General features: G+C 46.9%; 1 protein-coding gene and 1 long non-coding RNA gene across 3 annotated transcripts; one reads left to right on the top strand and one right to left on the bottom strand.

Moving 5' to 3' along the window:
* Window positions 1–1837: 1837 nt before the first annotated feature.
* Window positions 1838–28340, bottom strand: Spaca7 (sperm acrosome associated 7). Of its 2 annotated transcripts, XM_085844365.1 has the most exons (7): window positions 28199–28340; window positions 20184–20240; window positions 15295–15402; window positions 14488–14592; window positions 12835–12906; window positions 3393–3491; window positions 1838–1993 (listed from the first exon to the last, which is right to left on the bottom strand). In XM_085844365.1, the coding sequence occupies exons 1-7, from the start codon at window positions 28290–28292 to the stop codon at window positions 1980–1982; spliced, it is 549 nt and encodes a 182-aa protein (XP_085700491.1). In that variant the 5' UTR covers window positions 28293–28340; the 3' UTR covers window positions 1838–1979. The 2 variants fall into 2 exon arrangements, with proteins under 2 accessions (XP_085700491.1, XP_085700492.1); XM_085844366.1 differs by lacking the exon at window positions 1838–1993 and having other exon boundaries at window positions 12835–12902.
* An 88-nt stretch (window positions 28341–28428) lies between these two features.
* Window positions 28429–32008, top strand: LOC147002536 (uncharacterized). Its single transcript, XR_015048745.1, has 3 exons — window positions 28429–28482; window positions 30245–30824; window positions 31432–32008. It is a non-coding gene; the product is annotated as an uncharacterized LOC147002536 (long non-coding RNA).
* Window positions 32009–71888: the final 39880 nt, after the last annotated feature.

The raw sequence follows: 71888 nt of genomic DNA on the forward strand, positions 1-71888 counted from the left end.
TTACTGAATATGTAAGTACACTGTAGCTGACTTTAGACACACCAGAAGGGGGCGTCAGATCTCATTATGGGTGGTTGTGAGCCACCATGTGGTTGCTGGGATTTGATCTCAGGACCTTCAAAAGAGCAGTCAGTGCTCTTACCCGCTGAGCCATCTCACCCCCCCCCCCGCCCCTACTGAATTTTCAAAGTGGTCTAACTCGGCTGTGACAGCATAGTGTGTGAGGGAAACCCTGGGATTCCGGTTGTGATGGGAACCACTGCAGATTCCACCCAGTGGAAACATTACTCAGAAAGTGAAGATAAAACAAACACTCCCAGACACCTAAAACTCTGAGAATTTTTCTAGTGGACCACACTGAACGCTAATGGGGGCCTCTGGTTGGCAGCTACGCATACATACTGAGTGTGTGTGGTAGACGTGAAGGGAAATGGAGGCCTGTGGACAGATCTATATGTCTAGCAAGTGCACAAACTGCTATTTTTGGCATTTAAAAATATATGCATCACTAAACTATGAGAAACTGAGGCAGGTTATTCCACTTTGCACGTATCCTTCGTTGCATTGTTAATTATATATTTCATCAGTATTTTGAAGGTTGTGTTAGATCACAGTGAGTCAGGGATGCATATTATAGTCTCTAACACAACCTTCAAAATACCGATAAAATATATAATTAACAATGTGACGCAGGGAAACAGAAGAAAATGTTTGCCTGATCAGAACGAGATGAAGGAAGGGAAAATTCCGGTGTGTGGTACAAATGACAAGCCGTGGGAACAAACACATCTGGAATGCAATCACATTAAACAGAGATGGTCTAGATATTCCTATTGCAAGCCAAAGGGTCCTACACATTACCTAAAAAGCTACACCTTGAATATGCTACAGAAGAGAGGGTGACAGATAGAAAACATTAGCCTAAATAAATAAAAAGGGGCTGTGGCGGGGTTACATTCCTAGATGCAGGGCAAGATGGAGCCCCACAGATAAAGGACATTGTGTAGCAAAAAAGGTTTAAATCCACCCTAGAGATAAAACCCATCGATGGTTATGAACCTTGACAAACTGGGAGAACTGAGGTGTGAATGTCTCTGTGAACTTCGACACACCTGTATTGGTGACAAGCAAACAACCAGCACTTGAACTATGTTGAACCCTAACCTGTGTAGTAGACTCTGCTGGACGCTCTATCCAACTGCAGAGGTTGCCTTCCATGCTTTGAGTGAAAAAATCCTCCATGAGGCAAATTTCAATGATGATTTTCAATCATCTTTCTTAACATCTTCCCCAGACTGTGGTGTGCTACAAGGGGCTGCTCCAGCTGCCGCTCTTATCCAGGGTAGCTGTGCCCATAAGTGCCCACCACATTTGCATAACTGTGACACTGCCTCCTGTGAGAGTGCTGTACGGTCAGGTCCTGGCTTTCCACCCACAGAGGCACACTTCATGCTGACTGACTGCAGCCAGCTCAACTCTTGCTCTTTGTTGGCTGATACTAGTATCTTCACTTTTATATGTGAATTTAATTTTAACTATATGCAAATAACCCAGAGAAGAGTGCTGAGTATCTCCACAGCTCTTTATGGGCACTTGAGCACAGCTGAGTCCTAACGGCACTACAAGGCCACGTCTTTCACTAGTTTTGGTGTTGTGGGGAGGAGATGGATGAAGCCAAAGGGCTTTCTCCTTTTGAAGACAGCTATAACCGGGGATGGGGTGGGATTAGAGTGAGGGATGCCAGTCTGTGGTGACTTACAAATGAGACAGAACCCTGCAAAACCCATACCCTTTGACACCTAAATGACTCAACTCAGGCTTACATGGAAAAAACAATTTTCTTTTTAAGAATAGGTAACAGTGAGTGTGTGCATTCCCTAAGATGGGTGGCATGGAGCTCTGCGGTGGCTCCTTGCCTTTCTAGCTCAGCAGCGCCTGTGTCTCGCTGTCCTCCTGGGCTTGGTCCTCTTCTTCTCCTCCTAAAGGATGTTTTCTGTTTGGAAAGAGGAGATTTTCTTGTCATTTCTGTGTCCCACACTCCACAGCTCCTGGGCAAGGCTGAGCATAATCGGCCCAGCTTTTCGGGTGTGGCCCAAGTGGGGGAGAATTTCTGGGCAGGCAGGGTCTCCACTTGCAGCATCAGAGACTTTACACTCTTGTAGGGGTCACCATGAGACTCTCAGGGACATACAGTGACCAGGTGGCCATCCTCCCTGCCTGCCACTCACCTATCCTTGGTTAGGAGTGACCAGACTGAGTGGCCTCCTGAGTCACGGGTCCCTACAATGGAAGAAGGGACCTTCTGGACAGAAGCCTGTGAGTTTGGGGTCCTATGGTACCCTTCTTCAGGGATGATGCTTAGGGATTCGGGAAGGCCTGTGGGGAGCTCTGAAGTTATGATGGGGGAAGGGCTAGAGGAGATATCAGGTCCCTCCAAAGGCCCTGAGGGTCACCATTGAGACCCTGCACAGGCTAGACACTCATTTCTGAGTTCGAAGCCAACCTGATCTACATAGTGAGTTCCAGGACAGCCAGGGCTACACAGAGAAACCCTGTCTCGAAAAACTAAAAAAAATAAAAAAATAAAAAAGCAAATACACAAACCCTAGGCCTCCCAGGAAAAGAGCTAACCATCACTCACTGCTCTATGGCTTCACAAAGTCTAAATGAGCCCCAGAAACAAGGGACAGAGCCCTTCAGGCCCAGTGGGAAGTGATCTGAAGTCCAGGAGAGCCGGTTGAACCAGGCTCACACCTTGCAGCTTCACTCAACTCCATCTTGAAGCTGAAGTTGCACCACATTGAGTATCCAGAACCACAGCTCAGGACACCACAGCTCAGATCCTGCCTTCATTGGGCAGGATCTTTGTAAGCCCCTCATCATGGCCAAGTCAGGATTCAAACCCAGGCTGAGCCTACATGAGAGCTTCTGCCCTTGCTGAGACCCCACTCCCACTACCAAGTCAGTTCCTCTCCGTTCACACAGGAAATGTGAATGAGAGACAGAGCCACAGGGGTGGGATGGCAAAAGGCTCGCCACATGAAGGTGAGGAGCAGAACTCAGTCCCGAGGGGAGGTGTCCTTCCCAACAGGTTCAGCAGATGTCCTGGTCATGAAGGGACAGGCCACTAAGCACAGTGATAGGGAACATGTGTCCCTGTTTTTTGTTGTTGTTTGGAAAGGTGGAGACCACACATTTGATTTGGCTGAGGGTAGAGGGAGTCTCTCAAGGACTTGGCTTAGAACCCCTTAATTTGGACTTGTTGGGTCAGATACTCCCCCCCCCCACCCACACACACACAAAACTCCAGCTTATCTAAGAGCCTCAGTTGCAAGTGGCATTCTTCCTCCACCTCAGTCTGGCAGGGGACCTGCTGATCAGGGGCCACTTGCCTGTTAGCTCCAGGCTGCCTTCAGATTGTCCTATGTTTTCAAGGATTTTGTCCAGAACAGACAGTTTCCCATATACATCATCGTTTGAACTCTCCTTTCCTGTGTGTGGGGGGAATATATATACACTGTGATCACACTCAGATGGAGAAGCACAGCACAGTGCTTTTTCTGTTAAACTTCAGAAACTGAACTCAGGCTGCATCTTCAGCTCATGGGTAGAGCTGGCATTAATGAAGCCCTGAGTTTATTCTGCAACACAAAATCAGCAATTAAACCAAACCAAACCAAACCAACCTCTAAGACCCTATGAGAAAAATGAGGAAAATCACAGTTTGGATGCTGCCCCCCATAACCTGTTCTGCGCCCTCCTGGAGATAGGCTCTCGGCAGATACATTGATTAGGATGGGAGCTTAGACCACTGCTTCTCAACATTCCTAATGCTGCGGCCCTTTAATGCTTTAATACCTCCTGCTGTGGTGACCATCGACCATAAAATTTTGTTGCTACTCACTCTGTAACTGTAATTTTGCTACTTTTTTTTGTGAATCATAACATTGTCTGATATACAATCCTGAAGAGGTCTCAACCCACAGGCTGAGAATCACTGGCTTAGAGGAGAAGTTTGGCCTTACTCCAGTGTAACCGTGTCCTTATAAAAATGGGAAATCTGGCCACAGACACACGTGGAGAACACTGAGTGAGGAGGAAGGAAGGAGATAGAGGAGGTGACGTGTGCAAAGCCACAGACCACCAGGGAAGGCCACAGGACAACCATTCCTCCCACCCTGGCTGGCGTCTCACACTTCAGTCTCTTAGAATAGAGAACGAATTCCTATGAATTAAACCACAGAGTATGTGGACGTGTGTTAGGCCTATCCCAGAACACAGACATGACTGATAAGCTGGCCACGTTAAATCTAATGCTTGAATAAACGTGGAGCACAGAACAGCCTCCGGAGAATCCAGTGGCCTCCAGTGTAGACAGGTCAGTGTGTTCCCCTACGTTGGTGGCTGCCCCAATTTCAGTGCCAAGCCAGAGGCTGTCACCATTTGTAGGTGGCTCTGCAAGACAGCTTCCCAGGCCTGGTGGATGCCCGGGATCTCAGTGGCTCAAGATGAGTGTCCCCCACTTTCTTTCTTTGGATGAGTGTTCCCCCACTTTCTTTGGGTTCAATTCACAGTAAGAAAGCCATGCTTTGACCAAATCTACTCTCCTGCCATTGAAACAAACATTCTACCAGTGTTTCCATTTCTTTTTACACGTTGGAGCCAACCAAACAGGTTTTATGAGCCATTCCTGGGTAGAATCAGTTTGGAGACTGGTAGGTGGAGCTAGCAGAAACTACCTGCCTTGCATCTCGGGAGAAGACCGCTTGCTTGCCGCTGGTTGGGTTTCCTTGTCTGAGCCCTCTGTTCCAGTCCCTTTTGTATTTGCCTTCGGTGTACGTGGAAGAAAGCTTTCCCTGGTCTGTGTTCCATACAGGGGTCTTGCCTCCTCCCAGTGTGTTGTTTCCTGGTTGTTTCGACAAGGTCATCCACTCCTGATGACATGTAGATGACACGCAGGTATCATGACACACAGTGGAGCTGTCTTTCCTTCGTGGCAGTGAGTCTAAGGGCCTTTCTTCTCTTGTCATATTCTTACAGGCATGTCTCTGCCTGGCCTTTAAGTAGATAGCCCCCCGCCCCCCAGAGCCCTACCTGCCCCTCGGGGTGAATGTCCATTCATTCACTTAGCCTGTCATCCACTGTGTCAGGGACTCAGGCAGCAGAGAAGAGCTTCCAGCCCCCGTAGAAGGCCATTTCCCCAGGACACTCACACGCTTGGATAGCAGGCGTGGACAGGAAGCTTGAAGGGAACCCTTCTGATACTCGGGAACCCGCCTGGCAGCTCTCTTAATTTTTAGGAGCAAGCTAAGTTGGGAGCTGGCCTGCTCCTTCCGTTTTCTAAAAATTTACAAGGCCTGGCTCAGGCTGTGGGAGGCAGAGGAGCCACTGGGATAGCCAGCGCTGGGCGGAGGAAGGCTCCGGGTGGAGCAGAAGGCTCTGCCTCTTTGACCCTTCCCTTTGAAGGATGGTGTGGAACACAAGGTCAGTTTCCTTTCCATTTTAACGCTGCCTCCCACCCAGCAAATTACTGGGGATGTATCAGTCTGTGGGTCCTGTCATTTCATTTATACTTAAAACACAGCTATTCCCTAGGCTGTCTAGAGTACCTGGGACTCACCCTCGATGTAGCACAAAGTCTCTCTGGACTAAAGGGGAGGAAAGCCATGGCTTAGGAAGAGTAAAGTCTTGCCTTAGATCAGAGGGAAAGATAGTACAGCATCTGCTCTCAGTTCCTACAGGAGAGCAGTTCCTGGATGCCCATTGGTACCCGGGCTCAAAGCTGCTCCTGTGGTGGTGTGTGTTAGCTGATGATTCTCTGCATCCCTAGAAGCACATCCTGGTGGTTTATAAGCACTGACACATTATGCTGCGCAAATACTTTACTGTGCTGAGGCGTCTGTGACAGGGAAGGGGTCAGTGTGTGTCCTGACAACATTCTTTTGGGGGGTATTTTTGGTCCCCAGTTGGTTGAATCCTCTGAGGCCCAAGGATGAGGAGAACATTATTAGTGAAACAGTGGCATAAAATCAATGGCGAGATCTTGCTCAGCTATGCTGCCACGTGGGTTATCATGAGGACAACTTTGGGCTAGTGCTTTGATTGGGGAATACTTGTTAGGGTATGTCCTCACGTCTACGGTGTCTTTGTTCAACCTGGCTTCTGCATCTCTCGGTCCCATTCTTCTGCCAGCACTGACAAAGCTGCCCCACAGCGGAGCCTGTCAGACCACACTTCAGGTGGGCCACGCTGAGAGACGACACGTCAGGTGGCTGCCACTGTCCCTCTGCCTCCTGCACTGCAGGACCTCCATATTTTCTGTTTTCAATTCTTTTCTCAAGTATGAATATTTTTAAACATCTCAGTCCAAACGTTTAATTCATTAAGTTTCCACGTAAGCACTGATTTGTCTCCCACAAGTTTCAGCGTGTGTTTCCATTTTTATTCAATTAAAAATATTTCCAAATTCCTCTTTTGACTTCATTGCTCAGCAGGTCACTGAGAAGTGTGCTGTGTAAATCAGCAAATATTTAGGCAATTTCCCCACGTCTCTTCACGTCGCTGATTCTCATTTATTTCTGTTGTGTCCAGAGAATGTTTGGGGTGTGTGTTTAATTATTCTAAATTGTTTGCCGCTGGTTTTATGGCTGAAACAATGCATGTGCTGGTGAGTGTCTCACATGCAGCTGTGAAAAATGAGATTCTTAAGTCAGACAGCAGTTCAGATTTGAGGACGAGTCCTCTTGCTTCTTCCTCTCCTTCCTCTTCCTTCTTCCTCTCCTTCCTCTCCTCCCTCTTCCTCTTCCTCATCCTCCTTCCTCTTCTTCCTTTTCTTCCTCTTTTTCTTCCTTTTCTTCTTCTCCTTCCTCTTCTTCCTCTTCCTTCTTCCTCTCCTTCCTCTTCCTCTCCTTTTTCCTTCTTCCTCTCCTTCCTTCTCTTCTTCCTCTCCTTCCTCTTTTTTTTTTCTTGGTCACTCTCTACTCCCCTCTTCCTTTGCCCCTGCATTGCCCTTTTTTTTTTTTTTTAACAATTCCATTTAATCTCCTCTGCTGACTCCTTACATACTCCTTGAACCCTTACTGCTGGCCTTAGCCTTTACTACACAGCAGTAATTCATGACTACCTGCCTCCAGGCCCTGATGTTGCTCCATGTGCCATCTTAAAATGACTTGCTGCTGTTCCCTTGGGCTGCAGGGACTTATGTTTGTTGCTTTTACACATTTCCCTCCTTTCTTCTCCCTCTCTCCCTCCCTCCTTCCCCTCCCCTCCCCTCTCCCCTCCCCTTCCCCTCCTTCTTCCCCTCCCCCTCCTTCCTCCCCTCCTCCCTCCTTCCTTCCTCCCTAATTTCTTCCTTCCTGCTCTCCCTCCCACTTCCTTCCCTCCCCCTTCCTTCTCTCCCTGGGCACACAGAGAATCTCTGCTCCTTGTGTGTGCTCTGTCACTTTGTGAGGGTTGGCGCCTGCCACAGTTCTTGCATAATGTCTGGCAGACCTTAGGAGCATTCACCATGTTCGTGGGGGTGCTATTGGTATGGAGTGGAAGAGGCAATGGCTGTCTGTCTGTCTTTAACACTTTTGTAACTGTGCATCCACATCTCAGCCTCCGTCTCAGCATCCCTAATCCCACAGACCTGCAAATGATGCTTATTTTGGCTCTCTTTTTCCTGAAAAAATTTGAAAGATGCTGTCACTGGGCACTGAATTCATACCTTCGTGTTTTGGTGACACTGGTCCATCATCCTCTACAGTGTGTGACACCCACACAGACGTACAGCAAATCCACACACTACATAAGTGACATGGAGCTGTGGCCAGTTATCAGTCACAGTGCTGATGGGAATGGCCTGTTCCTTAATCCTCAAAAATAGTTTCCTTGAATGGTGAGGCCTAAGCACACACTGCACACTTAGAGAGATGCTCAGTGGTCGAATGGCAGTTGTGGACATGCCAGCTTTGCTCATTCGTTCAGCTGTCTACAGAGACTCTAGCTGCTCCTTCGTTAGGCTGTCGTGAATTGTGGTTTTGTGAACGTTTGTCTGCAAAAACATCTTCCCGATTGCTCGGCCATTTTGGATGAACACACAGAAGTGTGTCTGTGCTGCCATACGACAACTGACACATCTTAATATTTTGAAGATGAACATTACCGTCCCTGCTTGAGGCTCTGCCATTACATCTGCTCACAGACAAGGCCTGCAGCTCCATCCCTCTACATTTTTGTCCATACTTCCTATTGTTTACCATTTTGGTGGCAAAGATGACACCTTGTTGAAGTTAAAAAACTAGCTACTTAGTGAGTACACTTGTAAGATTTCACCGGCTGTAACAGGTCAACAGCTAGAACCACTTTCTCCTGTGGAACAGAGTGGGTGACAGACATGAACTCCAGCTTTAATCCCGAATCATCGTGAGAGTGCTATTCCTTATTGTCCTGCACGTGGGACAAAGACACGCTGGCTGGCCTAATGAGCCTTCAGGACTTTCTGAAATGGCCCGATAGCTGGAAGGGCTGCCCAGGTCTGAACAAATTAGCTGTGTTCTCTGACCACAAAATTCCACTTCTAGGTCCTTCTTGATCATGAACTGCCGTTCCGAGTCCCGAGTCCTGATCACTAACAGTGCTGCTGTCTTTGCTTGTAGCTGCTGTCTATTGGTGCATGTTCTTTGGAAAACTGTATATTCAAGTCCTTTACCAGTCTTGCATTGGGCTGTTTAAGTTTTAGTGCTCTGAGTGTTCTAAAAAATTACCCGTTTTATAAGAAATATGACCTGTAAGTTATTCCGCACAAAATAGTAAGAAGACTGCCGTCTAGTATAACACAGATCACTGTAAGAACACTGTGGTAAGCAGAGTAAGCAGATTGCAAAAACAAAACCTATTTCAGCCCCTTATGCAGACACTGTCATAGGAACACAGAAAGTAGGATGGTAGTTCCAAGGGGTGTGGGGGAGGGGGCAGGAGTTATTTGTTATTTGATGGCTACACGTTGAGAAGAGCTGTGGGGATGGCTGTAGTGATTTTGTGCATTGTGAACTGAGTAATGCCGCTGAGGTGTACAGTTAAAAGGATTGTGGGGGCAAACTTCATCACATATGTATTTTAACAAGGAAAAACAAACAAATGAATTAAAATGTTGAAGAATGAACAAGGATATATCAGACAAACCAAGACATCCAGAAAGCAGAGGGAGCAAATCTTACGTCAGAGAAAGCAAAATGCAGTCCCTAAAGCCTTAAGCACCCATAGAAAACACCCATAAAAATCTATGTGTAAAACAGCAGTCCACACTTAGGAACTAAAATCTACAAAAGCTAAGCGAGGCATAGGCAGAAGACATTTCTGACATGATAACCATATTCACTCTCCATAAAAGATTCAATGGATAAAAATGAGAGCAGAGACCAAAACAGTGTGATCAATAAAGTGGAAGTCACAAGCATGCATGCTGACATTAGGTACATGGTGACATTAGGGGACATGGTGACACACAGGAACATTAAGGTACATGGTGATACTAGGGTACATAGGGACATGGTGACATTAGGGTATATGGTAACATTAAGTACAAGGTGACATTAGGGTGTATGGTGACATTAGGGTACATGGTGACATTAGGGTTTATGGTGACATTAGGATACATGGTGGCATTAGGGTACATGGTGATATTAGGGACATGGTGACATTAGGGTACATGGTGACTGATATTAGGAACATGGTGACATTATGGGATATGGTGACATTAGGTACATGGTGACATTAGGGTGCATGTTTTCTTTTTAACTGTTCATATTTAACTGAGGAATATTTATAAAATTGATCATGTGCTTGGTGGCTATGAGGGAATTCATATGGTAGCCCTGTCACACATGATGCCTTCTAGACATGATATAATGGAGCTACACATGATGTTTTAAAGCAACATTAGATATTTTTACTGGAAAACCAGTTTCCGTTGAAAGGGAACTACAAACGAAAGTGATAGAATGTCTGAAAAGTGACAATGAAGCGTGAGAAAGAGTCCGTGGGACTGATTAAACAACGAATGGTGTTAAGCAATTACTGGTAATCAAAGAATTACTCAAGCCTGAAAACTTGGAAAAGAACAGCAAAGCAAAGGATAAGCGGCTATGAACCAAGCATGAAGGATGCTAGAGAGGTGAAGATCAGAACCAGGCTGGCCTCAAACACACAGTGGTCCACCTGCCTCTGCCTCCCAAGTGCTGGGACTAATGGCTTGTGCCACTACCGCCTGATGGAGCCCAGATGTTTTCAATGCTCTATAAATTTCCCCCAGAGAGTCACAAAAGAAGAAGAGGAGGAGAAGAGAAAAGAAAAAAAGAAGAAAAATCCCTAGATGATTAACACCCTAATACTGCAACCTGATGCAGAATTTAAGAGCCCACAGACTAATACTGTCACTCCATCGTTTAGATTCAGAAATACTAATAAATCATTGGCAAGACAAACTCAATACTATTGTAAGAAAACGTTGAACATGATCAAGTGCAGCTTATGCCAGGAATGCAAGGCTGGTGTGATATTAGAAAAAATCCTATACAGATGAAAGTCAGCTACAGTGAACAGTAGAAAAGACCTCTCCTTTATAGAGGAACAGAGGAGACTGCATACTTGTCAATAAACATGAAAACTCAAAACCTATACAAGGAAAAACTAAAAGTACTCCAGTAATATACGAAGGCAAACTTGGGAAATAGAAAGACATCAAGTGGTTTTGGAAAGAACGATTCAACATCATAAAGGCTCTATTCTTCCTTCAATTATTTTCTAGAAAGTAATACAGTAATAGTAAGCACACGAGCTTTTTAAAACAGGAAATTTGACACAAAAATGCAAGATCAGAAAAACAAAGGGAAAGGAGGATTGTACCCCAGAAGAAGAAGGGATGTACCTTAGAAGAAGGGATATACCCCAATAAGAGGAAATATATCCCAGAAGAAGGGATGTACTCCAATAGAAGGGGATGTACCCCAGAAGGGAATATACCTGAGAAGAAGGGATGTACCCCAGAAGCTACAGCAGACTTGAATGAAACTTTGGGGTCAACAATTGACATGTGACAAGTGTGAAAAACAGGTACACATCTGGGGATGCACACATCTGGGGATGTGACTTATTGTATGTGTGGGTCTGCAAACTGGCGATTGGATGGGCTTTAAGTAAGTCATGCTATAATATGTAGGTAGGCATAGGTAAAGAGATGAAATTAAGAGTGTTACTCAGAGATAAATTCTGAAACAGAGACCACAAGGACCAATGAGATGACATAAATACAGCAGAGAAACAGCAGCTTCTCTTGGCTAAATATAGTCTAATTTATATCTATAATTAGATGTAATATATAAAGTCTATAATATATAAATATAGTCTAATGCTATACTAAAAAACAAAAGATTATCCATTATGACTGCACATAAATGGTGGGGGGGTTGCATGAAAAAAATCATGAACATCATCAAAAGTAAACATATCATCAGGCTGAAGAGATGGCCCAGCAGTTAAGAGTTACTACTGCTTTTGTAGAGGACTTAGGTTTAGCTCCCAGCACCTACATCATAGCTCACAAACACCTGTAACTCCAGTTCCAGGGGATCCAATGCCTTCTTCTGGGTCCCATGGGCTCCCACACATCAATTCATGCAGGCAAAACACACATACATGTGGTAAAATAAGGCATAAAAATAAAGTCAACTGACAAGTTAAAAACAAAACAAAACAAAAAAAACATGACCTCAGCTTCAGAACTGGCTGGGGTCATGCTCCAGTGTTGTCTAATTGTCTTTTTCTTTTGGATCCTCGATCCTGTCCTAGAGAACCTGTTGACTGCCTGAGATGGCTTAGTCAATATATAGTTTAGCCCACTCCAAGGGAAGAAGGTTCAATGTCTACATTTTCTTCCTGAGCTTTCTCGTACATGTCCCTTAGTTAGGTGCAGCGGCAGCAGTCATCTCTTGGGTGATCCCTTTGCCTCCTCGGTGCTGGAACGCACACCTGAGGCCGTCCATGTGCTAGGCCAGCACTCTGCACTAGCTCCAGGCTCAGGCCAGCACTCTGCTCAGGTTTTGGAGACAAGGGCTCATTCTGTAGCCCAGGCTGGCCTCCAACTTGTGACCTTCATATCCGTATCTCCTGAGTGCAAGGTGACACACGCCTGGTCACCTTCACATTTGCTCTGAGAGATGCTCAGCCCTCCCTGGCAATGCTGCTCTCGGCACAGTAACTGCGGCAGGCAGCTTTTGGTCACTGACAGGCTAGTTTAAGGGAGAAAAGGCAGCTGGGCATGGTGGTTTATGCTTGTCATCCAGTACATAGGAGGCCGAGGCAGGAGGATCGGGGTGAATTTCAGCAAAATTAGACAAAAGAAAAAGGGCTACCTTAAAACAAACAAACAAAACAAAACAAAACAAAACAAAACAAAAAAACCCTGACCTTCACAGGGAAACCCTGTCTCAAAAATAAAAAACAAAAAACCCCACAACAACACAACATTTACAACAGGTAAACAAAACAACAGGTAAACAAAAACTTGGTTTGTTTACATGTCAAACAGCTACCCCCAAAAAACATACTTTAAAAAAAAACTCAATAGAAGAGTGACCTTTAAATAAGAAACAAAAAGTCCTTTGTAACTAGAGAATTGCAAGGGAGAGAGACCTTGAGAGAGGGCCCCCCGGGCCCCCCCTCATGACTGTGTGAGGGCGCACCCCCCTGCCACAGGGGAGGCTGTGAGGAGAGGGTTGTCTCACACTGTGCTGTCCTCCCGTGTCGCTCCTGTAAGTCAGGCAGGAAGGACAGATCTGTGGACTCTGCTCTCACCTTCAGGAGACGAGGGTGGCCCATGCTTAGTCTGAGAGCTGTGGGCATGAAGGTTCGCAACCGTGCTTCTGTCTTTAGTAAAAAACATGGAAAAAAATGGGGAACGTTTTCAGAATGATACACCCACTGGTAAACACTGCTGGGGGGGGGGGGGCGGGCTTTTGTTTTAAGATGTTGAAACGCTCCTAAAGTTTCTGGGCTTTATCTGCAAATCATCATGTGAAGACTGCACGAACTCCCTGCCTCCATCCTTTGACCACTCTGTCCCTAGATACATTTCCAATATATGAAAATCCCTAAGCACCAGGTCATTCGCCATAGCTGCATCTACTTATTACAAATACTTACAAATACTATTAGCAGGCCTCCTGGCTTGGCTTGATAAGGAGTGCCATCAGACCTGGTTCTTGGACTTACCTAGCAAACGGAGCGTACCAAAAAGCTAGGCAGGGGCAAGGAGGCACCAGATAAGCCACAAGAGTCTTGGGGGTGGACAAAGAACAGTCTGGCTTCCAAAGCCAAGTCCAGGATGATGAGGTCAGCACAGGAAGAAATAACTCTATGCGAGAGTTATCATCGGCATGGTTGGCGTTACTGCCCAACATTAGTAACTGTGTAAGGGCCCTGAGTCAAAAAGAAGTGGCGGCCTCTGCCTTGATCCAAATCCCAATTACTAAGTGATAGTAAGTAAATGAAGAATTGCTGTTGGGCAAACACTACACCAAACCTTCAGGCGATTTAGCCAAACCTCTCAGTGAGACAAACTCGGGCTGTTAAAAACTGAGTTTTAAATAGAATCATGTTTGTGTTTACACTGTGAAACTCTTACTTAGATCCAGCAAACACCAGACGCTAGTCCTTGGAGAAATCATGTGAGGAGCAGGTGGTAAATGCAGGATCCAGGGCACAGCCTGAGCTGTCGTCAAGTAGGCCCAGGGCCATTGATGACCTCCTCTGCCCATGCCAGAGGCCGTGGTGCTCTGGAGCCTTGGTCTGGTTCTGTATGAGTCACCTTTCAGAATATTCCACCTAAATTCTACACTCTATACACACCCATTTCTAATCTAATCTAATCTAATCTAATCTAATCTAATCTAATCTAATCTAAAATAATCTAAAATAATCTAAACTAAGCTTTAGGACAAAAAAATCTCTCTCAGCCCCTGGATGTCAAGCTTCTCAGAGCCCTGTGCTCTGCCTCTGTTAGAAGAGGCTTTTCTTGTTCCCCAAGTCTCAGTCTGGCTATCTTCTTCCTCCAAGCAGGAGAGGGGATTTAGCTGGAAGTCTGCAACAAGGCCTCTCTTTCACTTCTGGCTTCCACACAGCTGGAAAAAGATGTTTCTGCTGGTTGTGGAGGGCAGAGTCAAGGGCAGGGCTGAGGTCGAGGCACCCTCAGCCTCAGGGCAGGGCTACTTAATTCTGGTGAAGCTGCAATCAAGTGTATCTGATGCTGGTAGCTCTAAATGAATCCGAATCTGGTATCTTTAAGTGAATCTGATGCTGGTATCTCTAAGTGTATCTGATGCTGGTAGCTCTAAGTATATCTGAAGCTGGTAGCTCTAAGTGTATCTGATGCTGGTAGCTCTAAGTGTATCCGATGCTAGCTCCCTGGTCGCTCTAAGCTCAGCAGGGGAGACACTAGATCACATTTACCATTTTTGCCACTTTCCTCCTTTGTAGACAAGTGTTCTATGTTTTCCAGGACCTCGTGGTAGTTCTCAAGGGCTTCTTCTTGGTAGTTTTCATCAATACCAGCATCTTGGATGAAAAAGATGGGAAGAAACAGGAAGGGTTTCCTTATTACACACTAATGAGCATTTTTGGTGTATGTGTGATAAACCCTATATTATAATGTTTGGCTGGAAGGATGGCAGAGTGTTCAAGTCCTACTTGAAAGTGTATGTTGGGAAATTAATATTTAAATAGTCAGCAACTTTGAGTTCAGTGGTTTATATCTAGGCAGATGTAGAGGGAACACACCCTTTAAAATCTAGTCACATCTGAACGTCAAACTCCCAGAAGTGGTGAGACCTCCTGCTTTTGAGTGCATTTCCCACAGAGCCTGAGGACTTCTTAATCTAGCTCTCTGCTGGCTACTGTCCATCACACCCTCTATTTGCATAATCCTGTAGTATGGAGCTGTGCTTTGCAAAGAGTCTACTTTGTCTACATCCACTGCTCTTCTTGGTCTTGGGCCCATCATATACTGGACCTTAGCTTTACCTGGGCCACGGGGTAGGAGGGCTGTGATCCCTCAGGAGCTATAGGGGGATGCATGAAGATAATTCCAGAGATCACCCCAGAGTGAAGCAAGCCACTTATGCTTTGGAGGTGGCTTCCCCCTTGGTTTCAGACCACATCTTCTCTCACGTTTCCAGAGCTAGTTCATGTAATACTCAAACATAGTCATATAGTCAACACCTTAGGTCTCTAGGAGGATGTGCCATTATGTATACTTGCTTATTTCCTTGGTTTGTACTGTTGTCGGTATCGATGATCTTGGTCGTGGTGATGTTTCAGACACTGCTGATGTTTTGGGCTCCAAAATCTCCTGGGCTAGAATTTCATCTTGAGAAAGCACATAAGAACATGTTAGGGCGAGTGAGGGTGAATATGTGTCCTAGGCACAGTTTATACTTCATGCAGCCTATGAATACTGTAGGTAGAAAGCGGGAACCCAAGGAATTAGTGGATTCTCTAGAGAACCTCATCTTGGATGGGCCGGCCATTGCCTCCCTAAATAATGTAAGAAAGTGGTCACCATCTGGATATCTCCCAAGTCTCACCCCTGATGTAACCTGCATGTTGAATGGCTCCACACGTATGCTTTCATTAGCTTTGCTGTCTCTGAGACCCAGTATCTGAGGAGAAACTCAAGGGAAGGAGGAGTAATTTTCTCCCAACTTCAGAGGTTTTGGTCCATTGTGGCATGCACAAAGTGGTTCATATCATGGCAGCCAGGAAGTAGAGCAAAGAGTACCATAAAGGAACTTGGGAAAGAGATATCCCTTAGCTTACCTCCTTCAATCCATAGCTCACCTCCTACAGCACAGTTCTACCACATCCCAAGAATCCATTCAAATTTGGAGTCCACTGGCAGATTAAAGGAATCATGGTAACACATCCTTCATGATCTAACCATCTCTGGGAATGCTCCTTACAACGCAGAGAGGTGTACTTCACCAATCTCCTAGGACTCCCCTGGAGGATGCAACCCTCCAAGCAAAACAAACATGTGACCAACCCACCATCTTCACAGTGGCTATTGGTTGGGGTCCTTGACTGTTGACATTCCATCATGGAAAGAGGGGTGGGAAGAGTCACTGCTCTCTTAGCTCAGTGTCCAGTCACCCCTCCCACCACTTGCATGCAATTCTGCACTAATTGCACATGGCCACTGGAGCCCTGGGAGGTACTAGAGCATATATAGCCAAGGAAAGGTACATTGAAGTGAGTTCCACCTGGGTAGTAGAAGCCACCATCTACCCCCGCTAAAGACTTCTCAGTACAGTTTTGCGGCCACTGGAGAATTCTGCTAGGAAGCCCTCACCCATGATCCATAAATGAACCAACTCAGCTCATTTGTCCTTCTGGGTGAGCTTGGGTAGAGTCCAGCTTCGGTTTGTGTTGGAACCTTATGAGGAAGGGTTAGACATTGTCTGCCCAAGGAAGGAATACTCACCACAGCCTCAATCAGTCAATGTGACAGTTAATATTTCCCAGAACAAACAAACCCCTCGTCAGCTTTACACCCAGACACCGTTCCTTAAGTCATAGCTCTCCACCGTTGACCTGCAATAGGTTCATGTTGGTCTCCAAGTACAAAAATACATCAGTCTGTCCTCATGGGTCCCCATAATCTTTGCAGTTTCAACACTGCTCTAAAGTCCAAGCACAAAGACTTTGAAGGCTGAAGGGAGATCTCATCTGTAAATCTCCACAAAAAAACAAGGTGTAAGTTGCTTCTGAATGCAATGGCACGGAATACACATTCCCACTACCAAAGGTGAAACAGGAGCATAGCCGAATAGCAAAACAGTGTGCCAAGACAAGATCACAATGTAACTCTACGTTCTGTGGATCCATTCTGGCATCTGGGGCAAGTGGTGTTACATGAGATCAAAAGAGCTTGGGTGGCTCGGGACCTATGGCCTGGCTGTTTGCAGTCCACATGGCTGTGTACCTATGGCCTGGCTGTTTGCAGTCCACATGGCTTCTTTCTGGGGCTATGTATACTCAGTTCCCCGTGTCTCTCATTGACAAATATTCCATGTTCCTGGGTCTCTACTGCAGCTCAAAGTTCATAACCACAGATTTGCCCTCTTACAGGGAATATGACCCTGCTATACATTTTCCTACCTTCTCAGATTTTTCTTTGAAATCTGGTTGGAAGCCTCCACTAAACTCTTTTTTTTTTTTTTTTTTTTTTTTTTTTTTTTTTTGGTTTTTCGAGGCAGGGTTTCTCTGTGTAGCCTTGGCTGTCCTGGAACTCACTCTGTAGACCAGGCTGGCCTCGAACTCAGAAATCCGCCTGCCTCTGCCTCCCGAGTGCTGGGATTAAAGGCGTGCGCCACCATGCCCGGCTCTCCACTAAACTCTTACATTCTGCATATCCACAAAGTCAGCGCCATGTGGATGAAGCCCATGCCAATTTGAGCAATGACTGGGTCCACTTGGACCCTGGCGGCATTGGCAACTTAGGGCTAGGGACTGAGCAATGTGAAGTGAGTATTGGAAAGCAGCTCCCAAGACAGGCAGCCCAACAGTGAGCCCTGTGCCCCAGAGTCACTGTTTTCTCAAGTAAGTTTACCCTTTCAAGCTTTCAGTGTAGGGTGGATCTGACCAACTCCTCCACAGTCCTTGACAAATCAGAATCTCTGCCTTCTTTTTGGTAGGCAGGCTCTTCAGAACCGCGCCTTCCCTGTCCACAGCTTTACACAGGTTTTTCTGATCAACCTGCAAAGTTTTCAAGTCTTTCTTCTCTGCCCTTTCTCATGTTCTCACTGTAAACCTGCCTAAAAGCATGCAGTAGTTCTATGCCATAGACTGCAAGAGGGACTGACTTACAGTTTCCTCTGCTGGATTAATTAGCTCACTAACACAGTTTCCCACAAAGCTGCAAGTTTTCATATTGAAGTGAAGACCCCCATGTGAAACCTCATGAGCCTGGTGTCTCTGTTACGGCAACTGTTGCTGTGATGGAACACTGTGACCAAAAGCAACTTGAGGAGGAAGGAGTTTACTTAGCTTACACTTCCACAACATAGTCCACCACTGAAGGAACCCAAGATAGGAACTCACACAGGGAAGGACCTGGAGGCTGGAGCTGATGCAGAGGCCATGGAGGGGTGCTGCTTACTGGCTTCCTCCCCATGGCTTGCTCAGCCTGCTTTCCTATAGAACCCAGGACCACCAGCCAGGGATAGCACCACCCACACTGGGCTGGGCCCTCCTTCTCAATCACTAACTAAGAAAATGCCCTACATACTTGCCTACAGCTTGATCTTACTGATGTGTTTTTTTTTTTAATTGAGTTTTCTTCTCTCAGACGACTTAAGGTTGTGTCAAGTTGACATAAAACCACCCAGCCCACCTGGCCCCTACTGTCTATATTCCTACTGTATTCTGGAATTCTGGACTCCTGACAGAATCACTCATTTATCCCAGTCTATAATTTATATCCTAAGCTTTCTCTGTTTTACATCTTCAAGCTTTTCCAATCCCTCCCCCACACAATCCAGCTCCAGAGGCTAAAGCATCAGAGTATCAAGGTTAGTCATTGCAATGACCCCATGCCATTGATATCAACTTTCTGCATTAGGTTTTCTTCCTGGGACAAGTCACCTGACATAAATGACATAAGAGGGCAAGTTTTCAATCTATTGCTCTTGACACCATTGATTCTGAGCCTTTGGTGATGCAAAACTTTATGGTGGTTAGGAGCGTGTGACTGCACTACTTGTGTAGCATCAAGAGGAAGCAAATCAGAGAGCAGCAACAAGAGGAGGACAAGGCAAGATACTGTGCCCAGGGTCACATGATAGTGACATATTTCCTCCAACCAGTCCCTTCTTCCAGAATTCTAGCCCTTCCTAATAGCCTATTCAAGTTTAGAATCCATCTGCAGATTAAGTCCGTCAGTGATCATAGCATTTGGGATCCACTTGGTTTTGGAATTCCCTCACAGGTCTAGAGATGTGCTAAACTCATCTCCATCTAATTAAGTAGACAATCAAGAGCAGCCATTATAGCTCTTGTGTTAAAAGGTTGGCTCCCAGGGTGACCTACTGTGAAGTGATGGAGCCTTCGGGTGAGCTGTGGCAGGAAGGTTTAGGTCACTGCAGATGCCCTCTTTGCCCCTGGTGTACCCTGGGTGTTTTGCTTCATCATACCCATGATGTCTGTGCTTTCCTTACAGGGCCCATGCTAACAAGTCATGGAATGGAAGCTCTATAAACTGAGCCAAACAAGACAACAGCAACAATAACAACAACACCCTTTTCATAAATTTATTACCTCAGCTACTCTGTCACAGTGACAAAGAGCTGACAAATCCACCGTCCAAAACCAAAAGCAGAAAGTCTGGCTCCAGGCATTTATGATCATCCTTCCTACCCTATTGTCATTCTATCCCGTTTCTGCCCCCAAACATGAGTGGGCACCTTTCCGTATTTTTACCTAGATGTGGCTATATTTTATTCTTTTGACCTCTCCTGTTACGCCTCTAACACAAGCATCCTGGCTATAAAACAAACTCACACTCAATCTGGCTCCTTTCTCAGTGAGGCATAATCTCCAATGATTTTCTCATTTTCTTTACATCTCTGACCATTAGTGGTCTTTCTGTAAAATCGGGGACATGTTTATCCTGTGGCTTTTATAATGTACCCTGTATGGTACAGGACCACAGTAGGAGCTAACCAAGCAGCATCTAGAAATAGTGTCTCTCTGCCTCACAATGCTTTTTTTGGACCAGTGCTGGGGAGTTAGCTCCCTAGGGCCCATGGGTAACCTTCCCAATCTAGTGTCAAGAGCCTGGTTCAGATAGTCTGTAGTTACAGTTAGTGTCCCTTTCATTTTCTTCACAATATGGATAGCAGAAAACTTAGCACTACTTGTACCCATACCCATACACCTCTGGGAGACAGCATTGGTCAGATCAGTGGTATTCACAGTGTAGGGCGGTTTTGACTCTGGTGTTGGCAGTAAGGCTGCAGCTTAGGAGAACCTCAAAGCAAATCAGTTCCCTCAATATCTGCAACTGGTGACAGGATATTTGGGAAAGGTCTCCTAAGAAGAACCCACCGATTCTCTCACCACACACCAGGTTCCACGTGGGGAGTCCTTACCTAATGCTTCGGGTATGTTTTCTGTTGTTGAGTTGAGTGAACCTTCAGTAATTGGACCTGGAATGGGGGGAGAAGGGGGAAGAATACAAATCTATAGTTTAACAACATTCTTCCATTTTCACCCACCTCTCTGTGAAAGGATAGTTGTGAGACACAGCCCTAGTCTACTTTACAGAGAGGACGCAGCGTGGGGTGCTGCTCCTTCCTCTGTGCGCTGAGGGAAGCCCTCAGGACTTGAGCTTCTCCTATGGAAGATGGGCAAGGCGTTACCCACGGAGCAGCTGTGTTTGTGGAAACCAGGATTTCCCCTGGCACCCTGAGTAGAACCTGCCCTCCTGCTCTCTGGAGTCACCCTCAGGGATGGTAAGACAGTGTCCGTGCTCAGGGAAAACCAAGCTCTATCACAGGGACAAAGAAGGAAGAGGTCACATGCTTTGTTTTGTAGGAAGCAGCGATTGCCTCCTGCATGGCTGGTGACATCATCTGGATGGGTCTGGGGAGCTCCAGCTTCAGATCCCACCTAAGCAGCCAGAGCCCAGCTCAGCACCAGTGAGGAGAAGCACTTGCCCAGCCCCTGACTAAGGCTTCCCACGTCACCACCCAAATGCTTGTCTGTTCTGTTCTGACACTTCAGATGTGTTTTTCTCTGAGAAAACACATCTCAGAGAAATGTGAGAAATTTTCTCTCTGCCCCTGCACATTCATTTGTGATACTCGAGGTTCTATGGGGTGGACCAGAGACTGGGCACCTCATTCCTCCAGCGTGAGCAGAGCCCTCCAGGGTGATCTGTCTGCGGGTAAGAAGTGGAGTCTAATCAGTGGGCTCAAGGGTTCTGGATGGCTGTTGTCTCCAGGGCCCAGGGCTCTTATCTGTGATGTGTTCTGGGCGTATGGGGTTTACCTGTATCTGGATGCCATGGGAATTCTGAGGACCGGTTTCTTCTCTGTAGCATCCACCACTACTCCCTCCCTCCTTCTGGCATGACCCCTCTTTATCAGGGACTGTGGTGTCTCTAGATCTGGTACATCTCTTAGTTTGAGCTCAAGGTTGGCCTCTTCTTCCAGCTCCCAGGTCCCGAGACCCCCAAAGATGGCGAGCAGGGCCACCGTCCGTACCTTTCCTTTCTGAGGCACAGAACTCTGTCTGGAAGAACTAAAGTTGCAGCTAAACCAATGACAAAGCTGTTCTCAAAGGCTTTAATGATGGACAATCTGCATCCCAATGCGCTCATCTGCATGGCTCAGAACAATGGGAAATATGTAAGGAGGTCTGTGGTGGTGATGACAATTGCTTCTCAGTGTGCTGACCTTGGTAAACCAAACAAACAGTACAGTTTCTCTTTGCGTGAGACATTAATGGATCGTTACGAATGGGGACAGCTGCGCAGCGCCAGCACTTTGTTAAAAATATTCTTTTCATCCCGTGTCTGTCCCGTAATCACAATGGGAGCATTGTGCAAGTCAGCCGTGTGCACATGCGTGGTGCGTCGTCTATGCCTGTTCATTTGCATTGTCAAATGTAGCTGCTGTACCTACTTTTCCTGTCACCACCTCCCGGGGAGAGTCACAGCTTCTAGACAGCACACACCCACAAGGTCAGGACACTCACGTCCTCTCAGTGACCACGTCAGCACGTTCTGACTTCATGAAGTTGACTGTCGGATTCTGAGTTCGTTCACTTAGGTTAATTGAGTGAACACTCATCTCCACTGTGAGGGTCATGTGAACTGCTGTCCTTCTCAGTGGCCATCACCTCCACATGAGGGACCCACACATGGCAGCAGGGCACAGCTCCTCTCCTGATAAGCAGCAGGAGCACTCCAGGATGAGATAAGGTTACCTGGGTTACCTGGGAAATCTGGAAACTGCTCTTTCATTGGCCCTGCAACTCAAGAAGACCCAGAGAATCACACTGGGCTATGACCAGGCCTCAAACTGGGAGGACCTTGAGAGTCACCCAGATGCCATCCAGGTCTTAAGCTTGTAAAAACCTCAGGTCTCAGCCCAGTCTCAAGCTGGAGAAGATGTCAGATGTCATAAGGTTTAAGAAATGATAGTGGCCAGTCATGGAGGCGGCAACAGTGGCAACAGCAGCAACAAGCTCTTCAACAGATACCTGCTGAGCGTTTTCGGGCTGGGTAGCAAGCTACACATATGCATGGACACATAGTGAAAGCAGACACATCAGTAAGGATGTGTCTCCCGTGCTAACCTTAAATCCTCCCTGCCCAGGCTCTTCAGAAGCTAACAGGAAAGTAGAAATGCTGGCATGTTTCATGCCATTGTTGGACCATGGAGACTGCTTGCCCTTGTACAAATAGTAGTGAAGCAGGCTAGACTGTCCTGTCCAGGCCAGTGCTGGCGGGGGGCTGTTAACACTTGGGGCTAACACAATCTCAGATATTAATGAAAACCCTGTAGGGAAAAGCAAGAGAACCAAGGCAGACAACAGCCTTTGGACAGTGACACCATAAGGGCTACCATGCTCTCACATAGAGAGCAATGGTTAAGACACTTCAACTCAATGCTGCCTTGAGAAGCTGATGCTGCCTTGAGAAGCTGACGCTCCCTCCTGCTCGTGAGCGCCCTTCCCTTTCTAAAGCATCTCTCTCTCTCTCTCTCTCTCAACACTCATTGAGTTCTATGGCTTGTGATGATGCTCTGCGAACATCTGAGACTTCCCAGTCTGGGCTCTGGATGTTAGAAAAAGATGCTACATAAAGACGATTTTTAACCAGCTTGATGCTACCACAATTAGTACGGGTTTTGTAGAACTCCTAAATAATCTAAACTATAGAGACACCTGCTATTAAGCAGAAGTTTACATTTACACTCCGGCTTTCCTATTTCTTATATACAGAGAGACTAAATATATTTGGGTCTGTTAATAAGCATGCTGTTTCTGCCACATTAGGAATTATGGGTGATGGGGCTGGGGAGATGGATTCGTTGGTAAAGTGCTTCTCTTGCAGGTATGAGGACTTGAGTTCAGATCCCCTTCGAACCCACAGAAAAAGCCAGACCCTATGGTGTGTGGTTATAACCCCAGCAAAGAAGAGAGAGAGACAGAGAGAGAGAGAGAGAGAGAGAGAGAGAGAGAGAGAGAGAGAGAGAGAGACAGAGAGAGAGAGACAGAGACAGAGAGAGACAGAGACAGAGAGAGAGAGAGAGACAGAGAGAGAGAGAGAGAGAGAGAAGAACCAGGCATTCGTCAGAGCCTGCGAGCTAGCTTGGCCTATATGACAAAGTTCCAGGCTACTGAGAGATTCTGTCTTGGACAAGAGATGGAAGGCACCTGAGGAAGGGCCCTCGAGAGTGTTCTCTGAGCTCCATTGCCTATGCATACATGTGCATGCACATATCTCCTACACAAAGACATGCACCTATACCCACTACAATGCTTCAGTGATGGATCTAAGCTTTGTAAGGTGGAGATCCAGGACACCTGCTACCAAGGGCCAACATGTGACCAATAAAAATTCATAGCTTATAAGTGTTCTTCATTCCCCAATGGAGGAGCTAGAGAAAGGACCGAAGGAGCTGAAGGGATTTGCAGCCCCATAGGAGGAACAACAATATGAACCAAACAGAACCTCCAGAGCTCCCAGGACCTAAACCACCAACCAAAGAGTACAAATGGAGGGACCCATGGCTCCAGCCACCTATGCAGCAGAGGATGGCCTTGTCAGACATCAATGGGAGGAGGAAGGTGAGATACCCTAATGTAGGGGAATGCCAGGACAGGGAAGCAGGAGTGGGTAGGTTGGTGAGCAGGGGGTGGGGATGGGATAGGGCATATTCAGCAAAAGGGATAACATTTGAAATATAAATAAAGAAAATATCTAATAAAATTAAAAAAGAAATTTAAAGTAAAAAACAAACAAAAAAAATAAGTGTTCTTCATCAAAATCACTACTTATATGTGTAATGAAACCTCTGACTCATTTAGAAGGGAGAGACTGACTTTGTAAGCAGGCTTCAGTGAAAGTTGTCTGTATTTGATAAGGGAAGCCAAGAGACGTGAAGGACCGATCATTGTTAGGAAAAGAAGAAAGTAATTTTGTCATAAATAGTTTAAAAGTTATTTAATAAAGAAGAGAAAAATAAGGAACAAAAAGCCTAAATGGGTAGGGTAAGGTGTAAAGGGTCTATGAGGAGAAAGAGAGAGAAATCTAATCTCCCATGGCCGGGCTGTGTAAATGGATGGCCATTGTCAGGTTCTGAAATGAGCTCCGGTATCAGGCGTGCGGCCATGTGGAACGGCCCCTGCTTCTCTCTGCTGAAAGGACAGAGTTCCTTGGACTATTGGCCTCCTCTTAATAAGAGATTATAAGTGTTCTCTTTACCTGTTGAGTAACCTCCCTTGTAGACAAAGGCTCTGGCCTTACCAAAATAATTTCCTGTGCTTCGTGTTGTCTTTTCAAACTTTTTATTACTTAAGAAAGCAGAACCCTCTCAATATTGAGAGCGAAGGTTGGTTATTTTTTCCCGTTAACAACTATCTTACTTCCTCTATTTTCCTTGAAAATCTTGTCATTTTGGTTAGCTGGGTAACAGCACTGTTTCATAGTAACCTGTGAGCTCAGTCAAGTCTTCAAAGCTCCTGACATTTTTTGACACCTCTGAATTAAAGTCTAAATGCAGTCTTTCTGACCTCAAGCTAACTTTGAAATTTCCCAGAGGCCCCTGGAAAATCTCTAGGGGTTTTTTCTGTCATCGAGTGAAAGACAGATCTTAAGCTAATTAGCTTACTTGTTATGTGAAATCACACGGGGAGTAAGCGGTGCTGAATCCTTTGTATTACACCTCTGTGAAGATATGTCAGGTGTCAGGAGATGTACGAGATTTCCAGAGACTTGCCTTGTCTTTACTCTGCGAGATTGGTTCCTGGACAGTGTGTTGCACTTACTGACATTAAACATCATGGGTTATGAGAATGACCACTTCCCCCTGCTGAGCACAGGAGGTGGGTCTGTGACAGGGCTTGGAACCTGGGTTCTTTGCAGACAGTTCCTGTTTTGCTCGGATGCTCTCCTGAGAGCAGGCGCCGTCACCGATAGTCCAAGGTTCTCTTCAAAGACCCTCACTCAGGACTCTGACCGAGAGGCTAGAATAAGACTCTTGAAGGTTCCAAGATGGCCTAGTGGGGGCCTTTCCAGATAGAGGAAGAGCGAATGGGTCCCTGAGGCGTATAGACTATGGCGAGGTGTGGCAGGGTCAAGGGGGTGTGGTTTCAGAGTATCTGTCTGAAGCACTGCTGAGGCTTTTGTACTTGTTTTGCATATTCAAAGACAGGTATCCACTAACTCAGAGAAGCTTTAATGTTACCCTTTTTGTTTGGTTTTGGAGATAGGACCACTCTCCATAGCTGTGACTGTTCTGAAGCTCACTGGATAGACCTAGGTGGCCTTAAACTCACAGAGACCCACCTGCCTCTGCCTCCTGAATTCTATGACAACACACTCAACCTGAAACTATACTTTTAAAAGTATATTTATATTTTTAAAGATTTATTTGCCCGTTGTTGTATGGGTGTGTGTGTATGTGTGTGTGTGTGTGTGTGCATGTGTGCACATGTGCATGTCTGTAACAATCAGAAGAGGGTGTTACTAGAGTTCTAGGTGGGCCACCCAACATGGATGCTGAGAACCAATTTCTTCTCCCGTGAAAGAACAGCAAATACTCTTGACTGCTGAGCCATCTCTCCTGCCCCTTATAATTATACTTTTATAAATAAAAAGAGAAGCATTTATATTCTCTCCACCTGATCCCTCCAGAATCTGCATCAACATTTATTTTACAGTCATGTATTTACATAAGTCCAATAAGCTGTTATTCTCTTTATTTTTTAAATACCTTGTTTATTTCATGTGTGTGGGTGTGTTGGCTGCAGGGATGTCTATGAACCACTTGCATGCCTGGTGTCAGGGAAGGCTATGTATGAGAGGGTCTGAGAGGGTCTCAGATCCCCCAACACTGGGATTACAGACAGTTGTGAGCTGTCATGTGGCTGCTGGGAATTGAACTATAGAAGAGCAGCCAATGTTCATTCTTGAGCCATCTCTCCAGCCCCATGATGCTATTCTTCGTGGGTCAGGTAGATAGCTCATTTGGCAAAGCGCTTGAAGAAACATGAGGACTGAGTTCAAATCCCCAGGACCCACATAAACATGGGGTACGGTGAAGAATGCCTGTAATGCCAGTGCTGAGGGGTACAGAAAATAGGATCCATTGGCTTGCTGACTAGCTGGTCTCATCCAATCAATGAGCTCTAGGTTCAGTGAGAGATAGCCTAAATTACAAAATAAAGTAGATAGTAACAGAGGAAGATATCTGATGATGAGGCTTCCATAGATATGTGCACTTGCACTCATGAATGCTACATGCACACACACACACACACACACACAAACACACACACACACACACTCCATGATTCTGTTTTCCTTGCAATAGAACACTATTGGGAATTCTGGTCACATGGCCATGACATCAGCTTGGCCTTCCTTTTCCAGATACTCCAGATGTGAGGACCTGAGGCTGTGGTCTGGACCATCCCACCTAGCACCTGGATCCCATTGCTTCCGATCATATGGACAGGTGGGAAGGCCAATTCCCAGTGTCTAAGAGCCTCACTGATGAGAGGAGATCACCTGCATCCCCAGGATTCGTAATGATCCCCTTGCTGGGGGCACCTGGAGAAGCCAAATCTGGGATTCCCTATGAAAAGTACCAAGAAAGCACACCCAAGTCTCAGGGTCACGACTGAACTCACACTGTACTTCTGCAAATGAGCAGGAAGAAGCCAGGGAGATAGGATTTATAGTCAGGAGAGACATCACATTGCTGATCTCTGACTGTAAATAAGGATTTAATGGGGAACTATAATATTTGGCTGAGATTCCCACTCCCATTTCTAATTCCCCCAACAACCTCTGCTATAACCTAGAGGTAAGCTCCTTCTCCTTTTCCTCCTTTTCCTCCTTCTCCTCCTCCTCCTCCTTCTCCTCCTTCTCCTCCTTCTCCTCCTCCTTCTCTTCTTCTCTTCTCTTTCTCCTTTTCCCTTTCCTTCTCCCTCCTCCTCCTTTTCTTCTTCTTCTTCTTCTTCTTCTTCTTCTTCTTCTTCTTCTTCTTCTTCTTCTTCTTCTTCTTCTTCTTCTTCTTCTTCTTCTTCTTCTTCTTCTTCTCCTCCTCCTCCTCCTCCTCCTCCTCCTCCTCCTCCTCCTTCTCCTTCTCCTCCTCCTCCTCCTTCCTCTCTCTCTCTCTCTCTCTCTCTCTCTCTCTCTCTCTCTCTCTCTCTCTCTCTCTCTCATTGACCATGAATCTAGATTGTGTCCTGAACTTGGGTTTCTCTGATTAATGTAGCCCCAGCTGGCCTCCAACTTACAGAGGTCTACCTGCCTCTACCTCTGCCTCCCAGTGCTGGCATTAGAGATGTACACATGCATATCTGGCTACCTGGCCATCATTAACAAGCATCAGGAGCACTGTATCTTTCACTGGTGTTAAAAGCAATAAAGGATTAGTGTTAATGCTGTTAGTGTAAGAAGAACAGGCATATAAAAATATGCTTTATTCACTTCACAGAGAGTAGCAAGACATTGGGGCAGTGCTAAATGTTACACAAAAGGATGTGTATGTGTTTGAGCAGATATCAATGTGTGTATTTGTACCTGTCTATATGTGTGTGTCTTTATATATATGTGTGTGGTGCATGCACACATTTGTAGGCATCAAAACAAGTTGGGAAACATGCAGTCATAAAAACGGAAGAGGGACAAATGGAGGTTTGTGACACTATTCCTCTACCTTGGGACGCGTTAGAACATTCCCATTAAGTTAATAGAAAACTTATGTGCACGATGTATGAAGCTGCTCCCTGGCATTCCTGTGTGAGACACCTTCAAAGATGGACTTTCCCTTCTCGCCACTCCCCAAGTTCCAGCGAAGGAAGCACAAAGAAGAGTGCTTCCTCTACAGCTTCCAGGCTGGAGCTTTCTGTCCACAGAACCTACCTGAAGTTGTCGTGATCGGCTGCAGCTCAGCGCCTTGCCAGCAGCACAGCAGGAAGACAGATAAGAAGGTCCTGGCTCCTCTATTCGCTGTCATGGTCCCTCCAGTTACAGGAGGAGGCCCTTCCCTGGAAGGTCTTCAGCTTCCCCAGCCTTGGACTCCTGGATACGTGGAATGTGGGGGACCTGTGACATCACCACAGGGCACTGACCTGGGTTCCTTCCCAATTAGAGTGTATGTTAACCCTGTGAGAACATGGCTAAGAAGTGAAGTGGGGTCCTGCCCGGTATGAGGTTTGTTTTCTTGTGAGGCACTGTAGGGAGCTGACGGTGTGTGAGGCTTTCTTGGTAGATGGCAGCCTCAGAGAACAAGAAGAATATTCTAGCTCTTCCAGCATCTATAAAAACACAGAGCCCCAGGGACTTAACACATGTTGTGACTTAACTGTTGGGAATTCTGGCCACGTGACCATGACACCAGCTTAACACTTAACCAAGGGTCTGAATAGGATCCAGGCATATAGCCACATCTCTCCAAGCTGTGACTCGGTTGAATGACCAGAGACAAAGACAGACATGGCCAGAGGACAAGCCTGGTCAGTGGGGCAGCTGTGACTTGTTACCCCTATAACTAGGAAGTCAGATGCCAGATCCTGGTGTAGGAGTGGATCCCTCTATGTTGGTCATGAGAACTTAGGATCTGGGATGGCTCAGAAGAAGCCAAAAAAATCTGGCTCAGTTCACTCCAGAAGTCAGTCTGTATGGTCATCCCAAAACCTGGTCCCCTAAAGCAACTAATGTGTAACTGTGAGTTAGCTCTGTAGGGCTAACAGCTCTGCAGTTAGAACTGTCCAGTGTGGCTTCATGCAGCTGACATGCTGTGGCCTGGTTCTTGTCCTGTGGTGGTTCTCTGAGCTTGGTCATTGCTGAGTGCTGAGGAGACAAGTCCTTCCTGTCTCATCCTTGCAAATCCACTGGCTAGACAAGCCATAGGCTCAGCCAGACTCAAGGGAGCGGCACAGAGAGGGTGTGTGAGCTGTTCAGGCCACAGAGCTCTTACTGCCTGCTTGCAGAGGCACCGAGTTCATGGGGAGATGGCAGTCAGGGTTACCAGTTGCTTTTGGGGGATTCAGATCTCAAGACTGGACCTCTAAATTTTCCTTGGGTCTTTGCTGCCCTTTAGCAAGAATTTCACATATCCTCCCCTTTGCGTGGATATTTTTAAGAAGTGTTGCGATCAGGAGGGAAGTCAGAAAATTGATCTTTTGATACCTATTTCATTGAACACAGACTTTGACAGATGTCTGGCTTGGGGCATGTGGACACTCCTTCTGCTGTACCCTCAGTGAAGAGAGAACCACAAGTCCCTGGCATCCAGTCCCAGTCCCTGCATCTTCTGAGATGGTTCCAGGAGAAAGAGGCAAATAATGATATTTTTAAAAATAACCTTATAATTAAAATAAAAGCATTTAGAGGTAGGGGCTCATGTACCAATGCTGACCTTGAACTCGGTATGTAGCCAAGAATGACTTTGAACTCCTGATCCTCCTGCCTCTGTCTCCCAGATGCTGGGGTCACAGGTGTGGGCCGCCATGCCTGGTTCATGACTTTTTAAAAAAATTATATGTGTAGATGTTTTGCCTACATGTATGTATGTGGTGCACCATAGAATAGGGTGTCAGATCCCCTGGAACTGGAGTTGCAGTTTGTTATTAGTCACCATGTGTGCGCTGGGAACTGACCCCAGATCCTTTCTACAAACACCCAGTGCTCTTAACCATTGAGCCATTTCTCTTGCCCTATGGTTCTTTTTTTTAATAAGCAGGTTTTTTTTTTTTTTTAATGCTTTAACTTTTGGGAGTATATGAATTCAGAAAAGTTGAAAGAAGGAAGAAAATAGTTGTCCTTGCTTTGGACATTTAGCACTGACAACACCTAGGAGCACTTTGTTGTTTTAATAAAGAATTTAATATGTACTTACCATGGGGGGTTTAAGTGATAGACATGCAGAAGAATGTCAGTTTAGAAAATATCTGGTTTCTGCTACAGGTCACGATCTGTGGGCACGGGGCCAGCATCCTTGCAGACCGATGGCTCCTGGGTTATCCCGGCCTGCCTCCTGCTTCCCTCGGCATCCCAAAGCTTACTTAGGATCATGTTGTGCATGGTTCCATGGTACCCACAGGAGAAAAGCAAAGCTGACGTCTGCCTCAGTTTCCCTCCAATAGAAGTTCCTTCCTGCTAAGAATGTTCCTGGGGAGACGTCTGAAGTCTCTGGACTGTTCACTGTAGTCAAGGCCGCTGAGTGGTCAGATAGCCTGCTTTATCCCAGGCTCAGAAAGCCCAATGAATGGTCTGGACAAGTTGCTATGTCTGAGCCTGGGTGTCTTCTTTAACCAAACTCCATGGTTTCTCCGGGTGGACCACTGTTTCCCCTTAACACTGCAGGATAGCAGGCTCATAGAAGCTCAGTGATGAGAGCATCGGCCGTCTCTTCAACTCCATGGGCTCTGCCTCTGTGGGCCTCAGTGGGGCGTCTGAAACAGGCCTGGGCTCACTGAACTATTCTCACGGTCCCTGACTATTGCCATCTCTCAGCTCGGGTGACACGGATGACCTGTTTCTCAAGGTTGGTTCTGGTATAGTCTCATGGTCTTGCAGGAAGAGGATTATGAGCGAGGCAGGCCCAAAGCCCAGCAGGGTCTCTGTGCCTCCGTGGCGCCCCTTTGTGAACACTGGGTTGGTGAGCATGGGCACACAGGGCTGCCCTTTACATTGCAGGACCTCAGGTCACAGACTCCCAACCAAAGATCCTTCTCAAAGCCCCTTTGGGTTGTTTTCACTTATGAAAATATCCCACAGACCCATAATTTGGCAATATACATACAACCAATTGTTTTAAAAACAGAAGTGACGCCGGCTATTATAATGTAAACTGTTTTCTAAATGAAAGAATTAAAGGAATGTAATTGGAGAAGTATACAAACAGTGGTTAAGACGCTGCTTCTGGGAAGACATATTACAACTTATAATCTTCCTCTATGGGTGTGCGTTGTTGGTGTCTAATCAGGCATGTGAATGGATTCAGGTGTTCCGTCCTATTAGCTGGAAATTGCTCTGTTATTTGCGGAGCTGTTTGTGTTACATTGTTACTGGCTCTGAGTTTCTCTTTCTCTGGAGCTCCTTCCCCTGGTCCCTGCAATCTGTATAATTGTCTTCTTCACTTTTGTCTTTAGAGAGCTTTAAATAGAGCTCCCTGGATGATGCATGGTGTCAGAGGGAGAGTTCTGGAGCCTTGCAGAAGAGTCCTAGAGATGTGGAGCCATCACAAAGATGCTGCAGCAGGAAGAAGGGACCAGTTCCATCTCGCAGGGTCACTGTGGTGTTGTAACCAATAGCCATTCCCTCCAGGAAGGGCCACAGGGGAGTCCACTCAGAACTGCTAAGTAACCTGTGGCCTCTGTAGTGAGGGTGTGACCTCAGTCAACCATGATAGCTCTCTGTTCCAAGGACTCCTGTACTTGGTGATGGGAACACCAGGGGCTTTTCTGGGGAAGCAACAGGGAGTGGTTTGCTAAGCGAGGAAAGCCCTTCTGTAGCCATTCATTTGCTCACTCATTCATGGAGGATGCTTCTGGCAGGCTCAGAGCTCTCACTGGTCTCTCTGGACATTAGACTAGCAGTCAGTTTCTCCCCCAGTTCAACACCACCCAATGTGCACTGTGGCAGACACCCAGGGCCACCAGTGTGGGAGCTGCTTCAGACCGGGCCCAGCAGCTAGCAGGGAATGCTCATGGTGGTCAGGCCTGTGCTATCCAGTGCTGTCAGTTGTTGGCTTTTTAAAGATTCAAATAAGAAATACAATAATGCTGTAAGAAAGAACTTTAGCAAAATCAAGTGTGGTCACTACCTGGACACATCCCGGGGATGAGCGGCGACAGCTGCTGCCATTGCTCTGTGGACATTAGAGTGTCTTTCTTCAAGCTGTGGGTCCTGAGGCCACATAGCCTATCATCGCAGCCTTTCCTTCACTAAAACACAGGGCACGGCTCACAGATGTGCAGCGCACAATGGAGTGGCCGTGCAAGGGTGGTTCTGCTGAAAGGGAAAACATTGTGGAGAGAATTTAGTGAGCAGTGGAAAGCTGAAAGGGAGGGAGGGAGGGAGGGAGGGAGGGAGGGAGGGAGGGAGGGAGGGAGGGAGGGAGGTCAGAGTGGATGGAAACCTGTGAGAGGTACTCACTTAGGGGTTGGGAACTTGGCTCCTTTGGTAAAGTGCTTGCTTTGCATGAAGATCTGAGATCCATTCTTAGAACCCATCTGAAAAACATCAAACCAAACCCTCCATGTGTTGGCTCATGCTTACAGTCTCAGCACTAGGAGGGAGGCAGAGACAGGCAGATCCCTGGGGTTCACTGGCCGGCCATCCTGGCCCTGCTGACTCGACAACAACAACAAAAGGTGGACAGGTCCTGAGGAATGACACAACCACCTGAGGTTGTGCATACACGTGCACACACGTATATATGTACACAAACACATAAGGAACATTTGCACACACACACAAATCTTTATTCAGACAACTCATTACTGGTAAAACATTACTGAAGAGAAGGGTTCCATTAGCAGAGTTTAAATTTAGTTTTCTTGTATGTATTTATATATGTGCATGTGTGTGTATGTGTACACACATATGTGAAAATCAGAAACTGACACCAAGTGTTCTCTTTCTTTTGATGAGACAGGGTCTCTTACTAAACCTGAGCCTCAGTGCTTTGTCCAGGCAGACCAGAGACCCCCTAGAGCCTCCTATCCCAGCTTCTCCATGTGGAGACCATAGAGGATTGCCTGGGGGGGGGGCTGCCTTTTACTGTGGGGGTGGGGGATGGATGGGAGGGGGGGTGGGAGGGGAGGGAACTGAACTCCAGGCTGCTTGCTTTTGCTGCAAGTGCTTAGCTGACTGAGCCATCTCCCCAGTCCCTAGTTTTGAGTTTTGTTTGTTTTGGTGTGTGTGTGTGTGTGTGTGTGTGTGTGTGTGTTTTCAGAACCTCGTTGATGAGGAGGACAAGCAGAGTTCAAGCAGCTGATGGTAATGCGCTCACTCAGAGCTTCGGCTGACAGAGCTTCAGCACTCCTCCCGGCCCTACAGCTGTGGGGAGCAGGACATAGCATGTTCACCCCTCAGATGTCCTCTGTGGGGCATAGCATCTACTCAGAGTGCCAGGCCTCCAGTTATTGGGACTAATAGTGACTAAGGATTAAAACTGGAAAGCTGTGGAGATATCTCAGCTGATAAAGTGCTTGCTGTGCAAGCACAGGGGCCTGAATTTTGTCCACCAGAACCCACACTTAAAAAGCTGGGCGTGGCGGTGGGAGCCTGTACTTGATCTCAAGGCTGGTAAGCTCAGTGGCAAGCAGATGCTGGGGACTTGCCGGCTGGCTGGCCTGTTGTGATTGGTGATCCGAGCTCCTAGTTGAAGACCCTGTCTCAAAACAACAATAAAAGTGAAAGTTGCCTAAGACCCTATGTCCAATATTGACCTCTGGCCTATACACACATATGTACATGTGCATACAAACACACACACACCCACACACGCATGCATGCATATGCATAGGTGCACTTGCATGCACAAGAACACACATACATGCACACTTACTATGGCACATTTTAATTAAAAATATATATATATATATATGTGTGTGTGTGTGTGTGTGTGTGTATGTGTGTGAGCCTGGGTGAGTTTATAAACATCAAGGTCCCCAGGAAGCAGGAAACGAATCAGATCTCTTGGAACTGGAGTACCAGATGGTCACACGGCTGTGAGCTGCCCAGTGTAGATGCTGAGAGGGAAATCTGGGTCCTCTACAAGCACAGCAAGCAGTTCTTAGCTGCTGAGCCATCTCTCCAGCCACCAAAGAATATTTTATATTTTTGGTTGTGAGCCTAGCCTTCAATGGCTGAGCCATCTCTCCAGCCCTCCAAAGAATATTTAAAAAAAAAAAAAAATCCACAGTGTTAGCTTAGAAGCTTCAGAGGGTTTTCTTTCTCCCAACACCTAACAGTTTTCTGGACAGGCAGATCTGGCAGTGACTGGTCCGGGGTGGCTACCCTCCCTGGGGCTCATGGCCATGGAGGCAAAGTTCCGGGCTTCCACAGGGCAGAGGAGGGTGAGCAGCTGCCGAGAGCCTCTCCCTGCCAGACTGCTCTGTGGAGGGGGATAGTGTTGGCAAATGACAAAGAAGAGAAAATTGGTGTTACACCCCATAGTTAACGTGACAACACGCAGCTAACGAGCACTCAGCGATCCCCCCTGCTCATTTCTGTCACCCCCTTTGAGAACGTCACTTGTTTTATACTTAGCCGTACAGTGTAGGATTAGCTTTCGGCTAAAGTGAATTAGTCAGGGTTCTTTAAAACTCAGAACAAACGTGCTAGAAACATGTGGGGTGAAGGGGGTGCCAAGCTGTGTGCTCCTGCAGGCCGAGCCTCGCCAGCAGACGGGAACTTAGACTGAGGGATGCCAACTGGGACTAAAGTTTTATGTCACCCATAGACCTTCACCTTACACATAATGCATCTTTCTTCCTGAAGTCATTGTAAGAGGGATGCCAAGGTTGTTGAAGTTCTCAAGGCATAAAGATCCCAACCCCAGAGAAAGAACAGTTTTCAAAACATCTTACATTTCAATCACAGTTGTTTGTCATATACACAGATTTGGACAGACACATGAATTCATACATATACAGGCTCACGTGTTCACAACACATATACACATGTACATGCACACACTTGAACATACATGTACATATACACATGAACATACATGTACACATACACATGTACATTCACACATGCATATGCACATGTGGTCTCTCTTCCCCCACCCTGGAACCTGCTTGCTCAAGGGTGGAGTTTCCTGCTCATTCATTCTGCCACGCCTACTGCTGGACCCTGTCGCTTTGCTGCTTGGAGCCACACACGTGTTCATCCTGCTACTGGATCCCGAGATTGTTTGGCGGGAAATCGGGTTCCCTCCCCCTTCCTTTATAACTGAGTGTCTGAAAAAAGTAAAATTGAGCTTTGATCAGAATGTTGTCTTAGCTACAATTCTTTCTCTTGCCGCCTAGCCCCTCTTCTCTTCCAGGTTTCCAAAATGCCTTTCCAGGCTAGAACCCAGGCTGTGATCTGCTGGCCGGACACAACATGCACACACATGAACATACATGTACACATACATATGTAAATTCACACATGCATGGGCACGAATGTGCATATACATTCATAATACATATACACATGTGTATGTGCATTCACAATACATATACACATGTGCACACATGATTACACATATATGTACATACTCACATATGTACTCTGTACTCATGCATGTCACAGGCACACACATACACACAAATGTAGATTTCATATCCTTCCTTTCTTGCCTGGCATATCATTTCTTTCATATTCCCTTCCCAGCTCTTTTCCGCTCCTCAGGTGATTTTACCCAACTCCAAGGTTACAGGAAAAAGGTAGAATCTTTCCCCTTACAGGTCAGAAATTGTTTCCGGTTCCTCAAATGTCCCATAGAGAAGCTTGGGAAAGTTTGTTCTGCCAACTGATCGTGCCTTGTGGTGAATAGAATGCTTTGTAGGAATCAGCTGCCCTGGTTCCTGCTGAGTGCAAACCCAGCAGCGATTCTGCAGTTCACAGAACCAACCATAGATGTCGACACAGTACGCAGCTCCTTGGAAAGCATCGGCTCAGAGGGGACCTTCTTCATAGGCTCAGGTGGCTGAGATCTCACCATCAAACCTGCTCCTTTTGCTTGAAATAGTTGTGAAATCACATGCTTTCTGGGGATACTGCTCAGTGGATAAAGGACTGTCTTGTCAGTATGAGGACTACAGTTATGCTCTCTGTCACCCATGTAAATCCTGGCCAGGTGGGACACTTGATAAGCAGAGGTAGACCAGATGGAGTCAGTGAACTCTGGGTTCAATGAGACATCTTACCTCAATAAATAAAGTGGAGAGCAACTGAAGAAGATGCCTGGTAACAGCTTTGGGTCTCTATATACACATGTACCTGTACACTCGTACCCACACACATTTAAACACACACACACACGCATACACACACACACAAAAACAGGGAGAAATTACATGCTTTGGGAGAAGGTAGCAATTCATAATGGACCAGCCTTTATACCAAAGGATGACTTAACTCAGGAAATGGCTTTCCATGGAAGGGGATTTGTGGAGGATGGGGAGGTCTGAAGTCGAGAGAATGTCGAGAGTAACCCAAGACCCTCGGACCGCCACAGGTTTACTGAGCTTGGTTCACAGATATGGGCTAGCTCCTAACATTGTGGCACCCAACTCGAAGCCTCCACAGTTGCCTTTCTTTTGACTGCCTCACTGTCTCTGTGGGGCTAAAGGCTCTGGGTATTTAAATCTCACATGCACAAAGGTATGTGGCAAGGGGCCCTGGGGACAGGCACTACTCGGGCATCTCCATTTGAAATTGAGCACTCAGTGGGGCTGTTTCCTCGTTCTGTATCTAGTCACTCTGGGAGGGGAGCCAACTAAACTGTAACTACGTCGTAATAAACCTTGCCCCTACGCTCTGCTCTCGACGGCTCCTTTATCCATTGGTGTGCCTGACCACACCATGTGGAGCTCAGTGTCTCCAGGTGAGCGAGAGGCTCCGTGAAAACCTGCCTGGCACAGGGTGATTTGTAAAAACAACCCAGCCTTTTGGTCCTGATTTCCTTCCCATTGATTTACCCTAGTAGATTTAATTCTTCATCTCGGAGATGACTTTGCAGTGAGGAAGCCATTAGGACAAGAGCAGTAGAGCTGTATGACTCCCCCTGGGATGAAGAATACCAGGCTAATTTCATTTCAGGATCTCACTGGTGCACAAAGCAGGATACAGACCAAGGCCAAGAGTCAAGGCTTTTCATGCTCTGCTCTTAGCTCCTGGGCATAGAGCCTGGGGCGCATGCTCCGCTCTTAGCTCCTGGGCATAGAGCCTGGGGCGCATGCTCCGCTCTTAGCACCTGGGCATAGAGCCTGGGGCGCATGCTCCGCTCTTAGCTCCTGGGCATAGAGCCTGGGGCGCATGCTCCGCTCTTAGCTCCTGGGCATAGAGCCTGGGCGCATGCTCCGCTCTTAGCTCCTGGGCATAGAGCCTGGGCGCATGGCTCCGCTCTTAGCTCCTGGACACAGCAGGGCAGGACCTGGGATGCTGAAGCTCCAGGAAACCCAAGGCCATGGGGGCTTGTGCGCTGTCCTCATCTAACAGTGGCAAGGCCCGGGCAGCTCTGCTTGCATGTCCTTACCTACCTTTATCTACAGTAATAGCATGCAATTAAAATTTTTAATGTAGGTCTTCCAAATGCGGTCATTCTTCGAGTTAGAACCGGGTGGAACACAGGCAAGAGCCCTGAAGTGTGAGTCCTCCACCTGTGGCCAGTGTGGTTCTGTCATAAGATCCTATCCCTAGGGGACATGAGGACATGAGGACATCACTGAAATGCTGAAATGCAAACTGGCTTAAAGGTTCTTTTCTTCTTTTAATTTGAAAGTTTCCAATTTTATTTTTTTCTGTGAACAGAAATTCCATCACAGTTTTGTCTGAGCTCTTTTTAGATGTTTTTCTCTGCCATGCGAATTCCACACAATGATGACGCACTATTCTGGGTGCCCAGTACCTCTAGACCGGTGGTTCTCAACCTTCCTAAAGCTGTGACCCCTTTTAATACAATTCCTCATGGTGACCCTCAACCATAAAATTACTGCATTGCTACTTCATAATGATAACTTTGTTGTTGTTATGAATCATAATGTAATTTGTAATTTTGCTGCTGCTCTTATGAATTATAATGGAAATATCTGATATGCAGGATATCTGATATGTGGGTCCCGTGAAAAAATTATTTGACCCCAAAGGGGTCGCGACCCACAGGTTGAGAACCTTTGCTCCAGTGGCATGCCCGAGTGCTGTCCAGCAGTTGTCTGCTGCTGTGCTCGCTTTGAAAAAACTAGACACTATGCACCCAGTCTGGGAATTATTCCTCTGGTCCCCAGCAATGCTTTCCCTCTGGTCTGCTATGCACACTGTCTCCAGCCAGCCAGCCAGAGATGGAGAAAGAAGGGAGCAGGCGTCCAACCTGATGGAGAAAGAACAGAGCAGAGGCTCTGGAAGAGGAGCCGTTCACATCCTCACAACAGCAGGGGAGTGGAGGTCAGGCCTCCAGAAAGCGATTCGTTTCAGATGAGCACTTGGGGACAGAGCCCCATGTATAAGGTTAGTGCCCCTGTAAAGTGACTCTGGAGAGCCCTGTGCCCTTCCACTAGATTAGGACACCATCTTCTACGCGCATGGGATCTGCTAACACCTTGATCTTGAACTTACAGTTTTCAGAATGTCGGCAGCAATTCCTTCCCGCGTTCCCACGTGACCAAACACCGAGGACAAACACTGAGGGAAGAGTAGTGAGCACAGTCAGCAGGGAAAGGGCTGGGAGCTGCCCCTAACAGGCACCTCACAGGATTAGGTGTTGGCTGCTTGGCCTTTCCCTTCTACTCAAATCTGTTCAGTGACCTTTCCCCCGCCTCCCAGTACAAGGCTGGCTTGAAGAATGTGATGCCTCCGAGGACACCTTGCCTACAGCTGAACTGTGGCCAGATGTCAACAGGCACTCAGCGTCCCACCCCACAACTACCTGTGAACGGCAGAGGGCGCCCTGCTCAGGCAATAGATTAAAGCCTGGTAGCTGCGGCCAAAGTCTCTGGGAGCGTAGACAGCTGCCAGGCTCCATGCTGGTTACCTTCAGCAGCACCATAACAGTGGGGGATCCGATGTAGTCACTCTCTGTCCCTCTTCATATTGTCTACAGTGGTTCCCAACCTTCCTAACGCTACAACTCTACAATACAGTTCCTCATGTTGTGGTGACCCCCAAACATAAAATTATTTTCCTTGCTACTTTATAATCGTAATTTTGTTACTGTTATAAGTTGTAATGTAAATATCTGATATGTGACTCCCAAGGGGGCTGTGACACACGGGTTGAGAACCTCTGGTCTACACCTTCATGTAGACCTCTTCCCATGGCACCTCTCTTGTCTGGCAAGACTGTGAGCCCACCCCTAGATGGTGGGGATGTCCAGAAACAAGACTCTCAAAGAATATGAGGTAAGGAAGGGTACATGACTGTAGTGTCACTTGCTGCTTCATGGTTCTGCCAAGTGACCCAGGGAATGTCATCGGGGCTGGAGGTGGGGTGGCGATACAGATGCCAAACTCAAAGGAGGAGCTGAATATCTTCCTCCTGTTGTCATTGAGAGACCTTGGCATCAGGGAACTGAGACAGAGCCACAGAGGGTGGGCCCCTGGTCACTACCACTTGAGAATGCTGTTCTGGCCATGCAGTGAGCTCAGGCTGTTACCCATTTGTCCTGGGACCTCCAGATGGAGCTTTGCTGTCTCCCCCCCCCCCCCCCCCGCCATTCATCCCATGTCCCCGGCGCAGATCTCAGATTTGTAGGCTGGTTCTTCGACTAGGCTTTGGTGACTACTGCAAGTGGCCAACCCTGGTCCTGAGAACCTGGGGACCTTTTCCTCCATGGCTCCACTCTGGATACCAGCAGGGATGAGTCTTATGCCAGGGCTGGTCCTACCTGGTTGGGCTTTTTCATGCTATTTCTTCTGGAAGCCCAGCCCCTGGTTTCTGCTGAGGCCAGTTGCTTCTTCAGCTGATGTAGGAATCCAGAATGCTTTAGAGGGTCCTGAAACCCATCCAGGAAGGCTTCAGGGCACACATTCATGGATCACGGAGCTCACAAAGAAGCCTATTTGTATTCTTGGGGAGTCACCCCTGCTGTCATTTGTCCTCTTGCCCACAGATGTGAATCATCTGAAAGCATTTGAAGATCTCGCTCTTCTGAAAGCAAAATCTAAGCCTTTGCACACTGGGCTCTGGTGGATAGGCAGGGTCCCTCTGCTCCTGTGTGACAGGGACATCAGCATAAGTGGCAGAGTGATGTGCTTTTCAGAGACCTTCCCGATATAAATTTCTGAAATAGGCTTTTAGTTCTTGGGGGGAAATGAGTATTTTGATGAAGCACCAAAGTTGGTGCCCTCTCACAGAGCCAGCCGTCCTCAGGCCATGCGGGAGCATCTAGCAGATGCGTAAAGGCTCTTGGTGGGTTCTGCTTCCTTGTCCCCAAGGATGCTGTCCTTGAGACCCTTATGCTAAAAGTCAAACCCCTGGGTAGTTGCTATCTGTATGATGGCATCAGAGCAGAGGAGCTTGACAACTCTGGGAAGCTGGTGCATGAGGGAGTTGTAGGTGTCTCATTGATTCAGCTAAGGGGCTACTGGGCCATATGTCACCAGAAATCTGGGTTTCCTGGAGAGATCTGGAGTACCGCAGTGTGTCACGGGGCAAGCCCTTTCCCTCCAAAGCCACAGCTTTCAGATGTGATGTTTGAATGAGATGTCTTGGGCATTTGAACACTTGGTCTCCAGGTCACAGTGCTGTCTGTGAGGCTTAGAAGTGTGGCCTTGCTGGGGGCAGGCTTTGGAGTTTCAAAAGCCTCTCTCTCTCTCTCTCTCTCTCTCTCTCTCTCTCTCTGTGTGTGTGTGTGTGTGTGTGTGTGTGTGTGTGTGTGTGTGTGTGTGTGTGTGTGTGTAAGCCTATTTTGGCTCAAGGGGTGAGCTCCCAACTGTTTCAGCCAATCATATGTGTCTGCGGTCACACTTCCTGCCGTGATGATGTCAGCCTCTTATCCCTCTGGAACCATAAGTCTAAATAAATCCTTCATTTTATAAGGTGCTCTGACTGTGGTGTTTTATCACAGCAAGAGAAAAGTCACTAGAACACCAGCCACGTCCTGAATGGAGGCACTACAGACAGGTCATTCACAGTTGGATCACTAGGCAACATACATGAAAACACCTTAAAATTCACATGGGAATTTAACTCCAATATACAAAGGCAAAATTAATTTCAATATAGTACATATTTCAGCATGCAAATACCCAGCATGGCCACAGGCATGCAGAAGATGATAATTTAAGCAAGTATAGGCCATGCCTGCTGAGTGCTGCTGGCATTCCATGCTATCTGTGTTGAAGGAGTGACTCACAGACTGTATTTCTGCACGCAGAGGGATGGAGAGATTCCCTCAGGAGGCCACGTATGGAGGCATGCAATGTCTACACACACAGCGGCAGGGCCATTCCTACTTCAGAACTACTGCCATGGGTGGCCTTCCTTGGCTGGGCTGTGGTTTCCCTAAATGATTAACTGCTTCTGTAATATTTTGCAGAAAGAAAGAGCCAACTTGTCTTCATTTACAGGGAATCTCTGCATGGCTAGAAATTTAGGAGCTGTTTAAACTACTCATCAAAGCTCTAGGTAACAAAGAAAACTCACCTTTGGCAGATGTGAGCAGTGTGTTCCTAGAGTCTCATTCTGAGGGAGGACTAGTGGCTCCAGGCACTTCGTGAGACACATTGCTGGTATCCTGGCTGCTATACTGGGTGTGAGGAGGCTGCTTGGCACTGTGAGACTCGGATTGCAGTCAGGTCACCAGCAGTCTCTCAGCATAACTCCACTGCCCAGAGTGTTTCTCAGCCTCCTCTAATGTGTGAGCCACTCCACCACCTTGAACAGTTATAAGTGCCCCATGGATGTGACAGGTGCTTCAGGGGTCTGAGGAAGGCTCACTTTCCAAGCCCTTGAGCTGCCCCTATCAACCATCCCGCCCCCATTCCCTTGCCTTGTTGCCCTCTGAGAAGCCAGTGGCCTTTGCATCGATGAGGTCCCCATTAAGAGGTGGTGGATACATCAACTTGTGGTCAACACCCGGAACTTTCCAGACTCCCCCCGGCTTGCAGGCTCATCACAGAGTCACAGCAGACACCCTCCTGGGATTGGGTGGGAGAATCTGCAGGCAGAGAAGCATGCGGGATGCCTTCCTGGTTACAGCTGCAGCCTCTGTCCCTTTGGCACTTGGAGCAGGGAGAGGCCAGATCTGGCCTCTGGAGAACATGCCTACTTTGTCCATTCTTGCAGTCCACAGCTCACAGGACCTCAGAGAACAAGCATGCAAACAAGCAAGCATAACTGAACCACAGCAAGGAACAAATGTTTGTGTCCTTTAGACAGACAGACAGACAGAAGGTGGTGGTGATAGATTGATGGTGAACACTCTCCTGGACATCCCTGCTCAGTCCCGACAGGCAACATAGACTCCTTAACCCCCTCCCGATGGAACCACCGAGCTGAGTCCAGGGCTGTGAGAGGCAGAAGTATGTGATTATTTTGAGCCATAAAATCTGATGTGCCTGGTGCACCTTTGTAAAAGAACTTTGGGTCATGTTGCCCCTCCTTCCTGAGTCTATGGCAGTGCAGGGCCTGTGGGCCTGTTGTGTTGGTAATACGGCCATTTTATGGGTTCAAGCTACAGCGTACAGGGGAGCTGGCTGTGAGGTGCTACCACTTTGGCAGGTGACAGTTCAAGGCCAGCTTGGCCTGGGCATGAGAGCTTACTGTTAGGAGCCCCATGGGACACACTCAATAGATGATGTTATGTGTGGGGAACACTGAAGAGATAAGGAGACAAGATGGGGTTGGAGTGCCAAAGGGTCTTCCTGTCCTGGCTGCTTTGGCTTGTGCGTGCCCAAGGGGCCAGCAGGTAGAGGGAGGCAGAGGAAGTGTTCGTGTGGCCACAGCAGGGTGATCAGGACATGGATAGCCCAAGATGGCCTGTAGGACGGCCCAGTCTCATCTCCAGCACATCTTCTCAGTGCCTGTGGAGTGAGCACTGCCTCAATGTGGGCCTGAGCTCAGTGATATCAGGCAGGTTGTCTGCTGGGGGGGGGGGTGTCTATCAACTTTACTCCCCTATGCTTCTAAGAATTCCAGGGGGTGCAATGCCCATCCTCCAGGTCTTGCATTCTCCCCTCCTCCTCTTTCTCTGTGTTCCCTAAGCCTAAGGTAGTGAGAAGATGTCCCGTTTAGGGCTCATAACTCAGTCTCTTACTCATAGCTCTTAGGTGAGATTTTTTTTTTAAAGTAAATCACTCATATTTTCCCAATGGTTACAGTGTGTGAATTACTGAGTTGGGTTGTTTTAGGACATTTTCTTCAAAGTCCCCAAAGATCACCCTAGAGGTGGAAGTGGATGTCATAAGATTGGGTCGTTGTTCCTCGTTTTCCTGTTGGCGTAGGAAGGAAGCATCGTGGTTAATTTCAACGGTGATTTTTCTAAATGCCTTCATCTATAACCAGAGAAAATTGTCTTTCAGATCTGCCTTGTAAAACCTGCAGCTGCCAAATATCAATTAGGAATCATGAGATATGGACCTACAACAGGCAGAGAGGGTTGCAGCAGCCTGCAAACAAGTGTGTCACATTACCATTTATACCCAGGCTTAGCAGACCCCTTAAAACAGGAAACATACACAAGGGCAATTCATTCGCAAACGTCTGGTTTTCTAACCCTGGTACCAGCAGCTATACCTGTGTTATATGACAGTTATATATCCATTGGCTCTGGCTTGCTTTGCCTCCATTTGAATAAGAACCAGAGAATGTCCTTTACTGTGTCAACATAGTTCACATAATGGCATGTCACCTTTAGTGTCCCCATTTGAATTTAAACTGTGCCTTTGACCAACTCGGAGTTGTCAGTTACTCCTCCACACAAGTAAACTAGGGTTTGTAGTGAATTGGGGGAAAATCGCTCCAACTGCCACTGTGTCCTCCCCCTGTCAGAAAGAACCAGAAGGCATCGGAGTTATGTCTTGCATCTTACGTTGGCTTACAGATTCCCTTCACTGTTATGGTGTGACACTAGGGGTAGTGCTGCTTCATTCCTGGTTTAGAGTACAGAGCTTTTGGCTATGCCCCTCCCCCCCCACACACACATACACACATATATACACTCTCCACGGTGTCCAGGAACCACCTTGAAATGCACAGCCCACAGGAGTTCGGGCTTCCATGAACTGGCAGGGTCAACAAGGGTCAGAGAAGGAAGAACGCTAATGATGGTCGTGTCCTGGAGAGGACCCTCAAAAATTAACTATGAAATAATGAGATCATACATAGGCCCCTTTGTTTGTAAAAATGCAGAAAGTACCAAGAAGTTGCCCGTTTTGTCTCGTGGCCCAAGCTCTCTGAGGAAGTATTAGTGACTACTTAACAATGCATCAGCTGGCTGCCTGCTAGAAGCCCCAGGGCTAACTTCTGAGGGAGGTCAAGCGGTCCGCTCCGCGCTGGATTACCACCACCATTCAATTCATTAGAAGAGTTTATGGACTTACAATATGTCTGTAATTTATAGCCTGCTTACTGACAGAGCTCCATGCTAACATATGTCTAATTTGCCAAGGTTATCTTGAGTTCCATTCATCTCCTGCACTAACAATGTGCCTCTGATTCCATGCCTCCAGGATGAGGTACATGCGGTTTCATATTTACTGCTATCAATCACAGGTAATTGCCTCCAGCTCCCCAGCCTAGGGTGGAGGGTGGCTTCTCTGTAGCCCTTGATGACAGATGGCAGGACCGCACAGCCAGAGGAGGGCGCCATGACCCAGCCTCCCCGGAAGGGGTCTGTTAATGTAGCCATGGGACACCACCATGTAACCCTGCAGAAATGTACCCCATGTCACCAGGGACACGGGGCGTCTGTATTACCACGGTCGCTGTGGGGAAGAAAGGACGCTGTTACTGAGGTCTTCTCTGGGATCTGGTGAATGTGCCCGAGAGTCATCCAAAATGACAACTCCTGCCACAGTCTCAATGCCTGGCTTGACCAACCTTCCACTGTCTGGGTAGGGCTGTGGAATAAAGATCCCAAATGCTCTATAGAACCAGGCTGTGAGAAGGGCATGGGGCAGTGGGATTGTGGATTTTAAGGTTTGGGACCATACGCTGAAGGTTTGGTGCTGCCATCCAAACCTCTGCTGGGGATGTACAGTCAGAGCTGAGGGCCAGGCTGCCTGTCTAGAATGCAGCAGGCTAGCCCATCTCATTCTCCCACAGAAATGATCTTGCTGCCTGGCTTGGCTATCATGTGTATCTGCGTGCGTGTGTGTGTGTGTGTGTGTGTGTATGTGTGTGTGAGTATGTGTGTGTGTATGTATTTATGTGTGCATGTGTGTATGCACATGTATGTGTGCACGTGTAGACATGCACACACTTATGGAGATGTTCATCCTCAGGTGCGATCCTTTTTATTTTTTGAGTCAAGATATCGCATTGATCTAGAATTTAGTAAGTAGGCTAGGTTGGCCATCCAGAAAGCTCTAGGCATCCATGGCCCTGTCTCCATCTCTGCAGCACTGGCATTACAAGCAGGTAACATCACACTTGGATTTCTCAAATGGGTTCTGGGCGTTGAGGCTGGGCTTTCGCTCTCTCAGGGTAAGGACGTTGAGCTTTGCTATCTCCCCAGTTCTAACTTTGTGGATTCCTCCATGTGAAGCACCACCTACTCACTATGAGGAGCTTAAAACGAGCATGGCTGTTTGGTGTTTGGCATAGGGAAAGAACACAGAACCGCTGCATGCCTCCAAAGCTACAAGTCTAGGATGACAAGGATATGAGACTTCTGCTCACATGAGCTGCTGGCTCTGGTTGGCCTATGCTGTGCAGAAGCCAGCAATCCTGGGATATTTAACACTACCTGGGAGACAGCAACAGAACGGAATGGAAAACACGATTTCATAAGTACTTTTTTCCCTTTGAACAGGACAGCAGCAATGGTCACGGAAGAATAAATCTCTCCAAGGATGGACTTTGAAACTGGGCATGGTGGTGTCCACCTGCAATTGCAATCTTTGGAGCATTCGAGTTGAAGGGAAACAAACAAGCTATCAACAAAGGCCTTTGTAGTCACTACTGACCTCACCACATGGTCCTGAGTGTCCTGATGGATGTGTGTGTCCCTTTATGTGGATCACACAGGGGCACACAGGGGCTTGTCCTTCACTATATCACTGATTCCTTGAGTCTTGGTCTTGTCTTCCTGTTTCTTTTGTCAAATGTGTAACTGATATTAAAAAAAAAAAATTAAAGCCTGATATGGATACCAGGCTTGGAGATAGGACAATGTTCAGTGTGAAGAACTTTAGATTTGCAATATAAGAAGGTCTGGAGGTCCCCAGGGCAACAGCAGTCCTGAATAAGGCATCTAAAAACAGACCAAGTGGTAACTTTTGTTAGTGGATTTTTTTTTTTACCATGATTAAAAAGAACTCCCGAAAGTTAGATGGTCAACTCACAGCAAGGCTTGTGGATCTCAGAGCAACGCAGGGCAAGTGAGCTGGAAATTATACTGTAGGTGCACAATTAGTCTGAAGGATTCCCCAAGAAAATATAAGTGTGTTAGTCAAGGCCCAAGTTGGAGATGAAGAGGGCTACATGCCAAGAACAACTGGCAAGGGCTGTGAACATCATTCCTTTGAATGTAGGGAAATTTCTCTTTAGCCATTGCTACAGCGGGTAGGGGAACAAGTGGGGACATTCCATGGCTCTTCCAATGCTCTCAGAATGTCATGGGAAGAGGCAGGTACATGGCCTGGCACTGGCAACAACTGTCTCCAGTCTGGTGCAGACATATCTGGTTCACTGCATGCTCCTTGCATGAGGTGATCCATCTCTGAGCCTATCTGAAGGCACTTCCTCACCGCAGTGACAAATCTGTGCGCTCTGTGTAGGACTCACCTGCAGCAGCATCACTCTGCTCTGGAAGGCAGCCAATAAGAGCAGGGGAGCCCTCAGAGTCAGGAGTCCATCCCTGAAGACATAACTGTAAGCGTTGCTGTTTGTCAGAAGCCAGGATGCATGCAGGTGTCTCACCTTGTGCCTTTCTACTGTTATCCTGAGAAGGGTCTCTGGCCATCCTGAACTGTCTGGTCAAGTAGAGAGGAATGATGGGAAAGAATGGATGCTAGAGAGGTTCCAGGGCAGGAACTGCCTTAGACACAAAGATGTGTGCTTGCCTTACCGTAGCTCATGGCTTAGTCGACATCTGAAGAAAAAGAAGAGAAGGGAACACATATATTTTATGCATATCAGTGGTTTTGCCTGCATGCATGTATGTTCACCGCATGCAGTGCCCACTGAAGCCAGAAGTGAGCACTGGATCCCCTGGAACAGGAGTTACAGGCAGTTGTGAGCCACCGTGTGGACACTGGGAACTGAACTGCGATCCTCTGTAAGACTATGGAGCCACCTCTCCAGCCACCAAGGAAGGAATGTTTTGAAGGACGCCTACAGGGCAACAGAGGTCGCAGTCTTTCCAAATGGTAAACTAGAGAAGTGCTCTGTAGCATGTGCAAAACAAAAAAACAAAGGTCATCTGCCCAGAGAAAACCAGAATAGTGAGAAGGAGCTGACACGATAGAAACTTCCCTTCTTTCAACCCGAGGGCTGTGTTTTCAGTGGCTCCGAGGCCACCTTTACAGAGAGGGGCAGACAGGTAATAAGTCTTTAGATAGATGGTAGGCAGACAACAGATAAATAGTTAAGTAAATAGATGGATAATAGATGATTGATAGGTAGATGATAGAAGAGAAGTAGGTTATAGAAAGATAGAGAGATAATATATTAATGATAGATGATTTATACACATATGTACACACACATATCTATATCTATATCTATATCTATATCTATATCTATATCTATATCTATATCTATATCTATATCTATATCTATATCTATATCTATATCTATCTATATATGGAGAGAGAGAGATTGATGAGCAATTGTAAGGACTTGGGAAGACCAGTTATTTATTCTCTGTTTTCCTGATGTATATGTATGCATGTATAAGCACACTCTTTCTCTCTCTCTCTCTCTCTCTCTCTCTCTCTCTCTCTCTCTCTCTCTCTCTCTCTGTCTCTCTCTCTCTCTCTCACACACACACACACACACACACACACACACACACACACACTCACAGACTATATAAGGTAAATGCAGAAGACTCTTGTACTATCTGGCTAGCTAACAGACTATCTACAACAGTCATTTGCTGAACACCCTGGAAAGCAAATGTTAGCTCCCTTACATGTTTGATTTATAACTGTTACAACAATCCTGCAAAGAATTTGCATCACTGTAGAGGACTGGGGTCCTGGCCAAGGTTCATGGCTATACTGTATTGGGGGAGCCAGTCTTGGACAGTCATCCCACTGTGTGTCTTGAGGCTCATTGAGTACCTACTGAGTGTTCTTCATTGTGGCCTTTTGTTGTGTGACTTTTCCTGGAGAAATATGAATAGATATCTGTTTACCCCAGGTAGGACAACAGCAACAGCAACAGCTGATTCCACCCATGTCTTACTTAGTGAACCAGTGAGTTTACTGGTATTTCTAGCAGGAATGTGGTGATCCTGAAAGTTGTGTCTCTTGCATAACTTTCCATCCATTTCCTGGGGCTCTGAAATTTTAGTTTATGTGCTGTTCCTGGAGCTCAGAAATTGCTTGTCTCATACAATCTCTTATACAAAGGAGCCTTATGAAAAAAATTTTAAGTTTCTAAGCTGTGATCTGTGTAAGTTTCCTTCACTTCCAAGCTGCATAGCTTCACAGAAGCCAGACAGAGTCTGTGCCACCTTCTGGTTGAAGATTGTGAACTAGAGACATGATTTTTGTTTCATCAAATAAGCATATCACAGATAACAAACTATGTTACTGTTAGAAACACTGCTCTCTTAGATTTGGAGTACCTCCTTTGCCAGCATGCTGGGCTATGCAGGGCTTCCAAATATTGATATGTTACATGATACTAAAATATCTTGTTATGTGATATTAAAAGCCGCATCCATTAACATCACCTTGCCCTTGTCAGGAAAGCCTCTAGGAGTTAATCTTTGTGCAATGGATCCACATCTTTTATGTCGCCTTGAAAGCTCAAATTTTATCACTGATCACAATTCCTGTTGCAATTGTGCTTGATGTGGAAGACAGGTGCTGCCATCTTGGGAGAAACTCTACTGTCAGTGTCTTTTCTGAAGCTCATCTGTGAAAGCATGGCTAGTTTAGCTGGCAACTCACACTCCCTCAATCATACCTGGGTATGTAGCAGGAGTGCTGAATGTGGGAGCTGTGGTCTTGGCAGGCTAGTCACATGCTCTACTACCTAGCTCCATCCCAAGCCCAGAAAGGCTTTCTTCTAAGAAACAAGGATCCATACTTTTTAATAAGAACATTCTCACTTAATAACAAGAACACTGTAGACTCAGATCAGCCAAAGTAAGGTTTTATGACCTTGCAAAGTCAGACGTCAGCCAGAAAGATAAGGAAGCTGATTGAGTGCAGAGAATAAATTAAGAACTCCAACACATGACTCTTCCTTCATTTGAAGAAACAATTTTACATGTTAACTAGGTCTTATCTTTCCCTCTGTGGCTTAGGTTTATTTTTCTCAACAAAAGCCCCAGAGTTCATCCTGACTAATCTAAAGCTCATCTACCACATAAGCTTGCAGGCATGCTTAACTTTTTCATAATTTTATATTCCAAATTTCTAGTGTCCTTTGGGGACCTTGATAGTTTGGAGGGATAACTAGATGAGCAAGTGTTAGTAGGACTCTAGTATTTTCTCTCTGTACCTGACCTAAGCCAGGTCAAGGCCCTGCTGTGTAAGTGAGAAGAGCCAGTCTGGAGGGCAATCACAGTACTTCCTAGCAATACATGATCAATACTCTCTGAACTGGCACCAGCAGAGCCTACAGCCAGGCAGTCCACGTGGACTTGAGGGCACAGCCTATGCCCACCGATCCTGTCCTGTCAAGACTCACAGGCTGGGAACGAGACTCAGAACTAATGCTGTTTTGCCAAGTAGCTCCTGCTTCTCTTCCTCCTTGGTCCTCTGAAAGTCCAGAAAATCCTCCTAACTGATGAGCTGTCTCTCCAGCCTCAGATTTATTTCTAAAATTTCATTCTAGCACATATTGTATGTTGAACACATTCCCACCGTTCCTCCATGTTTGTCCCTTAGTTCTGCCTCTGTGTCACGTATGCACATGACTTTATGCATCTGTGTAAAATCTGCATGAGAAGAACTGTGTTATATTTGTCTCAGACTGACACAACTTGATCTTCCTGCCTCTGCCTCCTGAGCACTGAGACTAAAGCCATGCATGGTTCCTATACATTTATTTCTGAGAAAGCTTTTCACGTATCCCACACTAGTCTCCAACCTGCTACAGCTGAGGGTGGCCTTGAACTCTTGATTCTCCTGGCTCTACCTCTTGAGCGCTAGAATTATAGGCATGTACCACTATGCCAGGCTTATGCAGTTCTGGGGACTGAACCCAGGGTTTTATGCATGCTGAGCAAGTACTCTCTCATATCAACTGAGCTGCACCTCCAGCCTAGAACACAAACTCAAAACAACAAAAACCTAGGCCTTTTTACTTTCCATAAAAGCTCCAAGGACTGTACAGCCATAGGGGGTGGGGGTGGGGCTGTCCTTCTCTCAGGTCCAAGTCAGAGTGCCATTTTCCTGGCACCATCTGCCTCTTGACACATCTCCCTCTGCCCTTCTGCGGGTGCCTGCTTAGTTAGGTGTTCCTCTTCCTACTTCCATTCAATACCTTGTCATTATTTTTACATGTGAAGTAGTTAGAACCCAGGATGTGCTTCTAAATTTTGACCATTATTCTTTTTTTTAAATTAAGATTGATTGATTGATTGATTTTATAAATGTGAGTACCCTACTGCTATCTTCAGACACACCAGAAGAGGGCATCGGATCCCATTACAGATGGTTGTGAGCTACCATATGGTTGCTAGGAATTGAACTCAGGACCTCTGGAAGAGCATTCAGTGCTCTTAACCGCTAAGTCATTTCTCCAGCCTCGACTATGCCATTCTTAAAAGTCAGAAAAGCCTATGAATTGGAGCGACGGGTTAAGGGAACTATTTATGCATCCATCCATCCATCCATCCATCCATCCATTGAAACTTGTCCTCATAGTCTATCTTGGCCTCCAACTTCCTAGGTAGCTGGTGTTGATTCTTTAGCCTCTGTCCTGGCTGGTTTTGTGTGTGTCAACTTGACACAAGCTGGAGTCATCACAGAGAAAGGAGCCTCAGTTGAGGAAATGCCTCCCTTAAGATCCAGTTGTAAGGCATTTTCTCAATTAGTGATCAAGGGAGAAGGACCCAGCTCATTGTGGACGGTGCCATCCCTGGGCTGGTAGTCTTGGGTTCTATAAATAATCAAGTTGAGAAAGCCATGGAAAGCAAGCCGGTAAGCAGCACCCTCCATGGCTTCTGCATCAGCTCCGCCTCCAGGTTCCCGTCCTGACTTCCTCCAATGATGGACTGTGCTCTGGAAGTGTACATTAATCAAACCTTTTCCTCTCCAATTTGCTTTTAGGTCATGGTGTTTCATCACAGCAATAAAACCCCGACTAAGACTGCCTCTCTTGCTGGGATTATAGGTGTGAGCCATCATGACAGGGTGCACTGTGGTGCTAGACCTCGGAGCCCTCAGACAGCAGCCCTGTGGGAACCTGGTCTGTTATACAACTTGTCCCAGGAACGGGTCATGGCTGTCCCTTCTGTGAACCTCCCCAACAACCTCCCTCCTCTTCCAGGAATCAGAGTAGAACTCGCCCTACCTCACTGCAAACAAAAGGCTACACACTTAAGACCCTCTCAGCAGACTTCTTTTTTTAAAGCAGACATCTCTCATTTATGCTGGAGCAAGGAGAAGATTCATTAAAAGGAAAAAGATAAAAAAAAAAAAGCCCCCATCCCAGGCTTCACGACAAAGGGCACCTCCCGGTTTGGCTCTCCCCAATGGTGGGACCTAATTACCAGCGGCCCTGGCGGGCTGGGCCTGAGCCGCCAGCTTTGCAGGGTACAGTTCCTTTAATTACACACACATCTCCCTGCTCTCCGCTCTCTGGCAACCCCATGGCCGGCACCTGTGCTCTCAGACCTGGGGCCCGGGTCGCCCTGCAGATGTCGAGGCTCTTTTGTTGGTTTCCTATTAGAGGCACTTAATAGGCAGGGGCCGGGGACAGCTTTGCTGAGCGCCTGGCAATGGACCGCAAACATTGTTCCCTCGGTGGGTAAAGGGTCAAATGGTCTCTCCCCTGCCCAGGCTCAGCTGGATAATTGCTGGTGATTAGCAATTTTAATTACCAGGTGCGAGGGGTCGCCCCCTCCCCCATAATTGGGCAGGTTCTTAATAGTCCTATGGCAGTAACAGGGGGAGTACCTTTTACCAATATGCTCTGGGCCTTTTAAAGTTAATTAAATTAAAGCCCCTAAAACTGCTAAGGATGGGCTGGGGAGGGGGGATCTTCTGCTCCAGACAGAACAGGTTTCTAGGAACATACATCTCTAACTGAGCATGAGTTGAGGTTAGCCCCTGGGGTGCTGCCTGTTCCTTGTGATTGTAACCAAGATGGCCTCCAGTATCTCGGCTGCCTCTGATGGCAGCCCAGGACTCAGCAGTGTGTTAGGTCCACACCCTGACTTTTAGGGGCTGCACAGGATTCGTGACTCTGTCTTGATTAGTTTCTTCAAATAGGTATGTATAATTTACATCCAACCAAGCAAGTGTTTCTCTCAGTTGCAAGTTCTGGGGAGTGGGGTGTGGAGGAGAGAGAGAGAGAGGGGGATAAGAGGGAAGTGGGTGGGAGGTGAGATGGGGGAGGAGAAGGGGAGTAGGAGGGGGAAAGAGGGTGTGTCTCTTTATGTGGCCCTGCGGGGACCACACACCCTGGGTTGACCTCTAAGTCCCTGTTTCTCCTGTGGAACATGGCTTGGAGCAGCTTTGCTGGTAACTTGAGGTGGAGATTGGGAGCAAAGAGCACAGTGGACTCTGAGGAGAGGTCGAGGAGGTTCCAGAAACACAGCGGCTTGGATGGGACTGAAGACCCAGTGGTGTCTTTTCCTGCTGTGACAAGACCTGGGCTGGAAAATCTTCCAGAAGTCCCCGCCCCACAGCTGCCCCCCACCAGTGGCACACAGACAGGAGACGAGCTTTGCCACGTCCTAACCTGGGTTTCTTCGTCCCCGCTTTTAGCAGCTTTAATTAAAATTAATTCCTTCCTGTGGGCCATGGGTGTCTCCCAAGACTAGATTCTGCCCTAGCATGCGTCAACAGAATCTTTCTTTTTCTACAACAGTGTCCCCTCCTCCTCCAGTATCCCACAATCCCCCTGTTGTGGAGGGGAGGCTGTGAGGTCCTTGGAGCACCTAGATGCTGGGCTAAGAGCCCAGGAAGCTTCTGACTAAGGAAGCATGAAAGAGGCCCTGAGTGGTGGGAGGGTGGATGGAGTGGTGGGTGGAAGGGTGGATGGAGATGGAGTGGTGGGTGGGTGGACATGAGGAAACCTGCTGGGTCCAGGCTGGGTCCTGCAGGCTGGCAGGCCTGAGGCAGACCAGGAGGCCAAACAGGAGACAGACGGCTCAGGTAAGTGTGAAAGTGAGACACAGCTCAGGTTCGTCCATCCACTCCCCAGTAAATTGTGATTGAAAATGACCCAGTTCTCCTCAACCTGCTCTACCTGCTCCTTTTTCTGCTTCCTGTCCACAGTGTCCTATGTAGAGTGAACATCAGATTCCATGCACATGGCTGACTCTGTCCTAATTTCTACTCACAGCCTATCTCACATACTTACAGTGAGCTGGGGACCTGGGGACCTGGGGACCTGTGCGGAGCCCTGGGATCCTCTGGGTCCCTGCTAAGGCACTGTGTGCTGTGTTCTGCTCTCTGGAAGGTAGCTCAGCCTTTATGACTGGCTGGCTGGTCTTCACAAGGCCTGGAGAACGGCTGGAAGCTGTCCGTGGTTTTCCATAGGATCCTCATCCCTTCTTGGTCCCTACAAAGACTGGTTCCTGCCAGAGACATTGCGATGGCTCCATATGTGAAGACAGGAATGACTGGGCCATTTGACTGGGCCCCCTTTGCCTGTGGCAGGCCCCTGTACTGCAGCTGCCTGGAAGGCTCTAGCTAGCGGTGCAAGGGAGATCTGTTGGCAATGGTTGAGCATAATTTGGGTGTATGGGAAGTCTTGGCTGGCAGGCAACCTGTTCATTGTTCACTTTGTGTCTGCTTTAAAAATGATTACACAGGGCTTGGTGGCACACGCCTTTAATCCTAGCACTCAGGAGGCAGAGTCAGGAAGATCTCTGAGTTTGACGCTATCTTGGCTTACTGAGTTCCAGGACTACATGGAGAGACCCTGTCTCAAAAACAAACAAACAAACAAACAAACAAACAAAAATATAACGGTAGTGGTAGTGAATAAACTTATGACATGTATTTATTAAGTAGGTGGTTGGATATATGTATGTGCTGCAGCATGTATGTGGAAGTCAGAGGCCAGCTTTTGGTAATGGCTTCTCTCCTTTCACCATGTGGGTTTCAGATATAAAACTTGGGTCGTGAAGCCTGGCAGCAGGCACCTTTAGTGTGACCTTTAGTGACTCATTTCACTGTCCTGGGTCTGTACTTGAGTCTTGCAGGGAGTGACTGTGTAGGTTCAGTTCTAAAGATCAGGGGTCTGAGCATTACATTACAATGGTCTGAGAGTTCTGTATCTGTTCTGTGCACACAATGTGATGCGTATGCAACCAGGGTCTCTTCTGTTGTTACAAAACTCTTTCTGGGAAAGAGACCACAGGTGACAGAAGAGGGGGCAAACTGGTCAATGCCAGCCACAGGGGAGGCATGTAGAGAGGGAAACTCAGGGCTAGAGAAGGAGAGGAAGGGTAAGAAGGAAGAGGGAGAGAGAGAGGCAGAGAGAGAAGAAAGTGGAAAGAGGAGGGAGGGAGGGAGTGAGGGAGGAAGGGAGGAAGGGAAGGAGAGGGGGAGGGGGAGGGAGAGGGAGAGAGAGAGAGGCTTAGAGGGAGGTGCCCTGTCTGTGGCCTCCTTAATGGCTGCCACTGTTAGCCAAATTGTTCCTGTCCCAAGGGAAGCCAGGGCTTGCTTCAGGGTCTCAATGGAAACTAAGCTGCAAAGCCTATAACAGACCTGTTCTCCACATCCATCTAGGCTGCTGAGGGGGAGTTATGCTTGCCTCAATTTTGTGTGTCGACTCAGCCCCTGCTCTGCCGACTCAAGACAAGCCTGGACGACTCTATTGCTATTAGTCGCCTGCAGCGCCTCTCCATACACGGACTTCCTCGCTGCGCTCTGAGAACACAGGTATTGTGGCCTGAATTATGATCTTGCTGTGATAATACACTGTATTGATTCAACAGAACAACTTGTCTATTCTGTCTTCTCTCCCCCATCTCCGAGAAAAGAGGCTGACAATCAGGAACAGAAATATTTTGGACTTTGTGTCTTGTGGCACTAAGATGATTAAAAAAAAAAAGTTCAATAATCGCAAAATACAATTTTTACAGGGAGATGCAGTTCTCTCTGAACCAGGAAGGGGAACTTCTTGAAACCCTTATCCTAGGGTGATGTGAAAATGCGGAGTGTCTGGGCTTCAGAGCAGGAGAAACTGACAACGTTGTGCTAAAGCTACAGTAACACAGATGGAAATACAAAGGAGCTTCCTCTTTAGTCATGGAAGTTGGTGTTTAATATAAATTATCCTTCAAAAATGAAAGGATCGGGTTTCATCTCTGTCCAGCTTTACTCTCTTACAGTCTCTGGGCCCTAAGCGTTCTGTGACTTACCTGACGCCACTGCAGGTAAACCATCGAGTGCCACCACAGATGGTCTGAATTACTGACATCACACAGTCCCCTTTCCCATATAGCCACATCCACGGAAGCAGGTTCGACTCCAGACTGAGAACTGGCAGACGCACGTGAACATTTGTATAAAGTAATGCAGTCTGCTGGGGCCACCTTCATTAATAAGTACTTCTATAAACAAATGAGATGTTATTTCCCTTCCAAACACTTCCATCCAACCTCACCAGCTGCACCTGCCTTTATGCCATGAGGCCATCACTGGTTTGAAGTGTCACGGCTGCTGCCCACATAGGTCTGGACAGAGGAGGTCGGTGTGAAAGATGAGGGAGGGGCTGAGCTTGCAATCTTCCTCCTCAGCCTGCCCTCTGCTCGCAGAAAACCCTGGATATGAAGGAGCCTTGTTGGCATGCGGTCCAGACTCCCCGTTTTCCAGGCTGCTACTCTTACTAAGACAGGTTCACCCCATGCAGGGTTGGCTTCACCTGATCCAGGGAAGTCTGCAGAGACAGATGTGCCAACAGATATCTTGGATCTGGATGCAAGCATGTCTTTTCGAGACTCAGTTTGCCTCAGGATAGCAGTTGCGGACGATTGCTCAGACCCAAGAGCCATCCCCCACCCCCTTTTTTGCAGAGAATGCAACACACTGGACAACGGAACGACGCTTGCTGCTCCTGGCCGGTATGCCTTGGAGGCCTACCTGGAAAGCAGGAGCTTGGGCAGGCCAGGAAGGGTTTTCCACAGTAAAGCCAGAGTGCGGATGAACTGGGGTCAGGCAGCAAAGTGGAGGTGAAGGGCCTCAGAATATATGGCCAGTGTCCACAGGGAATCTACTCAGGTAGGGTCATTGCGTGTCCACTGTCGGTCACAAAACTTCACAGGTGGTCTGGAAGGTTCACTTCTCAGAAGAAGGGATTTGTTCTGAATTTCTGTTTATTCTTTTAGGAAATTTGCTAGCTAGATGGTGAGTTAACACCTGTCCTTTATCTAGCCTTTAAATGGAACACATAATAGATATATAATGGATAAATATACATACATATTTACATATATAATTACATATCCATATATTTACATATGAAATGGATAAATGTATGTACATAGCATGTACATGCACATACATACATGCATGTGTATATAATACATACAGTTGGACACATATGCATTTGCATATAATACACATTCATGTTAAATGCACATATGATTTGTATACACACACATACACACAAACACACACAGGAGACATATAATGTGTATACAGTTGTATATAGCACATATAATGTGTAAATGTGTATATAACTGAGCACATAAATACACACACACACACAAACACTCTTTTTTCTCCTAGCCATCTAAGAGACAGGCATTCAGTAGCCCTGGAGATACAGAGGCCCACTTCCATCCTGCATGAATAGCTGAAGAAGCCATTGTTGTAAAGTGCTTGGCTACACCTATCTCGTGGCTTGGCTTTGTTGAGCCACCTGGAACTGGGGTGCAATTGAAGTCCTGTAGCCTAGGAACCAGGTTCCAGGTACCACAAGCAGAGCAGAAGCAGGGGCAAGGCACGTGAGGCTTCAACAGACATTGTTTTTATAACTACCTCTGAGGATGTGTGTCTCCGAGCCAGTACATCCACACCCTGCTCACAGATCCAGCACCCAGAATGGATGCTCTGATCAATGGTTGCTGCCTTCCAGCTGGACCAGGAGAGGCAGTAGCTCCTCCCACTATATCCTAATGTAGACGCATGCCAAGATCAGACAGAGTGTTTATCCCCCTACCTTGGCTGCAGAATGCTAAGGGATGCACCTCCCAGCCCCTGTGGTCCTTTCTCTACCTGTACCTTCATTCTCAGAACCTAACTTGGGCCACCCCTCCATGATGGGCTTTCCCAGGGTACAGCTCTCCTGGAGTTTGTAGCGGTGTCTAGTAGTATGCAGACGTTCTTCAGGGACCATCTTATGAAGGTAAGAGGTATGCATCAGCCCATTTGGGGAACACTCACATGCTTCCGGTCCTGCTGGTTATTAAAGCCATAATCTCTAAATGGCCTTTCCCTTGTGGGGTAGTGGACCCACTGTGGGTTATCTAGAGCATAAACTATTTAAGGAGAAAGGAAGAAAGCATCTCCAGCCTTCAAATGGAAAGCCCTGTGTGTCCTTTAAGGAACGTGCTGTGAGGATGAACCTGCCCTCCCAGCCTGGGCATTATCTCACACGACACATGTGTGTGAGAAAAGAGGGGACTGCGGGGGAGGGATGGCTTGCACTGGCTATGGGCCTCAGGTGAAGACTGGTGTGTAACTCAACTACCTGTGTTCCCTGTAAAGAAAGTCGGGAGACCGGGATCTCCCCGCACAAGCACTTTCTGAGCACAGCTAGCTCTGGATGTGCCCAGCATGGCCACAAGCAGAGACATCGTCTGTTCTGGAGACAAGTGTCCCAGGCAACGGTGTTCCTCTGCTATGGCTGCTTTTTCTTCTAGATGCATGTGAGGGAAGTCAGGCTTGCTTTGCCTTGCTGGGCTGTGATCGTGATTCCAGCATTTGGTTCTGTTGGAAAAGCCCGCCACACAGACAATGTCAGGCGCAGATAACTGAGCTTGCTGTGTCCATGGAGTTAAGATCTGGAACATAAGCCCATGTTTTGCCATTGGCTCTTGTTGTTGAATGAGTGGTGTTATCTAGGACATGAGCAAACCTGTGGGTCCTGTGGGTGGAGAGAGTGACCCTGGTGTGCACTTTGAATCAAGCACCGTGATTCCCTGAGACTATAATGCATCTCTTTGTGTGAGTGTATGTATGAGTTACATCTATGTGTGTGTGCAAATGAATGTGGACATGTGTATGATCGTGTGTGTGTGTGTGTGAGACTGTATGACTGCATCTCTCTGAGCAATATATGTAGGCTCACATGCATGTGCATGTGTGTCCATGTTCCTTAATCATGAACAGTAGGTGGAGAAAGGTGGGCAGTGAGCCTTGGGCAGGAGAGGGAGCTGCACCCTTTCCACCCTCATCAGAACACATCCCTTTTATTCTGACCCACATCTGTGGAAAGAGACCATTAAACCACAGAAGCAGACACTATGTACAGACGTTTCCTTTGGGATGGCCTGGACTTCTTAAAGAAGCCATGAAATTCTTTTAGATATCTTTTGTTTCTTGAATTTTAATGACAAGATTGATTTCTGGTCATTATTTATCTATTGTCAACTTTAACAAACAGCTGTAGTGATAATTGCTGGATTTCTACACTGTCAGTTCACAAACATGGAATTGTGCTATTATCTGTGTCTACGACATTTTTCTGTAAATATACAGACTTAGTGCTGGTTTTCAATAAATACACAAAGATGTTAATTACCACTGTAACTATGCTAACATAGAAAAATACATAAAAATAAATAACAAAAATGCAGTTTTTTTTCATTAGATATTTTAAAAAATACTCGTTTTGAGGCAGCCTGTCACACTGTTTTAGAAATGGCACCACCACAACCATCACGTCTGTTCTCTGGACCCCGGTGCCAGCTCTCTGGCACACGGAGATTTCTCTGTTCCTGCTGCTCACATCTCCAGGTTGCCTGGCCTTCAAATGTCACTGGCTTTGAACTCCTATAGGCACTGAGTCTTTGTGACACATTCCTCCGAGAAGAAACAGAGTCCTCCTGAGGAGGCACTGAGCCGCGGGTGCGGGTTGTGAGCTGCTCCTGAGGAAATCTGACTCAGGAGTCCTGCTGGTCAGGAAGTAAGGCTTCACACTGTCTCTGGTCTTGAGGCTGAGCTGGAAGAAACTTATAAGAGACAAACATTTTCTCTCCTCTTAAGTTTTGCCACCATGCTACCAGAGTCCCTCCATGTGAGCGGCAGGTCCGGAGGGGTTTGACAGTGGCATCTGAAGGAAGGGCCCAGGCCTGTCAAATGTGCTGTTTGGTCACTTCTCTGGAGATAATCATTCTCATTTGCTCTGAGTAATGCATTTGTTTATGGGCTGGTTGAGGGCATGATTGTTACCGTGTGTGTTTTAGCACATGTATGCATGTCCATACTTTATAACCATGAAGACAAGGTTTCTACAGTAGCCAGTTATATTCTGGCAAGGGACCAAAATATGTATTTATCTAGTATCACCTGGGAACAGAGCCAGTAGGATGCACACAGAGTAAACAAACACATACATATTGCATACATGTATGAACAGACACATGCTTGCTGTATACATGTACGTACACATAACAAGGAGAGAGACTTTTAAAGTTTCATTTTTATGTGTGTGTGAGTTTTTACCTGTATGCATGTCTACGCAACACGTGTGTATAGTACCCATGGACACTAGAGGATGGTATTAGATCTATTGGTTGTGAGCTGCCAAGTGCATGTTGGGACTTGAACCTGAGTCCTCTGAAAGAGCAGTCAATGTTCTTACTGAGAAATTTTATCTTAAGGAATTACCACATATAAATATGAAGACCAGCAAAACCCCTGTAATCTTCAGGGTGTAGGAGCAGGCATGAGAATGGGAAATGGGGCGGCCCTAGCCTGAGAGTCAATGAAGTAAGTCAAGTCTGAAAGCCAGCAGGATAGACCCAGGAGAGCTTGGGCTTCATTCAGTTACTAAAAGCAAGAAAAACAAAACACAAAGGGAGGTGTGGTGTCAATAGACACAGATAGAACTCAGAAAATTCCAAGTAATTAGAATTAAAACAGACTAGAGAGATCAAGAGAACATACTTGAGCAAAAATCAAACCTGTGATATTAGCATAATATACAAACACACCAATGGTGCATGAACTATAAACAGTCCAACTCATTAGCAATGTATGTCCAATTGGGGTAGCCACAAAGACTCAACTATATGCTGTCAACAAGAAACCCACTGTAAAGTGGAAAAACAAGCTGCAAGCAAAAGGGTCAGAACATTAAATGCAAATATGGGGCCTGAGAGATGGCCTCATCTATAAAGGCACCAGCTGCCAAGCCTGAGTTCAATCCTCACAACCAGCATGGTAGAGGGAAAGAACCCTCTATCCACAGGCTATCCTTTGATGTCCACAAATGTACCATGGCCTGTACCATGGCACACTCCCTGCTCCATACACAATATAGAAAAGGATCCAAACATGGTTGCTAAGGAAGTCTGATGGCTTGTGTGCCATTAAGTCAACTGCAGAACAGAATGATGACCAGGGATGGGGGGGGGGGGCAGCATTGGCCACCAGGAAGGCACAATACAATACATATGAACCTGAAGAACTAAGAATTCACAAAGTAAAACACACCCCTAAAAAGGCCAATAATCAAATCCACAGCCATGTGTGAACCTTCTGCTCCCCACCCCAGAATCTTAGTAACAACTGCTGTGATGAAACACCAAGGCAGTAAGCAACTTGAAGAGAGAAGAGTTTATTCAGCTTATACTTCCACATCATAGTTCATCATCAAAGAAAGTCAGGACAAGAACTCTTAACAGATCAGGAACCTGGAGGCAAGAGGAGCTGATGCAGAGGCCATGGGAGGGTGCTGCTTACTGGCTTGCTCACCATGGCTTGTTCAGCCTTCTTTCTTCTAGAACCCAGGACCACCAGTCTAGGGATGGCACCACCCGTCATGGGCAGGGCCCTCCCCTATCATTCAGTAATTAATAAGATGCCCTATAGGCTTGCTTACAGCCTGATCTTACAGAGGCATTTTCTCAGTTGAGGTTCCCTCCTCTCAGACGTAAAATGAGCCAATATAGGCAGCAAGGGCAGAGATGACCCGAGGGATGCAACTGTGAGCAGAGTTGATTGATGATATAGCCCCATTCCAACCAGCAGGATGCCTGTTCTTTCCAAATGAATGTGGAATAGTCACCAAGACAGAACGTAGTCTCTGGTCTAGAGTAAAGTTTACAGTGTCTTTTTAGATTGTGAGTTAGTCAAAGCATGTTCTCTGTACATAATAAATAGTAGACTAACAACAAAATAACACTGAAATAATCTACAAATACTTGAAAGTTGATTAAGATACTTGTTTAAAAGAGAAACAAAACAAAAACAAAAAACCCTCGAGGCTGGAGAACTCAGAGTTCAGCACTTGGTACTTTTAACCCAACTGTGTTCAGTTCCTAGCACCCACATCAGGTGGTTAACAACCATCTGTAACTCCAGTTCCAGGGGATCTGGTGCTCTCTACTAACCTCCAGAAACACATACACTCATGCACATACCCACAAATACCTATACATATGCACATACAAAGTTAAAGGCAAAAACAGATCTTTTTAAAAAACAACAACAACAAAACCAAGAATAAGTGGAAATATTGTGAACTGAATTAAAGTGAATGTTTACTATATTAAAATGTGTGGGAAACATTTAACTGGAGACAAGAAGAGATGCATTCGAAATATAAAACGTACACCAGAGGACTATAGTACAAACTGTTTTATCAGAAACAAACTGAGCTTCCAGATCACGGATCTGATTTTCAGTTTCTGGGGCTTGAACAAGGCATACATCACACCCAAAGCAAGTGAGAGAGAAAATAATGAATATGAGGAACCAAGCTAAGCTGAGAGCAGAAAAACAGCAAGAAAAAAAAATTGATGCATCCAAGAGCCAGTTCTTTGAAAAGACAAATAAAACTGGTAAGCTTCTCTCCAGGGCAACTGGGATAAAAGGAAGACATCGCTGTGTTTTGTGTTTTGAAAAGGGAGCGTCCTCGCAGGTTTGACATTTGAACACTTGATCCCCAGCTGAGGATCTGTGAAGCCTAGGTGAAGGAAGTGGGCCACTTAGGGTGGGCCTTGAGATTTTATAGCCAGTCCTACTTCCTGTTCACTCTCTGCTTCCTTTTCAGCCAAGATGTGAGGTGCGGGGTCCTAGCTACATGCTGCTGCTACCATGAAGCTTCCTGCCCTGTCTGTTCCCCCTCCATGATGCCTGAATCCCCTCAAACCATGAAACCTCCCTTAGCTGCCTAACCCACCCAAGGGGAAATGAGTAATGGACACAGAAGCCCGAAATGCCTCGCACAGCAAAACCCAGCTCTTCCCTCTGATCTTCTCAAGCTGGAACCCAACTGTGGAGTTTTGGGTGCTGCCCAGGCTCCTCAGGCCTGAACGAGGTGTGTCATGCTCACACTGTCTGTCCCAGGGTGTGCCCGTGGTAGACAGAGCTGCCTCTCCACCATGTCTCCCTGCAGAAGCTGAGTCAAGGTTCAGTTTATTGCCTCCCTCATCCAGGGAGTATCTGCAGGGTCATTCCCACCAGAACTCACGCAAGTTGTCATGGCCTCCCTTCCCTCTCCGCCTGTTCTGTTTCTCCACTTTAAAGCAGGAGAGAGATGGAGAGAATTATAGAGACACAGAAAGGGGAAAGGGCCCCCCATCAGCTAAGAAGAAAGGATTGTTATGTACCGGTGAGGTGGCTCAGCAGATAAAACAAACAAACAAGCAAACAAACAAACAAACAAAACCAGCTTGCCACGCAAAGATGCAAGCCTGGTTAACCCGAATTCAATCTCTAGAACCTGCATTTCTCCACAGCCCCAGGGGACTCAGTGGCGACTGTGTAGTGGCCTCCTCCAGTTGTCCTCCTCACACCAGAGCCATGATACTTGTTGAAGTGACTGGGTCACTGCAGGCGGCAGAATAGGCATAGGGTAGAGTGGGTGGCAGTGTAGTAAGCAAAGACTTCCGGTCAGCTCACAGCTCTCAGCCAATCAGGGTCCAGTTCCCCATCTATAAAACTAGTTTCTCCAGTGGAAACGGAAGGTTATAGAAAGGCTTTCTGTTCAAATGCTACATTATGTTACTAACATTATAAAGATATTGTTGTTATTATTGTCACACATTGACTTCTGACCGGAAATCGGGGGACTCAGGAAGACGGAAAGCCGTGCAGAACTGACAGATCCAGCAGGAAACACTCTCGGTCCCGCCAAGCTTATTAGGAGCGAGAAAAGCCTCTTTAGTAACTGATAGAGATGTGGGGCTCAGCGTGGACCTCCAGTCTTCGCAATGGAGAGGCCAAGAATTCCACACAGATGGCAGCCAGGGCCCTGGCACGGGGCAGCCAGATCCTGGCACAGACCAGCTTAAGACAAGATTAGTGTGGAGCAAGGAAGACCTGGCGGGTCTGCGTGCCTGAGATAAGGAAGCTGGAGCAAGACAGGCTTGTCCTGCCCAGGCTCCCCACAGAGGGAGCTGGGCAGGGGCTGGAACCCATTGCAGCGGGTGCCATTGGAGTGTCTGCTGTGTCACTGTGCCTACAGGGGCTGTGGAAGAAATGTGTACGGCAGTTACTACCTAGGAAATTCTTGAAATGAGTGTGAATTCACCTGGTAGACAGTAAACAGGCTTTGCGGGAAGAGGGAGCCGAGCAGGCCGACAGAGTCAGGCCGGCCCCTGTATGCGCACAGGAACCCCCCTCCTCTGCCTCAGCGCCCCTGCCTTCAAGGACAGTCTTTATCAGACACCTCTTTTTCCTCGTGGGAGCCCACACACTACCTGCTCTTTTTCTTGCCTTGCGGCCTCTGCCATGACTACATCTCCCGGTTCTTAGGTTTCCATTCTGTCTCCACTTGTTCTAGTGTGAGTGGAAGCTGTTCAGATGCAGCTGATCACCAAATGGTGGGAAGGGCGGCTGCAGTTGTGCCGGTGAGCTGGACTTACAGATGTGGACAGACTCAGCCACATATCTCCATGCTGTAATAACAGAGGACCTCATGAGCAACGCATGTCAACGTGACGGATTTGTGTGTGTACACTTCCCACACAAACGCCAGCCAGCGACTTCTCTGTGCGAGCATGTTGGTCCAATGCCAGAAAACTGCAGCCATTTCCCCTCCTTATAGATGGAAGGAAGAAAAGAGCCACATGCCCGAGAAACTCACAGAAATGCCATGGACCAAATCCAGCACTAGTTCTTGATAATGGTTTGTTAAAATAAGAATAGAAGAAAAATTTTCTCCTGGAAAGACTAAAATAACAACAAATAAAATAAAAACCAAAGCAAAGGGAGAAGAAACCCAACATTGTAAATCTCTTTGTCAACGGAAATGTGCATCTTGCTCAGCAATGAATTAGTCAAATGTGAAATTTAAGGTGTGGTGGCCCTCTCATTAGTAGCAGTGAAGGTCTTCCGACAAAATCCAACACCCTTCATGATAAAAGTCCTAGAGAGATTAGGGATACAAAGGACACATTCATCATAATAAAGGTAGTTTACAGCAAGCCTACATCAAATTAAGTAGAGAGAAAAATCAAAGCAATTTCTCTAAAATCAGTAACAAGAACAGATTGTCCACTCCTTATTTATTCAATATAGTACCTGAGGTTTTAGCTAGAGCAGTAACTCATCTGAAGGAGACCAAGGGAGTGCAAATTGGAAGAGAAGAAATCAAAGTGTTATTATTTGCAGATGATAACATTTTTCAGGGAACTCCTTCAACTGATAAGCACTTTCAATTAAGTGGCTGGATATAAGATTAACTCAAGTGGTGCACGCCTTTAATCCCAGCACTTGAGAGGCAGAGGCAGAGGCAGGTGGATTTCTGAGTTCGAGGCCAGCCTGGCCTACAGAGTTAGTTCCAGGACAGCCAGGACTACACAGAGAAACCCTGTCTCAAAAAACAAACAAACAAAAAAAAGATTAACTCAAAAACATAACAAAACACAGTAGCCCTCCTATGTACAAATGACACATGGACTGAGAAAGAAATCAGGAGGAAAACACTTCTCACAACAACTTCTAATACTACAAAATATCTCGGTATAATTCTAACCAAGCACGTGAAAGATCTGTAGGACGAGAACTTCAAGTCTCCGAAGAAAGAAATTGGAGAAGACATCAGAAGATGGAGAGATCTCCGATGCTCATGGATTAGAAGGATTAACACAGTGAAAATGGCCATCCTACCAAAAGCAATCTACAGATTCAACGCACTGCCCATCAAAATCCCACACAATTCTTTACAGACCTTGAAAGGACAATTCTCAACTTCACATGGGACAACAACAAGCCCAGGATCGCTAAAACAATCTGGAACGATAAAAGAACTGCTGAAGGAATTACCATCATACAGTAATAAAACCTGCATGGTACTGGCCTAAAAACAGATAGTTGATCAATAGAATCAAACTGAAGACCCGGATATTAATCTAACCATATATGGATACCTGGTTTATGATAAAGAAGCCATAAACACACCCTGGGGGGGGGGGGACGACAGTATCTTCAACACATGGTGCTGCTCAAACTGGATGTCTGCATGTAGAAGAATGCAAATAGATCCATATTTATCATCCTGCACAAAACTAAAGTCCAAGTGCCCCCCCATCCAGTTTCAGCCATCTCTCCTCACACTCTGTCCCTCCATCCCCCTACCCCCCGACTCCTTCACCCCTGTGTCAGATCCCTCTGGCTCCCATCTCCACCCACCTCCAGTCCACTTGTATCCTGGCTGGTTTTGTGTGTCAACTTGACACAAGCTGGAGTTATCACAGAGAAAGGAGCTTCCCTTGAGGAAATGCCTCCATTAGATCCAACTGTAAGGCTTGATCAAGGGGGGAGGGCCCAGCCCATTGTGGGTGGGACCATTCCTGGGCTGGTGGTCCTGGGTTCTATAAGAAAGCAGGCTGAGCAAGCCAGGGGAAGCAAGCCAGTAAGCAGCAGCCCTCCATGGCCTCTGCATCAGCTCCTGCCTCCAGGATCCTGATCTGCTTGAATTCCTGTCCTGACTTCCTCCAGTGATAGACTGTGATCTGGAAGTGTAAGCTGAATTAACCCTTTCTTCTGCCACTTCCTTTTTGGTCATGATGTTTTTGTTAATGCAATAGAAACCTTAGGGTTTCACCACTCAGCAATGGTAACACCAAGACAAGCCTGGAGCCTGAAACAAGGAAAGCTAGGCCAATCTAGTTGAAACCTTGGGTTGTGTTGTTGACTTCAAGGTTTACTGGTTTTGTAGAAAGCCTCAGCATTGTTTGAACCTTAACTGGATTGTTCATATGACACCCTTTCTGCTGTAGCTCAGTAGACAGGGCTCAACTGATATTTGTCACTTATCCCTACCGAGATTTGCAGAGAATACATAGCACTGTGACTCTGGGCTATCTTGCCTAGAGCCTGCGTGGTCTCCCATGTTTATAGGAACCCCCAAGGCATTAGAAACCTCAGTGTCTTCAGGTCGCAGGAGACAATTAGATACTCATACCCAAGCCCCTAGGAGCACACCCAGCGATGGAAGCAGCCAGGTCCGCAAGGAAGTAGGCCTTGCCACTCTCAGGTCTGGTTTTTTACCTATTGGAGAATCCACACTGCAGGGTGACATCAAGCTAAATGGCCACCATGGACCAAGGATCCTGCAATGAGTGGCACTAGGCAGTAAACTATTACTGGGTTTCAAAACCCAGGGTAGATATTGACTATGACCCAGGGCAGAAGTTGGCTATGACCCAGGGCAGATGTTGATTATGACCCAGGGAGATGTTGAGTGTGACCCAGGGCAGATGTTAACTATGACCCTGTGTAGATATTGAGTGTGATCAGGGTAGATATAAGCTATGATCCAGGGCAGATGTTAGCTATGACTCAGGGCAGGTGTTGACTATGACCCAGTGTAGATATTGAGTGTAACCCAGTGTAGATATTGACTATGACCCAGGACAGATGTTAGCTATGACCCAGGGCAGATGTTGGCTATGACCCAGTGTAGATATTGAGTGTGACCCAGGGCAGATGTTGGCTATGAAGGAGCTTTAGTAATGAACACTCCATCAATCCTAACCCTGGTGTTGGAAACCTGCCACTCCAGTTGCTGACATTCCCCATCTGCACTCTGTCAAAAGCAGAGAAGGCTCTGGAAGCTGTGACCATGTCATAACCCTGTGACCTACATCAACCAGCTAGGCCCTGCCTCCCATCAAGCTGCAAAATGCCCTTCCCCTCAATGCTGCTGAGATGGCTCAGTGAGCAAAGCACATGCTACCAAGCCTGATGACTGAGTTCCAAACTTAGGAAACACATGGTGGAAGAAGGGACCATATTTCTACAAGTTGCCCTCTAACTTCCATTCATACACACACACACACACCACATAGACACACATAAAACTGTCATTTTTAATTTTAAAAAAAGTCCCCTAAATTCTTCCTACAGCTTATTGAATTGCTTTCAGCCATTCTATATAGTCTGAAGAACTCTGGTCTGTTGATATGTCTATGGTAGGGATGGAAGTAAGACCTGCTGGTAAAGCCAGCTTGACCTCTGGGCTCTCTGGTACCCAGTGACTACCTGCTCATCACCAGTGTGCAGCCTGATGAGTGTCTAGATGCTGTCACCGTATTGGATCCCAGCTTTGCAGATCCTGACAAGCTGTTTACTTCTCCCTCTGATATCACAGTTGCTTCTCTGTGGAGCAGTAACAGGGGTGTCAGGATTCTGTGGAAAGTGCTCACTATATACTGTTGACGTGGATGCAGAGCTGCTTGTAAGAAGGTAGGCCGGGCGTGGTGGCGCACGCCTTTAATCCCAGCACTCGGGAGGCAGAGGCAGGTGGATTTCTGAGTTCAAGGCCAGCCTGGTCTACAGAGTGAGTTCCAGGACAGCCAGGGCTACACAGAGAAACCCTGTCTCGGAAAAAAAAAAAAAAAAAAAAAAACAAGAAGGTATATAATTTTAGTGTATGCTGTATCTTTGCAATATCTAGACATTAGCATACAGAAGCATAGCACCTGAAATCACATGTCAATGCCCAGGGGGAACGGCTTCTGCTCTCTGGTTAAGTGTTGTATGCTATTCCACAGAGTATAGTACAGCAAGCATGAACATTATGAGGCTCTTTGGGGGACAAACCTTTTAACACATAAGAGCCTTGAATTGAAGTGAGTATCCAGACACCAGAGGCACAGTGGAGGGTTCTAGAGCCGGAGTCTTTCATCCATGAGAGGATGAAAAGGTCATAAAAAGATCATCCTTACACAGTAAAGAGGCATGGCACTGCGCACAAGCATGTGTGTGTGTGTGTGTGTGCGTGCATCGGCCTGTGTGTACACACATGTACATATATTCTCAATGTGTGCTATGTGCATGTGCACTTGCCTGTGTGCACACATGTGTGCACATGTTCTCAGTGTGTGCTGTGTGTGCAACTACTTGTGTGCACATGTGTGTGTGTGTGTTTTCAGTGTGGGGTATGTGTCTGCATGTACATATATGTGCATGTGTTTTCAGTGTGTGCTGTGTGAATATACGCAGCAGCAGCCTACATGTTTGTGTGTTTGTTGTTTGTTGAGACAGGGTCTCACTATGTAGTACTGTACTTTTATGGTGCTATGGTTGGCACCGCCTCCCCACCCTTTCTCTTTTCTCACGAAAAATGTTCCCATAAATTCTCCTCTAGGCAGTTACTGTACAGACAAGGCTCTCCTCCATCCTTCCCTGAGGCCATCCCCTGCTGAAGCAGTGTACGCTGAAGTCATGCCTCGTGTCTATGGATCTGGCATCCCATGATGGCCTGTGCTTGTAAGCAGGACTGAGTGTCAGTGCTGGCTTCACACAGATGTCACTGGAGTCTCTGTGGTAGAGAATGTTAGGAAAGTGACACTAAGCTCCCATTTGTTGGGACCCAGGAAGGTCCATGCAGCATTCTTGGTACACTGCATGTGGGATATCACTCATTCCCCCCACAGTTGTTAGAGGCAAGCACCATCTGATGAATGTCTGAGGAGAAACTTCAAGACCACCCCACTGAGGATGCTGCAGAACTAAGGAGGTCTAGCTCACATCTGCTTCCTGAGGGGGCTGTTTATGGCATAAATGCCCCTTACTGCATGACATTTGTCAGTGGCTCCTCGTGCCATATTCTGGATGTGACATGTTACCGTGTGTCCTCCAGCACGCCTGCTGTAGAGAGAGTACCCTATGTATTGTACAAATGCATCACGTGTCAGTAGGCAGGAAATAGAAGGTGGGATATCGGGATGCATAAAAGATTCTGAGATGGACGCACAGTACCTGAGCACAGGTAACCAGCCACGTGGCAGAATGTAGGTTAAAATAAATAGGTTAACGGAGCTATGATTCTAGTCAGCAAAGAGCCTAGCTACACGGCCAAGGTATTTGTAAGTATATTTTGAGTCTGGGAGCATGGATCTGGGAAGAAGAACCAGGACCTAACTGTATAGCCTGCCACACAAGAGACTGAGCTCGGTAGCATGGTGTGGAGACTAGAAGTCAGGCCTAGAAACCAGGAGTAGATTCTGCAATGATGCCAGGTAGGCGTTCAGGAGATGCTGGTTGGATGGGTGAATGACTGAGCAGAATGGCCACTGGCACTGAGCCCTCCTTAGCCAGAGATTTCCAGCTGTGAGGAACTCTTCCCAAGGTCTGGCCAGTGTGACACCAACCCTGCCTCCTAGTGAGATGTCCTCACAGAATGGTGATGGATCTGGATATATCTGGTACAAGTCAGATAACAGCCTCACATCCAGCCCAGCAACAGCCACAGTGACCATCAATGGGAATGAGAACTTCTTGTCCAAGGGTTGGCATTTTGGGAGCATAGACCAAAGTCACGAAAGGTGTTATTTCTGAAGTGAGCATTTGACAGAGAGACAACAACTAGAGGAGCAGTCCAGATAGCCTTAGTGAGGGGTATACTGATGTGTGTGTGTGGGGGGGGGGGGGGCTGGGGGGAATGAGATGGATGTGTGAGCTTTAGCCACCGCCTGACATTGACAGAGCAGTTCTACTGGCCTTAGTTGGATTGGTCTGGGAGGAGAGATTACAGGTTAGAGATGCTCAGCCAGTCAAGACCTCTGATTGGCTGAATCGTCTTAAGTACTTTTAATTGTTCAGGGAGTACTGAGGCTTTGTGCCAGCCACGGTTCACTATTTTAAACCATGTCACACAATTTAAAAGGATGGCTTTCCTCTGTCCTCTTCCTCCTCCTCCACAGCCACCACCTCCTCCTCCACCCTCACATTATGTAAATTGTTGGGACTGTTATCCTTAGAGTCTCCCTAACTTACTGGCTATTTTAAAATTTTATTTCTAGGAGGGGGAAGCAAATATAAATGCCTCTCTCCTGCCTTAGGGCAGCTCAACAATTCAAATTCACAGTCTCAGGTTTCTGGCAAACAGACACTGCAAGGGGCTTAGAGTGATGCCCCAACCCCTGATATTTTCCTAACTGGAAAAGGTGCGCTAGCAGCTTCCACTAGGGAGCCCTAGCGTTGTGTGGGCTCTTGACAGATCAATATTTGTGACAGTGTGGGGTGTGGGTGGCTACTCTGGCCTTGCTTTCGAGAAGGGAGACTGGGAAACAGGTTGTTAGGAAACTTGAAACAACTCTTGTCAGGATCCAGCATGACTCGTGGAAGGGTCGGCATGACATGGATTCCTGCCCCTGGAGGGCATGGGCTTCCACGAGTGTGGATGGTTGTGGGACTTGGGGCTTGTTTGTATATTAGTGTTTATAATTTACTCTATGTTCCTCCTTTGGAGATGTTTTTCCTGCCAGTTTAATGATCCTATGATACTTGGAGACAGCAAGTCTGAGGACCAAGGGTGTGGCTGTGTCTTAACAAGGTGGTGACTGCTGGGACCTGCAGGACAGCCCTTGGGGCTGTGTGTGGGGGGGGGGGAGGGCGGCGGGGTGTAGCTCTGAAAACATGAGTTCGAAAATATATAGTTTCTCAACTATGCAAAATATAGGAGCACAGTATGAATTATATAAGGGACTTCACAGTCCTAGAATAGCAGAGGCAGGTGCATTAATGACCCAGCTTGTCAGAAAGATACAAAGGCAGGCACTTTCCTGAGTTCAAGGTTGGCCTGGTACAGAGCAAGGTTAGGCAGAGGCGTGGTAGAAATGATAATTTCAGGGTGGGGTCTCACTCCCATCCTGCTAGTTTATTGGCTGTGGTCAACAAAGGCAGACAGATCTCCGAATTCTTTTGAAATGTTAAAAAAAGGGGGGGGGGAGAAA

The sequence above is a fragment of the Mus caroli genome, unplaced genomic scaffold, assembly GCF_978045245.1.
Source record: "Mus caroli unplaced genomic scaffold, Mus_caroli_1 scaffold_10, whole genome shotgun sequence".
Lineage (NCBI taxonomy): Eukaryota > Metazoa > Chordata > Mammalia > Rodentia > Muridae > Mus > Mus caroli.

Coding starts and splice junctions, on each gene's coding strand:
- Spaca7 (XM_085844365.1), bottom strand. CDS start 28,292: ATGACAGCGAATAGAGGAGCCAGGACCTTCTTATCTGTCTTCCTGCTG. Junction 15,403..20,183: donor AAACATACCCGAAGCATTAG/GTAAGGACTCCC, acceptor TGCTTTCTCAAG/ATGAAATTCTAGCCCAGGAG. Junction 3,492..12,834: donor GCCACCCTCGTCTCCTGAAG/GTGAGAGCAGAG, acceptor CCCCACACACAG/GAAAGGAGAGTTCAAACGAT.